At 51.0% G+C, this 72089-nt stretch overlaps 1 protein-coding gene across 1 annotated transcript; it reads right to left on the bottom strand.

Annotated features, from left to right (window-relative positions):
• Positions 1-15420: 15420 nt before the first annotated feature.
• LOC137310521 (tau-tubulin kinase 1-like) lies at positions 15421-49962 on the bottom strand. Its single transcript, XM_067978291.1, has 4 exons — positions 49947-49962; positions 49089-49093; positions 24143-25686; positions 15421-16097 (listed from the first exon to the last, which is right to left on the bottom strand). Exons 1-4 carry the CDS (start codon positions 49960-49962, stop codon positions 15668-15670), a joined length of 1995 nt encoding a protein of 664 aa, XP_067834392.1. The 3' UTR covers positions 15421-15667.
• Between the last annotated feature and the right edge of the window lie 22127 nt (positions 49963-72089).

Below are 72089 nucleotides of genomic sequence, written 5' to 3'. Positions count from 1 at the left end.
CATTCCCCTGTCCCCTCTCACTGAAAGAGCTCTCCCCTCACTCCCATCCCCCTGTACCCTCTCACTGAAAGAGCTCTCCCCTCACTCCCATTCCCCTGTACCCTCTCTCTGAAAGAGCTCTCCCCTCACTCCCATTCCCCTGTACCCTCTCTCTGAAAGAGCTCTCCCCTCACTCCCATTTCCCCTGTACCCCCTCACTCCCATTCCCCTGTACTCTCTCCCTGAAAGAGCTCTCCCCTCACTTCCATTCCCCTGTACTCTCTCCCTGAAAGAGCTCTCCCCTCACTCCCATCCCCCTGTACCCTCTCACTGAAAGAGCTCTCCCCTCACTCCCATTCCCCTGTACCCTCTCTCTGAAAGAGCTCTCCCCTCACTCCCATTCCCCTGTACCCTCTCTCTGAAAGAGCTCTCCCCTCACTCCCATTTCCCCTGTACCCCCTCACTCCCATTCCCCTGTACTCTCTCCCTGAAAGAGCTCTCCCCTCACTTCCATTCCCCTGTACTCTCTCCCTGAAAGAGCTCTCCCCTTACTCCCATTCCCCTGTACCCTCTCTCCCCACACTCCCGTTCCCCTTTCGCACCACAGACCCTTTTAAAGTTTTCCTTCAAAGGCAGCTCCAGTCTCCTGCTTCCAACCAATAAAGAATGGAGCAATGTGAGTGTCTCACTGTCAGTGGGAGTGATGTGAGTGTGTCCCTGTCAGTGGGAGTGATGTGAGTGTGTCCCTGTCAGTGGGAGTGATGTGAGTGTGTCCCTGTCAGTGGGAGTGATGTGAGTGTCCCTGTCAGTGGGAGTGATGTGAGTGTGCCCCTGTCAGTGGGAGTGATGTGAGTGTGCCCCTGTCAGTGGGAGTGATGTGAGTGTGTCCTTGTCAGTGGGAGTGATGTGAGTTTGTCCCTGTCAGTGGGAGTGATGTGAGTGTGTCCCTGTCAGTGGGAGTGATGTGAGTGTGTCCCTGTCAGTGGGAGTGATGTGAGTGTGTCCCTGTCAGTGGGAGTGATGTGAGTGTGTCCCTGTCAGTGGGAGTGATGAGTGTGTCCCTGTCAGTGGGAGTGATGTGAGTGTGTCCCTGTCAGTGGGAGTGATGTGAGTGTGTCCCTGTCAGTGGGAGTGATGTGAGTGTGTCCCTGTCAGTGGGAGTGATGTGAGTGTGTCCCTGTCAGTGGGAGTGATGTGAGTGTGCCCCTGTCAGTGGGAGTGATGTGAGTGTGCCCCTGTCAGTGGGAGTGATGTGAGTGTGTCCTTGTCAGTGGGAGTGATGTGAGTTTGTCCCTGTCAGTGGGAGTGATGTGAGTGTGTCCCTGTCAGTGGGAGTGATGTGAGTGTGTCCCTGTCAGTGGGAGTGATGTGAGTGTGCCCCTGTCAGTGGGAGTGATGTGAGTGTGTCCTTGTCAGTGGGAGTGATGTGAGTTTGTCCCTGTCAGTGGGAGTGATGTGAGTGTGTCCCTGTCAGTGGGAGTGATGTGAGTGTGTCCCTGTCAGTGGGAGTGATGTGAGTGTGTCCCTGTCAGTGGGAGTGATGTGAGTGTGTCCCTGTCAGTGGGAGTGATGAGTGTGTCCCTGTCAGTGGGAGTGATGTGAGTGTGTCCCTGTCAGTGGGAGTGATGTGAGTGTGTCCCTGTCAGTGGGAGTGATGTGAGTGTGTCCCTGTCAGTGGGAGTGATGTGAGTGTCCCTGTCAGTGGGAGTGATGTGAGTGTGCCCCTGTCAGTGGGAGTGATGTGAGTGTGCCCCTGTCAGTGGGAGTGATGTGAGTGTGTCCTTGTCAGTGGGAGTGATGTGAGTTTGTCCCTGTCAGTGGGAGTGATGTGAGTGTGTCCCTGTCAGTGGGAGTGATGTGAGTGTGTCCCTGTCAGTGGGAGTGATGTGAGTGTGTCCCTGTCAGTGGGAGTGATGTGAGTGTGTCCCTGTCAGTGGGAGTGATGTGAGTGTGTCCCAGTCAGTGGGAGTGATGTGAGTGTGTCCCTGTCAGTGGGAGTGATGTGAGTGTGTCCCTGTCAGTGGGAGTGATGTGAGTGTCCCTGTCAGTGGGAGTGATGTGAGTGTGCCCCTGTCAGTGGGAGTGATGTGAGTGTGTCCCTGTCAGTGGGAGTGATGTGAGTGTGTCCCTGTCAGTGGGAGTGATGTGAGTGTCCCTGTCAGTGGGAGTGATGTGAGTGTGCCCCTGTCAGTGGGAGTGATGTGAGTGTGTCCTTGTCAGTGGGAGTGATGTGAGTGTCCCCCCCTGTCAGTGGGAGTGATGTGAGTGTGTCCCTGTCAGTGGGAGTGATGTGAGTGTGTCCCTGTCAGTGGGAGTGATGTGAGTGTGTCCCTGTCAGTGGGAGTGATGTGAGTGTGTCCCTGTCAGTGGGAGTGATGTGAGTGTGTCCCTGTCAGTGGGAGTGATGTGAGTGTGTCCCTGTCAGTGGGAGTGATGTGACTGTATTCCTGTCAGTGGGAGTGATGTGAGTGTGTTCCTGTCAGTGGGAGTGATGTGAGTGTGTCCCCCTGTCAGTGGGAGTGGGAGTGATGTGAGTGTGCCCCTGTCAGTGGGAGTGATGAGTGTGCCCCTGTCAGTGGGAGTGATGTGAGTGTGTCCCTGTCAGTGTCAGTGGGAGTGATGTGAGTGTGTCCCTGTCAGTGGGAGTGATGTGACTGTATTCCTGTCAGTGGGAGTGATGTGAGTGTATTCCTGTCAGTGGGAGTGATGTGAGTGTGTCCCTGTCAGTGGGAGTGGGAGTGATGTGAGTGTGTCCCTGTCAGTGGGAGTGATGTGAGTGTGTCCCTGTCAGTGTCAGTGGGAGTGATGTGAGTGTGTCCCTGTCAGTGTCAGTGGGAGTGATGTGAGTGTGTCCCTGTCAGTGGGAGTGATGTGAGTGTGTCCCTGTCAGTGGGAGTGATGTGAGTGTGTCCCTGTCAGTGGGAGTGATGTGAGTGTGTCCCCCTGTCAGTGGGAGTGATGTGAGTGTGTCCCTGTCAGTGGGAGTGATGTGAGTGTGTCCCTGTCAGTGGGAGTGATGTGAGTGTATTCCTGTCAGTGGGAGTGATGTGAGTGTGTCCCTGTCAGTGGGAGTGAAGTGAGTGTATTCCTGTCAGTGGGAGTGATGTGAGTGTGTCCCTGTCAGTGGGAGTGATGTGAGTGTGTCCCTGTCAGTGGGAGTGGGAGTGATGTGAGTGTATTCCTGTCAGTGGGAGTGATGTGAGTGTGTCCCTGTCAGTGGGAGTGGGAGTGATGTGAGTGTGTCCCTGTCAGTGGGAGAGGATTGCAACGGGATCTTGATAAATTGGGCCAGTGGGCCGATGAATGGCAGATGGAGTTTAATTTAGATAAATGTGAGGTGATGCATTTTGGTAGATCGAATCGGGCCAGGACCTACTCCGTTAATGGTAGGGCGTTGGGGAGAGTTATAGAACAAAGAGATCTGGGAGTACAGATTCATAGCTCCTTGAAAGTGGAGTCACAGGTGGATAGGGTGGTGAAGAAGGCATTCAGCATGCTTGGTTTCATTGGTCAGAACATTGAATGCAGGAGTTGGGATGTCTTGTTGAAGTTGTACAAGACATTAGTAAGGCCACACTTGGAATACTGTGTACAGTTCTGGTCACCCTATTATAGAAAGGATATTATTAAACTAGAAAGAGTGCAGAAAAGATTTACTAGGATGCTACCGGGACTTGATGGTTTGACTTACAGGGAGAGGTTAGACAGACTGGGACTTTTTTCCCTGGAGAGTAGGAGGTTAAGGGGTGATCTTATCGAAGTCTATAAAATAATGAGGGGCATAGATAAGGTAGATAGTCAAAATCTTTTCCCAAAGGTAGGGGAGTCTATAACGAGGGGGCATAGATTTAAGGTGAGAGGGGAGAGATACAAAAGGGTCCAGAGGGGCAATTTTTTCACTCAAAGGGTGGTGAGTGTCTGGAACGAGCTGCCAGAGGCAGTAGTAGAGGCGGGTACAATTTTGTCTTTTAAAAAGCATTTGGACAGTTACATGGGTAAGATGGGTATCGAGGGATATGGGCCAAGTGCAGGCAATTGGGACTAGCTTAGTGGTATAAACTGGGCGACATGGACATGTTGGGCCGAAGGGCCTGTTTCCATGTTGTAAACTTCTATGATTCTATGAGTGTGCCCCTGTCAGTGGGAGTGATGTGAGTGTCCCCCTGTCAGTGGGAGTGATGTGAGTGTGTCCCCCTGTCAGTGGGAGTGATGTGAGTGTGTCCCAGTCAGTGGGAGTGATGTGAGTGTCCCCCTGTCAGTGGGAGTGATGTGAGCGTGTCCCCCTGTCAGTGGGAGTGATGTGAGTGTGTCCCTGTCAGTGGGAGTGATGTGAGTGTGTCCCCCTGTCAGTGTCAGTGGGAGTGATGTGAGTGTGTCCCTGTCAGTGGGAGTGATGTGAGTGTGTCCCTGTCAGTGGGAGTGATGTGAGTGTGTCCCCGTCAGTGGGAGTGATGTGAGTGTGTCCCCCTGTCAGTGGGAGTGATGTGAGTGTGTCCCCCTGTCAGTGGGAGTGATGTGAGTGTGTCCCCCTGTCAGTGGGAGTGATGTGAGTGTGTCCCTGTCAGTGGGAGTGATGTGAGTGTGTCCCCCTGTCAGTGTCAGTGGGAGTGATGTGAGTGTGTCCCTGTCAGTGGGAGTGATGTGAGTGTGTCCCCCTGTCAGTGGGAGTGATGTGAGTGTGTCCCCCTGTCAGTGGGAGTGATGTGAGTGTGTCCCTGGCAGTGGGAGTGATGTGAGTTTGTCCCTGTCAGTGGGAGTGATGTGAGTGTGTCCCTGTCAGTGGGAGTGATGTGAGTGTATTCCTGTCAGTGGGAGTGATGTGAGTGTGTCCCTGTCAGTGGGAGTGATGTGAGTGTGTCCCTGTCAGTGGGAGTGATGTGAGTGTGTCCCCCTGTCAGTGTCAGTGGGAGTGATGTGAGTGTGTCCCTGTCAGTGGGAGTGATGTGAGTGTGTCCCTGTCAGTGGGAGTGATGTGAGTGTGTCCCTGTCAGTGGGAGTGATGTGAGTTTGTCCCTGTCAGTGGGAGTGATGTGAGTTTGTCCCTGTCAGTGGGAGTGATGTGAGTGTGTGCCTGTCAGTGGGAGTGATGTGAGTGTGTCCCTGTCAGTGGGAGTGATGTGAGTGTGTCCCTGTCAGTGGGAGTGATGTGAGTGTATTCCTGTCAGTGGGAGTGATGTGAGTGTGTCCCTGTCAGTGGGAGTGATGTGAATGCCCCCCTGTCAGTGTGAGTGATGTGAGTTTGTCCCTGTCAGTGGGAGTAGGAGTGATGTGAGTGTCTCAGTGGGAGTGATGTGAGTGTGTCCCTGTCAGTGGGAGTGATGTGAGTGTGTCCCTGTCAGTGGGAGTGATGTGAGTGTGTCCCTGTCAGTGGGAGTGATGTGAGTGTGTCCCTGTCAGTGGGAGTGATGTGAGTGTGTCCCTGTCAGTGGGAGTGATGTGAGTGTGTCCCTGTCAGTGGGAGTGATGTGAGTGTGTCCCTGTCAGTGGGAGTTATGTGAGTGTGTCCCTGTCAGTGGGAGTGATGTGAGTGTGTCCCTGTCAGTGGGAGTGATGCGAGTGCGTCCCTGTCAGTGGGAGTGATGTGAGTGTGTCCCTGTCAGTGGGAGTGATGTGAGTGTCCCCCTGTCAGTGGGAGTGATGTGAGTGTGTCCCCCTGTCAGTGGGAGTGATGTGAGTGTGTCCCAGTCAGTGGGAGTGATGTGAGTGTCCCCCTGTCAGTGGGAGAGTTGTGAGTGTGTCCCCCTGTCAGTGGGAGTGATGTGAGTGTGTCCCTGTCAGTGGGAGTGATGTGAGTGTGTCCCCCTGTCAGTGTCAGTGGGAGTGATGTGAGTGTGTCCCTGTCAGTGGGAGTGATGTGAGTGTGTCCCTGTCAGTGGGAGTGATGTGAGTGTGTCCCCGTCAGTGGGAGTGATGTGAGTGTGTCCCCCTGTCAGTGGGAGTGATGTGAGTGTGTCCCCCTGTCAGTGGGAGTGATGTGAGTGTGTCCCCCTGTCAGTGGGAGTGATGTGAGTGTGTCCCTGTCAGTGGGAGTGATGTGAGTGTGTCCCCCTGTCAGTGTCAGTGGGAGTGATGTGAGTGTGTCCCTGTCAGTGGGAGTGATGTGAGTGTGTCCCCCTGTCAGTGGGAGTGATGTGAGTGTGTCCCCCTGTCAGTGGGAGTGATGTGAGTGTGTCCCTGGCAGTGGGAGTGATGTGAGTTTGTCCCTGTCAGTGGGAGTGATGTGAGTGTGTCCCTGTCAGTGGGAGTGATGTGAGTGTATTCCTGTCAGTGGGAGTGATGTGAGTGTGTCCCTGTCAGTGGGAGTGATGTGAGTGTGTCCCTGTCAGTGGGAGTGATGTGAGTGTGTCCCCCTGTCAGTGTCAGTGGGAGTGATGTGAGTGTGTCCCTGTCAGTGGGAGTGATGTGAGTGTGTCCCTGTCAGTGGGAGTGATGTGAGTGTGTCCCTGTCAGTGGGAGTGATGTGAGTGTGTCCCTGTCAGTGGGAGTGATGTGAGTGTGTCCCTGTCAGTGGGAGTGATGTGAGTTTGTCCCTGTCAGTGGGAGTGATGTGAGTTTGTCCCTGTCAGTGGGAGTGATGTGAGTTTGTCCCTGTCAGTGGGAGTGATGTGAGTGTGTGCCTGTCAGTGGGAGTGATGTGAGTGTGTCCCTGTCAGTGGGAGTGATGTGAGTGTATTCCTGTCAGTGGGAGTGATGTGAGTGTGTCCCTGTCAGTGGGAGTGATGTGAATGCCCCCCTGTCAGTGTGAGTGATGTGAGTTTGTCCCTGTCAGTGGGAGTAGGAGTGATGTGAGTGTCTCAGTGGGAGTGATGTGAGTGTGTCCCTGTCAGTGGGAGTGATGTGAGTGTGTCCCTGTCAGTGGGAGTGATGTGAGTGTGTCCCTGTCAGTGGGAGTGATGTGAGTGTGTCCCTGTCAGTGGGAGTGATGTGAGTGTGTCCCTGTCAGTGGGAGTGATGTGAGTTTGTCCCTGTCAGTGGGAGTGATGTGAGTGTGTCCCCCTGTCAGTGGGAGTGATGTGAGTGTGTCCCCCTGTCAGTGGGAGTGATGTGAGTGTGTCCCTGTCAGTGGGAGTGATGTGAGTGTGTCCCTGTCAGTGGGAGTGATGTGAGTGTGTCCCTGTCAGTGGGAGTGATGTGAGTGTGTCCCCGTCAGTGGGAGTGATGTGAGTGTGTCCCCCTGTCAGTGGGAGTGATGTGAGTGTGTCCCCCTGTCAGTGGGAGTGATGTGAGTGTGTCCCCCTGTCAGTGGGAGTGATGTGAGTGTGTCCCTGTCAGTGGGAGTGATGTGAGTGTGTCCCCCTGTCAGTGTCAGTGGGAGTGATGTGAGTGTGTCCCTGTCAGTGGGAGTGATGTGAGTGTGTCCCCCTGTCAGTGGGAGTGATGTGAGTGTGTCCCCCTGTCAGTGGGAGTGATGTGAGTGTGTCCCTGGCAGTGGGAGTGATGTGAGTTTGTCCCTGTCAGTGGGAGTGATGTGAGTGTGTCCCTGTCAGTGGGAGTGATGTGAGTGTATTCCTGTCAGTGGGAGTGATGTGAGTGTGTCCCTGTCAGTGGGAGTGATGTGAGTGTGTCCCTGTCAGTGGGAGTGATGTGAGTGTGTCCCCCTGTCAGTGTCAGTGGGAGTGATGTGAGTGTGTCCCTGTCAGTGGGAGTGATGTGAGTGTGTCCCTGTCAGTGGGAGTGATGTGAGTGTGTCCCTGTCAGTGGGAGTGATGTGAGTGTGTCCCTGTCAGTGGGAGTGATGTGAGTGTGTCCCTGTCAGTGGGAGTGATGTGAGTTTGTCCCTGTCAGTGGGAGTGATGTGAGTTTGTCCCTGTCAGTGGGAGTGATGTGAGTGTGTGCCTGTCAGTGGGAGTGATGTGAGTGTGTCCCTGTCAGTGGGAGTGATGTGAGTGTGTCCCTGTCAGTGGGAGTGATGTGAGTGTATTCCTGTCAGTGGGAGTGATGTGAGTGTGTCCCTGTCAGTGGGAGTGATGTGAATGCCCCCCTGTCAGTGTGAGTGATGTGAGTTTGTCCCTGTCAGTGGGAGTAGGAGTGATGTGAGTGTCTCAGTGGGAGTGATGTGAGTGTGTCCCTGTCAGTGGGAGTGATGTGAGTGTGTCCCTGTCAGTGGGAGTGATGTGAGTGTGTCCCTGTCAGTGGGAGTGATGTGAGTGTGTCCCTGTCAGTGGGAGTGATGTGAGTGTGTCCCTGTCAGTGGGAGTGATGTGAGTTTGTCCCTGTCAGTGGGAGTGATGTGAGTGTGTCCCTGTCAGTGGGAGTTATGTGAGTGTGTCCCTGTCAGTGGGAGTGATGTGAGTGTGTCCCTGTCAGTGGGAGTGATGCGAGTGTGTCCCTGTCAGTGGGAGTGATGTGAGTGTATTCCTGTCAGTGGGAGTGATGTGAGTGTGTGCCTGTCAGTGGGAGTGATGTGAGTGTGTCCCTGTCAGTGGGAGTGATGTGAGTGTGTCCCTGTCAGTGGGAGTGATGTGAGTGTATTCCTGTCAGTGGGAGTGATGTGAGTGTGTCCCTGTCAGTGGGAGTGATGTGAGTTTGTCCCTGTCAGTGGGAGTGATGTGAGTGTGTCCCCCTGTCAGTGTCAGTGGGAGTGATGTGAGTGTGTCCCTGTCAGTGTCAGTGGGAGTGATGTGAGTGTGTCCCCCTGTCAGTGGGAGTGATGTGAGTGTGTCCCTGTCAGTGGGAGTGATGTGAGTGTGTCCCTGTCAGTGGGAGTGATGTGAGTGTGTCCCTGTCAGTGGGAGTGATGTGAGTGTGTCCCTGTCAGTGGGAGTGATGTGAGTTTGTCCCTGTCAGTGGGAGTGATGTGAGTGTGTCCCTGTCAGTGGGAGTGATGTGAGTGTGTCCCTGTCAGTGGGAGTGATGTGAGTGTATTCCTGTCAGTGGGAGTGATGTGAGTGTGTCCCTGTCAGTGGGAGTGATGTGAATGCCCCCCTGTCAGTGTGAGTGATGTGAGTTTGTCCCTGTCAGTGGGAGTAGGAGTGATGTGAGTGTCTCAGTGGGAGTGATGTGAGTTTGTCCCTGTCAGTGGGAGTGATGTGAGTGTGTGCCTGTCAGTGGGAGTGTTGTGAGTGTGTCCCTGTCAGTGGGAGTGATGTGAGTGTGTCCCTGTCAGTGGGAGTGATGTGAGTGTATTCCTGTCAGTGGGAGTGATGTGAGTGTGTCCCTGTCAGTGGGAGTGATGTGAGTGTGTCCCCCTGTCAGTGTCAGTGGGAGTGATGTGAATGTGTCCCTGTCAGTGGGAGTGATGTGAGTGTGTCCCTGTCAGTGGGAGTGATGTGAGTGTGTCACTGTCAGTGGGAGTGATGTGAGTGTGTTCCTGTCAATGGGAGTGGGAGTGATGTGATTGTGTCCCTGTCAGTGGGAGTGATGTGTGTATGTCACTGTCAGTGGGAGTGATGTGAGTGTGTCCCCCTGTCAGTGGGAGTGATGTGATTGTCTTCCTGTCAGTGGGAGTGATGTGAGTGTGTCCCTGTCAGTGGGAGTGATGTGAGTGTGTCCCCCTGTCAGTGGGAGTGATGTGAGTGTGTCCCTGTCAGTGGGAGTGATGTGAGTGTGTCCCTGTCACTGGGAGTGATGTGAGTGTGTTCCTGTCAGTGGGAGTGATGTGTGTATGTCACTGTCAGTGGGAGTGATGTGAGTGTGTCCCCCTGTCAGTGGGAGTGATGTTAGTGTGTCCCCCTGTCAGTGGGAGTGATGTTAGTGTGTCCCTGTCAGTGGGAGTGATGTGAATGCCCCCCTGTCAGTGGGAGTGATGTGAGTTTGTCCCTGTCAGTGGGAGTAGGAGTGATGTGAGTGTCTCAGTGGGAGTGATGTGAGTGTGTCCCTGTCAGTGGGAGTGATGTGAGTGTGTCCCTGTCAGTGGGAGTGATGTGAGTGTGTCCCTGTCAGTGGGAGTGATGTGAGTGTGTCCCTGTCAGTGGGAGTGATGTGAGTGTGTCCCTGTCAGTGGGAGTGATGTGAGTGTGTCCCTGTCAGTGGGAGTGATGTGAGTTTGTCCCTGTCAGTGGGAGTGATGTGAGTGTGTCCCTGTCAGTGGGAGTGATGTGAGTGTGTTCCTGTCAGTGGGAGTGATGTGAGTGTGTCCCTGTCAGTGGGAGTGATGCGAGTGTATTCCTGTCAGTGGGAGTGATGTGAGTGTGTCCCTGTCAGTGGGAGTGATGCGAGTGTATTCCTGTCAGTGGGAGTGATGTGAGTGTGTCCCTGTCAGTGGGAGTGATGTGAGTGTATTCCTGTCAGTGGGAGTGATGTGAGTGTGTCCCTGTCAGTGGGAGTGATGTGAGTGTGTCCCTGTCAGTGGGAGTGATGTGAGTGTGTCCCTGTCAGTGGGAGTGATGTGAGTGTGTGCCTGTCAGTGGGAGTGATGTGAGTGTGTCCCTGTCAGTGGGAGTGATGTGAGTGTATTCCTGTCAGTGGGAGTGATGTGAGTGTGTCCCTGTCAGTGGGAGTGATGTGAATGCCCCCCTGTCAGTGTGAGTGATGTGAGTTTGTCCCTGTCAGTGGGAGTAGGAGTGATGTGAGTGTCTCAGTGGGAGTGATGTGAGTGTGTCCCTGTCAGTGGGAGTGATGTGAGTGTGTCCCTGTCAGTGGGAGTGATGTGAGTGTGTCCCTGTCAGTGGGAGTGATGTGAGTGTGTCCCTGTCAGTGGGAGTGATGTGAGTGTGTCCCTGTCAGTGGGAGTGATGTGAGTTTGTCCCTGTCAGTGGGAGTGATGTGAGTGTGTCCCCCTGTCAGTGGGAGTGATGTGAGTGTGTCCCCCTGTCAGTGGGAGTGATGTGAGTGTGTCCCTGTCAGTGGGAGTGATGTGAGTGTGTCCCTGTCAGTGGGAGTGATGTGAGTGTGTCCCTGTCAGTGGGAGTGATGTGAGTGTGTCCCCGTCAGTGGGAGTGATGTGAGTGTGTCCCCCTGTCAGTGGGAGTGATGTGAGTGTGTCCCCCTGTCAGTGGGAGTGATGTGAGTGTGTCCCCCTGTCAGTGGGAGTGATGTGAGTGTGTCCCTGTCAGTGGGAGTGATGTGAGTGTGTCCCCCTGTCAGTGTCAGTGGGAGTGATGTGAGTGTGTCCCTGTCAGTGGGAGTGATGTGAGTGTGTCCCCCTGTCAGTGGGAGTGATGTGAGTGTGTCCCCCTGTCAGTGGGAGTGATGTGAGTGTGTCCCTGGCAGTGGGAGTGATGTGAGTTTGTCCCTGTCAGTGGGAGTGATGTGAGTGTGTCCCTGTCAGTGGGAGTGATGTGAGTGTATTCCTGTCAGTGGGAGTGATGTGAGTGTGTCCCTGTCAGTGGGAGTGATGTGAGTGTGTCCCTGTCAGTGGGAGTGATGTGAGTGTGTCCCCCTGTCAGTGTCAGTGGGAGTGATGTGAGTGTGTCCCTGTCAGTGGGAGTGATGTGAGTGTGTCCCTGTCAGTGGGAGTGATGTGAGTGTGTCCCTGTCAGTGGGAGTGATGTGAGTGTGTCCCTGTCAGTGGGAGTGATGTGAGTGTGTCCCTGTCAGTGGGAGTGATGTGAGTTTGTCCCTGTCAGTGGGAGTGATGTGAGTTTGTCCCTGTCAGTGGGAGTGATGTGAGTGTGTGCCTGTCAGTGGGAGTGATGTGAGTGTGTCCCTGTCAGTGGGAGTGATGTGAGTGTGTCCCTGTCAGTGGGAGTGATGTGAGTGTATTCCTGTCAGTGGGAGTGATGTGAGTGTGTCCCTGTCAGTGGGAGTGATGTGAATGCCCCCCTGTCAGTGTGAGTGATGTGAGTTTGTCCCTGTCAGTGGGAGTAGGAGTGATGTGAGTGTCTCAGTGGGAGTGATGTGAGTGTGTCCCTGTCAGTGGGAGTGATGTGAGTGTGTCCCTGTCAGTGGGAGTGATGTGAGTGTGTCCCTGTCAGTGGGAGTGATGTGAGTGTGTCCCTGTCAGTGGGAGTGATGTGAGTGTGTCCCTGTCAGTGGGAGTGATGTGAGTTTGTCCCTGTCAGTGGGAGTGATGTGAGTGTGTCCCTGTCAGTGGGAGTTATGTGAGTGTGTCCCTGTCAGTGGGAGTGATGTGAGTGTGTCCCTGTCAGTGGGAGTGATGCGAGTGTGTCCCTGTCAGTGGGAGTGATGTGAGTGTATTCCTGTCAGTGGGAGTGATGTGAGTGTGTCCCTGTCAGTGGGAGTGATGTGAGTTTGTCCCTGTCAGTGGGAGTGATGTGAGTTTGTCCCTGTCAGTGGGAGTGATGTGAGTGTGTGCCTGTCAGTGGGAGTGATGTGAGTGTGTCCCTGTCAGTGGGAGTGATGTGAGTGTGTCCCTGTCAGTGGGAGTGATGTGAGTGTATTCCTGTCAGTGGGAGTGATGTGAGTGTGTCCCTGTCAGTGGGAGTGATGTGAGTTTGTCCCTGTCAGTGGGAGTGATGTGAGTGTGTCCCCCTGTCAGTGTCAGTGGGAGTGATGTGAGTGTGTCCCTGTCAGTGTCAGTGGGAGTGATGTGAGTGTGTCCCCCTGTCAGTGGGAGTGATGTGAGTGTGTCCCTGTCAGTGGGAGTGATGTGAGTGTGTCCCTGTCAGTGGGAGTGATGTGAGTGTGTCCCTGTCAGTGGGAGTGATGTGAGTGTGTCCCTGTCAGTGGGAGTGATGTGAGTTTGTCCCTGTCAGTGGGAGTGATGTGAGTGTGTCCCTGTCAGTGGGAGTGATGTGAGTGTGTCCCTGTCAGTGGGAGTGATGTGAGTGTATTCCTGTCAGTGGGAGTGATGTGAGTGTGTCCCTGTCAGTGGGAGTGATGTGAATGCCCCCCTGTCAGTGTGAGTGATGTGAGTTTGTCCCTGTCAGTGGGAGTAGGAGTGATGTGAGTGTCTCAGTGGGAGTGATGTGAGTTTGTCCCTGTCAGTGGGAGTGATGTGAGTGTGTGCCTGTCAGTGGGAGTGTTGTGAGTGTGTCCCTGTCAGTGGGAGTGATGTGAGTGTGTCCCTGTCAGTGGGAGTGATGTGAGTGTATTCCTGTCAGTGGGAGTGATGTGAGTGTGTCCCTGTCAGTGGGAGTGATGTGAGTGTGTCCCCCTGTCAGTGTCAGTGGGAGTGATGTGAATGTGTCCCTGTCAGTGGGAGTGATGTGAGTGTGTCCCTGTCAGTGGGAGTGATGTGAGTGTGTCACTGTCAGTGGGAGTGATGTGAGTGTGTTCCTGTCAATGGGAGTGGGAGTGATGTGATTGTGTCCCTGTCAGTGGGAGTGATGTGTGTATGTCACTGTCAGTGGGAGTGATGTGAGTGTGTCCCCCTGTCAGTGGGAGTGATGTGATTGTCTTCCTGTCAGTGGGAGTGATGTGAGTGTGTCCCTGTCAGTGGGAGTGATGTGAGTGTGTCCCCCTGTCAGTGGGAGTGATGTGAGTGTGTCCCTGTCAGTGGGAGTGATGTGAGTGTGTCCCTGTCACTGGGAGTGATGTGAGTGTGTTCCTGTCAGTGGGAGTGATGTGTGTATGTCACTGTCAGTGGGAGTGATGTGAGTGTGTCCCCCTGTCAGTGGGAGTGATGTTAGTGTGTCCCCCTGTCAGTGGGAGTGATGTTAGTGTGTCCCTGTCAGTGGGAGTGATGTGAATGCCCCCCTGTCAGTGGGAGTGATGTGAGTTTGTCCCTGTCAGTGGGAGTAGGAGTGATGTGAGTGTCTCAGTGGGAGTGATGTGAGTGTGTCCCTGTCAGTGGGAGTGATGTGAGTGTGTCCCTGTCAGTGGGAGTGATGTGAGTGTGTCCCTGTCAGTGGGAGTGATGTGAGTGTGTCCCTGTCAGTGGGAGTGATGTGAGTGTGTCCCTGTCAGTGGGAGTGATGTGAGTGTGTCCCTGTCAGTGGGAGTGATGTGAGTTTGTCCCTGTCAGTGGGAGTGATGTGAGTGTGTCCCTGTCAGTGGGAGTGATGTGAGTGTGTTCCTGTCAGTGGGAGTGATGTGAGTGTGTCCCTGTCAGTGGGAGTGATGCGAGTGTATTCCTGTCAGTGGGAGTGATGTGAGTGTGTCCCTGTCAGTGGGAGTGATGCGAGTGTATTCCTGTCAGTGGGAGTGATGTGAGTGTGTCCCTGTCAGTGGGAGTGATGTGAGTGTATTCCTGTCAGTGGGAGTGATGTGAGTGTGTCCCTGTCAGTGGGAGTGATGTGAGTGTGTCCCTGTCAGTGGGAGTGATGTGAGTGTGTCCCTGTCAGTGGGAGTGATGTGAGTGTGTCCCTGTCAGTGGGAGTGATGTGAGTTTGTCGCTGTCAGTGGGAGTGATGTGAGTTTGTCCCTGTCAGTGGGAGTGATGTGAGTTTGTCCCTGTCAGTGGGAGTGAAGTGAATGTCCCCCTGTCAGTGGGAGTGATGTGAGTGTGTCCCTGTCAGTGGGAGTGATGTGAATGCCCCCCTGTCAGTGGGAGTGATGTGAGTTTGTCCCTGTCAGTGGGAGTAGGAGTGATGTGAGTGTCTCAGTGGGAGTGATGTGAGTGTGTCCCTGTCAGTGAGAGTGATGTGAGTGTGTCCCTGTCAGTGGGAGTGATGTGAGTGTGTCCCTGTCAGTGGGAGTGATGTGAGTGTGTCCCTGTCAGTGGGAGTGATGTGAGTGTGTCCCTGTCAGTGGGAGTGATGTGAGTGTGTCCCTGTCAGTGGGAGTGATGTGAGTTTGTCCCTGTCAGTGGGAGTGATGTGAGTGTGTCCCTGTCAGTGGGAGTGATGAGTGTGTTCCTGTCAGTGGGAGTGATGTGAGTGTGTCCCTGTCAGTGGGAGTGATGCGAGTGTGTCCCTGTCAGTGGGAGTGATGTGAGTGTATTCCTGTCAGTGGGAGTGATGTGAGTGTGTCCCTGTCAGTGGGAGTGATGTGAGTGTGTCCCTGTCAGTGGGAGTGATGTGAGTGTGTCCCTGTCAGTGGGAGTGATGTGAGTTTGTCCCTGTCAGTGGGAGTGATGTGAGTTTGTCGCTGTCAGTGGGAGTGATGTGAGTTTGTCCCTGTCAGTGGGAGTGATGTGAGTTTGTCCCCGTCAGTGGGAGTGAAGTGAATGTCCCCCTGTCAGTGGGAGTGATGTGAGTGTGTCCCTGTCAGTGGGAGTGATGTGAGTGTGTCCCTGTCAGTGGGAGTGATGTGAGTGTGTCCCTGTCAGTGGGAGTGATGTGAGTGTGTCCCTGTCAGTGGGAGTGATGTGAGTGTCCCCCTGTCAGTGGGAGTGATGTGAGTGTCCCCCTGTCAGTGGGAGTGATGTGAGTGTGTCCCTGTCAGTGGGAGTGATGTGAGTGTGTCCCTGTCAGTGGGAGTGATGTGAGTGTGCCCCTGTCAGTGGGAGTGATGTGAGTGTCCCCCTGTCAGTGGGAGTGATGTGAGTGTCCCCCTGTCAGTGGGAGTGATGTGAGTGTCCCCCTGTCAGTGGGAGTGATGTGAGTGTGTCCCTGTCAGTGGGAGTGATGTGAGTGTGTCCCCCTGTCAGTGGGAGTGATGTGAGTGTGTCCCCCTGTCAGTGGGAGTGATGTGAGTGTGTCCCCCTGTCAGTGGGAGTGATGTGAGTGTGTCCCCCTGTCAGTGGGAGTGATGTGAGTGTCCCCCTGTCAGTGGGAGTGATGTGAGTGTGTCCCTGTCAGTGGGAGTGGCAGTGGACGTCTTTGCCCTGTCTCACTCACACATGGAGTAGCAGATGGGCTGAGCCAGTGATGACCTGCGTCCATCCGATCTTGCCCGTGTGATTGGGAGGATTACATGCGGGAGACTGCAGCCATCGCTGGACAGGGGCTGGACTGACACACCATTATCTGACTGCCTGCTTGCCTTCGCTGGTCTGCTGTCTTCCTTTGGTTGCTGGGGCCTGAGATCTCGCCCTGGCACCATGTCGATCGTAGGTCCCAGTCGGAGAGGACTGTGCACCCCCAGCTGGAGGGCTTGGATGGGGTCTGGGACCAGTCCCGGGGTAGGCCATGTGCAGCCTCTTGTAGTCGAATGTCGCCCTCCTTTGTCGGCACGGTGAGGGGCTGTCAGTCCTCGACAGGGGCTTGATCCTGGGGGAAGCGCTGAGGCTCCTCGCTGGGAAGATGGGGCTTCTCGGGGGGGCCCTGGGGCTGGGAGTCCGGGGGCTTTCCCGCTGCGGACCGAGGGTCAGCGGAGGGCGGTGTGTCTGCCTCGTCGGTGAGTCGATCTCAATCTTCGAGCCTGAACTTCCTGAACCTTTGTGCACTTCAAACCTGAAGAAGAAAAGCAGAGACAAGTGAGTGCTGGGTGCGAGTCATCGAGACAGCAGGAGGCCATTCAGCCCCTCGAACCTGTTCCGCCATTCAATCAGATCAAGGCTGATCTGCCCCCCGACTCCATCCACCCGCCATATCCCATAATACCCTTGGTTAGCAGAAATCGCTCGCTCTCTGATATAAAACGATTCATTGAGCTCGCACCCCCTGTTCTGAGGGACAGATTTCGACTCCTCTCCCACCCTTTGTGTGAACAAGTGTTTCTGAACTTCTCTCCTGATTGGCCAGGCTCGGATTTTTAAGGCGATGTCCCCTTGTCCCAGACTCCCCCACCAGAGGAACAAGTTTCTCTCTCTCTCTCCACCCGATCAATTCCTTTCAAACTCCGAGACACCTCACCCAAATCTCCCCTTCATCCTCGATATTCCAGGGAATACAAGCCTAGTTCATGTCCTCTCCCCTCATAATCTGACCCCTGGAGCCCTGGGAATATTCTGGGGAATCTGCACTTCACTCCTTCCGAGGCCAATATCTCCTCTCTCAGGTGCGGTGTCCCCAAACTGGACACACGTCTCCAGACGTGGTCTAATCAGGCTTTGGATCACTGGAGCAAAACTTCCTCCCCTTTAGATTCCAGCCCTCTCGTTGGAACGGTTCACATTCCATTCAACTTTGGCATTATTTGTTGCACCTGACTCCATTTTAGTGATCTGTGAACACAGACCCCGAAATCTCTTTGGACCCCCACCCCGTTTGGAGCCTTTCACCATTTTAAACAGGACTCCGATTGATCCTTTTTTGGTCCAAAATGGATGACCTCCCACTTCCCTGTGTTGAAATCCATCTGCCCCGGTTTTGCCCACTCACTTAATCTCTCAATGTCTCTCTGTAATGTGATGCTCCCGTCTACACTACTTACTGTGCCACCAATCTCTGTGTCATCGGTAACCTTGGATATCTGGCTCTCTATTGTGTTATCGAAGTCATTGATAAATGGAGTGAATAGTTGAGTCCCTGTCACAGATCCTTGTGGGACTCCACTGGTCACATCCTTCCAATTCCAGTCCATCCCCATTCTCACCACTCCCAGTCTACCCCCTAACCAATCTCCTAACCAGGTCAATAATCTGCCTTCAATTCCATGAGCTTTAACTTTAGTTAACACTCTCTGATGTGGAACCTTCTCAACTGCCTTCTGGAAGTCCATATAAACTACATCCGTGGACATTCTCCCCTGTCCACTCCTTCAGTTACTCCCTCAAAAAGTCCAGTTATGTTGGTCAGACACGACCCACCCTTTACAAATCCATGTTGGTTCTCTCCAATCAGCTCAAATTTCTCCAAGTGCTCAGTCACTCTGTCCTTAATTCGAGATTCCAATAACTTCCCCACAACAGATGTTAGACTCACAGGTCTGCAACTTCCTGGTTTCTCTCTCTCACCTTTCTTAAATAATGGAGTTCCATTTGCAATTGTCCAATCGAAAGGGACAATTCCTGAATGGAGAGAGTTTTGGGAGATTGTGGTTAAAACATCTGCAATGTCCTCTCCTCCTTCCTTCAAACCTCTGTGTGGAAACCATCAGCTCCTGGGCATTGGGCAGTCTTTAGTGCTCTTACTTTTTCTAATCCTGTTTTCTTGTTTACATTAACTGGAGTGAGTTCCAGTCCTGGATTAATTATTACTTTCTCTGGAATGTTGGGTATAGTCTCCTCTTCAAATACGGTGAAGACTGACACAAAGTCATTATTCCTAATTTTCATTTGCAGTGTTCCCCCCATCTGTTTGACAGGGAAAACATTACCTGACATCCCGTTACCTTCTCATGTACTTGGAAAAACATTTTGTGCTGATCTTGATATCACTCAAAAGTTTCGTTTCATCGTCCCTTTTGGTGAAGGGGGTACTGGGGGGGTGAATCAGGGTGAAGGGGGTACTGGGGGGGTGAATCAGGGTGAAGGGGTACTGGGGGGGTGAATGAGGGTGAAGGGGGTACTGGGGGGGTGAATCAGGGTGAAGGGGGTACTGGGGGGGTGAATCAGGGTGAAGGGGGTACTGGGGGGGTGAATGAGGGTGAAGGGGGTACTGGGGGGGTGAATCAGGGTGAAGGGGGTACTGGGGGGGGGTGAATCAGGGTGAAGGGGGTACTGGGGGGGTGAATCAGGGTGAAGGGGGTACTGGGGGGGTGAATCAGGGTGAAGGGGGTACTGGGGGGGGTGAATCAGGGTGAAGGGGGTACTGGGGGGGTGAATCAGGGTGAAGGGGGTACTGGGGGGGGGTGAATCAGGGTGAAGGGGGTACTGGGGGGGGGGTGAATCAGGGTGAAGGGGGGTACCGGGGGGTGAATCAGGGTGAAGGGGGTACCGGGGGGTGAATCAGGGTGAAGGGGGTACTGGGGGGGGTGAATCAGGGTGAAGGGGGGTACCGGGGGGTGAATCAGGGTGAAGGGGGTACTGGGGGTGAATCAGGGTGAAGGGGTACTGGGGGGGTGAATCAGGGTGAAGGGGGTACTGGGGGGTGAATCAGGGTGAAGGGGGTACTGGGGGGGTGAATCAGGGTGAAGGGGGTACTGGGGGGTGAAACAGGGTGAAGGGGGTACTGGGGGGTGAATCAGGGTGAAGGGGGTACTGGGGGGTGAAACAGGGTGAAGGGGGTACTGGGGGGTGAATCAGGGTGAAGGGGGTACTGCGGGGGTGAATCAGGGTGAAGGGGGTACTGGGGGGTGAATCAGGGTGAAGGGGGCACTGGGGGGGTGAATCAAGGTGAAGGGGTACTGGGGGGGTGAATCAGGGTGAATCAGGGTGAAGGGGGTACTGGGGGTACTGGGGGGGTGAATCAGGGTGAAGGGGTACTGGGGGGTGAATCAGGGTGAAGGGGGTACTGGGGGGGTGAATCAGGGTGAAGGGGGTACTGGGGGGGGGGTGAATCAGGGTGAAGGGGGTACTGGGGGGGTGAATCAGGGTGAAGGGGGTACTGGGGGGGTGAATCAGGGTGAAGGGGGTACTGGGGGGGGGTGAATCAGGGTGAAGGGGGTACTGGGGGGGGGTGAATCAGGGTGAAGGGGGTACTGGGGGTGAATCAGGCTGAAGGGGGTACTGGGGGTGAATCAGGGTGTAGGGGGAACTGGGGGGTGAATCATGGTGAAGCGGGTACTGGGGGGGGGTGAATCAGGGTGAAGCGGGTACTGGGGGGGGGTGAATCAGGGTGAAGCGGGTACTGGGGGGGGTGAATCAGGGTGAAGGGGGTACTGGGGGGTGAATCAGGGTGAAGGGGGTACTGGGGGGGGTGAATCAGGGTGAAGGGGGTACTGGGGGGGTGAATCAGGGTGAAGGGGGTACTGGGGGGGGTGAATCAGGGTGAAGGGGGTACTGGGGGGGGTGAATCAGGGTGAAGGGGGTACTGGGGGGGGTGAATCAGGGTGTAGGGGGTACTGGGGGGTGAATCAGGGTGAAGGGGGTACTGAGGGGTGAATCAGGGTGAAGGGGGTACTGGGGGGTGAATCAGGGTGAAGGGGGTACTGGGGGGGGGTGAATCAGGGTGAAGCGGGTACTGGGGGGGTGAATCAGGGTGAAGGGGGTACCGGGGGGTGAATCAGGGTGAAGGGGGTACTGGGGGTGAATCAGGGTGAAGGGGTACTGGGGGGGTGAATCAGGGTGAAGGGGGTACTGGGGGGTGAATCAGGGTGAAGGGGGTACTGGGGGGTGAAACAGGGTGAAGGGGGTACTGGGGGGTGAATCAGGGTGAAGGGGGTACTGGGGGGTGAAACAGGGTGAAGGGGGTACTGGGGGGTGAATCAGGGTGAAGGGGGTACTGCGGGGGTGAATCAGGGTGAAGGGGGTACTGGGGGGTGAATCAGGGTGAAGGGGGTACTGCGGGGGTGAATCAGGGTGAAGGGGGTACTGGGGGGTGAATCAGGGTGAAGGGGGCACTGGGGGGTGAATCAGGGTGTAGGGGGTACTGGGGGGGGTGAATCAGGGTGAAGGGGGTACTGGGGGGGTGAATCAAGGTGAAGGGGTACTGGGGGGGTGAATCAGGGTGAATCAGGGTGAAGGGGGTACTGGGGGTACTGGGGGGGTGAATCAGGGTGAAGGGGTACTGGGGGGTGAATCAGGGTGAAGGGGGTACTGGGGGGGTGAATCAGGGTGAAGGGGGTACTGGGGGGGGGTGAATCAGGGTGAAGGGGGTACTGGGGGGGGGGGTGAATCAGGGTGAAGGGGGTACTGGGGGTGAATCAGGCTGAAGGGGGTACTGGGGGTGAATCAGGGTGTAGGGGGAACTGGGGGGTGAATCATGGTGAAGCGGGTACTGGGGGGGGGTGAATCAGGGTGAAGCGGGTACTGGGGGGGGGTGAATCAGGGTGAAGCGGGTACTGGGGGGGGGTGAATCAGGGTGAAGCGGGTACTGGGGGGGGTGAATCAGGGTGAAGGGGGTACTGGGGGGTGAATCAGGGTGAAGGGGGTACTGGGGGGGGTGAATCAGGGTGAAGGGGGTACTGGGGGGGGTGAATCAGGGTGAAGGGGGTACTGGGGGGGTGAATCAGGGTGAAGGGGGTACTGGGGGGGGTGAATCAGGGTGAAGGGGGTACTGGGGGGGGTGAATCAGGGTGAAGGGGGTACTGGGGGGGGTGAATCAGGGTGTAGGGGGTACTGGGGGGTGAATCAGGGTGAAGGGGGTACTGAGGGGTGAATCAGGGTGAAGGGGGGTACTGGGGGGTGAATCAGGGTGAAGGGGGTACTGGGGGGTGAATCAGGGTGAAGGGGGTACTGGGGGGTGAATCAGGGTGAAGGGAGTACTGGGGGGGTGAATCAGGGTGAAGGGGGTACTGGGGGGTGAATCAGGGTGAAGGGGGTACTGGGGGGGGTGAATCAGGGTGAAGGGGGTACTGGGGGGGGTGAATCAGGGTGAAGGGGGTACTGGGGGGGGGTGAATCAGGGTGAAGGGGGTACTGGGGGGGGGTGAATCAGGGTGAAGGGGGTACTGGGGGGGGTGAATCAGGGTGAAGGGGGTACTGGGGGGGGTGAATCAGGGTGAAGGGGGTACTGGGGGGGGTGAATCAGGGTGAAGGGGGTACTGGGGGGGGGTGAATCAGGGTGTAGGGGGTACTGGGGGGTGAATCAGGGTGAAGGGGGTACTGAGGGGTGAATCAGGGTGAAGGGGGTACTGGGGGGTGAACCAGGGTGAAGGGGGTACTGGGGGGTGAACCAGGGTGAAGGGGGTACTGGGGGGTGAATGAGGGTGAAGGGGGTACCGGGGGGTGAATGAGGGTGAAGGGGGTACCGGGGGGTGAATGAGGGTGAAGGGGGTACCGGGGGGTGAATGAGGGTGAAGGGGGTACCGGGGGGTGAATGAGGGTGAAGGGGGTACCGGGGGGTGAATGAGGGTGAAGGGGGGTACCGGGGGGTGAATGAGGGTGAAGGGGGTACCGGGGGGGTGAATGAGGGTGAAGGGGGTACCGGGGGGGGTGAATGAGGGTGAAGGGGATACCGGGGGGGTGAATGGGGGTGAATGAGGGGGCACCGGGGGGTGAATGAGGGGGCACCGGGGGGTGAATGAGGGGGCACCGGGGGGTGAATGAGGGGGCACCGGGGGGTGAATGAGGGGGCACCGGGGGGTGAATGAGGGGGCACCGGGGGGTGAATGAGGGGGCACCGGGGGGTGAATGAGGGGGCACCGGGGGGTGAATGAGGGGGCACCGGGGGGTGAATGAGGGGGCACCGGGGGGTGAATGAGGGGGCACCGGGGGGTGAATGAGGGGGCACCGGGGGGTGAATGAGGGGGCACCGGGGGGTGAATGAGGGGGCACCGGGGGGTGAATGAGGGGGCACCGGGGGGTGAATCAGGGGGCACCGGGGGGTGAATCAGGGGGCACCGGGGGGTGAATCAGGGGGCACCGGGGGGTGAATCAGGGGGCACCGGGGGGTGAATCAGGGGGCACCGGGGGGTGAATCAGGGGGCACCGGGGGGTGAATCAGGGGGCACCGGGGGGTGAATCAGGGGGCACCGGGGGGTGAATCAGGGGGCACCGGGGGGTGAATCAGGGGGCACCGGGGGGTGAATCAGGGGGCACTGGGGGGTGAATCAGGGGGCACTGGGGGGTGAATCAGGGGGCACTGGGGGGTGAATCAGGGGGCACTGGGGGGTGAATCAGGGGGCACTGGGGGGTGAATCAGGGGGCACTGGGGGGTGAATCAGGGGGCACTGGGGGGTGAATCAGGGGGCACTGGGGGGTGAATCAGGGGGCACCGGGGGGTGAATCAGGGTGAAGGGGGTCTATATCCTCTTGAAGTCTATCACTATCCTCCTCACTGTTTACCACACTTCCAAGTTTTGTGTCATCTGCAAATTTTGAAATTGTGCCCTGTACACCCAAGTCCAAGTCATTAATATATATCAAGAAAAGCAGTGGTCCCAGCACTGACCCCTGGGGAACACCACTGTACACCTCCCTCCAGTCCGAAAAACAACCGTTCACCACTACTCTCTGTTTCCTGTCCCTTAGACAATTCTGTATCCATGTTGCTACTGCCCCCTTTATTCCATGGGCCACAATCTTGATGATAAGCCGACCGTGCGGCACTTTATCAAACGCCTTTTGAAAGTCCATATACACCACATCCACCGCATTGCCCTCATCGACCCTCTCTGTTACCTCATCAAAAAACTCTCAGGTTAGTTAAACACGATTTGCCTTTAACAAATCCGTGCTGACTTTCCCTCATCAATCCACACTCGTCCAAGTGACTGTTAATTCTGTCCCGGATTATCGTTTCTAAAAGTTTCCCCACCACTGAGGTTAAACTGACTGGCCTGTAGTTGCTGGGTTTATCCTTACACCCTTTTTTGAACAAGGGTGTAACATTTGCAATTCTCCAGTCCTCTGGCACCACCCCCGTATCTACGGATATTTGGAAGATTATGGCCAGTACCTCCGCAATTTCCACCCTTACTTCCCTCAGCAACCTAGGATGCATCCCATCCGGACCGGGTGAATTATCTACTTTAAGTACAGCTGGACTTTCCAGTACCTCCTCTTTATCAATTTTTAGCCCATCCAGTATCTCAACTATATCTTCCTTCACTGAGACTCTGGCAGCATCTTCTTCCTTGGTAAAGTCAGATGCAAAGTATTCATTTAGTACCTCGGCCATGCCCTCTGCCTCCATGAGGAGATCTCCTTTATGGTCCCGAATCGGCCCCATCCCTCCTCTTACTCCTGTTTACTGTTTACATGCCTGTGGAAGACTTTTGGATTCCCTTTTATGTTCCCGCCAGTCTATTCTCATTCTCTCTCTTTGCCCCTCTTATTTCCTTTTTCACTTCCCCTCTGAACTTTCTATATTCTGTCTGGTTCTCACTTGTGTTATCAACCTGACATCTGTCATACGCCCCCCTTTTCTGTTTCATCTTACTCTCTATCTCTTTTCTTATCTCATTTGTGGCGAGAGACAGGAAAGGTGAGGGAGGGGAAGGTGAGGGTGAGGGAGGGGAAGGTGAGGGTGAGGGAGGGAAAGGTGAGGGTGAGGGAGGGAAAGGTGAGGGTGAGGGAGGGAAAGGTGAGGGTGAGGGAGGGAAAGGTGAGGGTGAGGGAGGGAAAGGTGAGGGAGGGGAAGGTGAGGGAGGGGAAGGTGAGGGAGGGGAAGGTGAGGGAGGGGAAGGTGAGGGAGGGGAAGGTGAGGGAGGGGAAGGTGAGGGAGGGGAAGGTGAGGGAGGGGAAGGTGAGGGAGGGGAAGGTGAGGGAGGGGAAGGTGAGGGAGGGGAAGGTGAGGGAGGGGAAGGTGAGGGAGGGGAAGGTGAGGGAGGGGATGGTGAGAGGTGGTTCTGTACCCCAGTGTTATACAGTGACAGACCTGTTCCCACCCCTCCCACTCCCTCTCCCCCTCCCCCCCCGTCTCTCCTCGACCCCTCCCCTCCACTCCCCTTCCAATACAGCGAGCGAAGGGGAGTTGGTCACATCCGAACCCGGACCCTTGCCCTGGTGCCCCAAGGGACCGGGCCCTTCTGTAGGATCCCCTCAGTAATCAGTGATCAATCTCATTGCTTACCGATGTGCAGGCGGAGGCTTCGATGGGCTTGTGTTTGGGGAGCTGGGAGCTGAGGGTGGGGATGGGCAGGATTGAAGCATCTTTACAGGGGTGATGGGCCGTGGGATTTTACTCTTGCCGATTGGTGCTGGGCTACGCCTGCCCCCAGGAGACGGGGTCTCACTCCCTTCGCCCACTCGGTGGAGCGAGCTGTCGGAGTACGTGTCCTCCTCGGAGGCGGTTGCTGGGGGGCTCCTCGAACCTCTTCTCCTCTCCTCCCCCGAGGAGGCAGAGGAGGAGGTCACTGAGTTTATGCGCATCAGTCGGTTCTGCCTCCTCTCCATCAGGAAACGGGCCAGGTCGAGGTGCCTGGACCTCTTCTGGGAGAGTCTGTCCTTGAAGGAGAGAGGGGCCGAATGGTCAGACCCCGTATCCTCCTCAGACATCAAGACGGGAATTCGACTCTTCCATCGGGATCTTGCAGGTGCCCTGAGATTGCCGTTGCCCATCACCGTCCTGCTGCCTTCTCCCTCGCTCCCGTCCCTGGGGTCTTGGTCGGGGGGCTTGGTGGTCTCCACGGGGGCCGCGGCCTCTGAATCCTCCCCCCGCTCGCCGTCAGGAAGGTTCTCCGCTGGCGCTCCCTCTCCGGTCCCTGCCCCATTCTGGGCTGTGGTCTCTCCCGCTTGGGCCTGGGGCTGGGGCCGGGATGGGCCAAGCACCTCAGCCTCTCCTTCCTCCGGCCCCTCTGTCAAGGACCAGCTCCCATTCTCCAGGACTGGGGGCTGGAAGAATTCGTAGTGGTCCTGCGGCAGGAGCTGCCCGCTGGACGACATGACGTTGAGGTGGGTTTTCTCTGCGATGTGGAGGAAGGTTCGCTCGACCTTGGTGAAGGGGGAGGAGGTCGTCGCTGTGGCGATGGGGCAGAGGGGCTTGGATTCCGACTTCAGCACGGAGGAGAGGGTTCCCGGTTCCGACACGTCCAGCTGACTTCCCAGGGGTTGCGGCCTCTCGCTCTGGGGCGTCACCGCAGCCAGCGTCCCCTGCTCCGCGTCGGGCGCCAGGTCCGCGGTGGTGGGTGATTTGCGGGCGTCGCCCGGTGAGAACAGCACCAGGGTTTTGGAACCTTCCTCCAACTCCTGGTCACCGTCTGCCCCTGACGCTCGACACCTGCCCTCCCTCTGTTCGTCTGCCAGGAGCGTGGAGGGAGCAGCTTCCTGACTGCACTCTGTGCTCGACTCGCTCTGCTCCTTCTCTCCCTCGCTCCGTTCCTTCTCTCCGGCCGCCGCCGCCTCCTCCTCCTCCTCCTCCTCCTCCCCCTCCTCCTCCCCCTCCTCTCCGTTGAGACGGTCCAACCCCTGGCGTTGACACGGGAGGTCAAAAGTGGCCAGTAAGACCACGTTCGAGAAATCCACCCTCCTGTGACGGTGCAGCGGGGCTCGTTCGATCCTGATGTCTCTGGGCGGCACTGCCTGGCCGATCGGCAAAGCCCTCAGCCGTGAAGGGCAAGGGAGGTCAGCGACCACCACCGGAAGGATCCCATTCAACTCATCGCCTTGACACAAGGTCTGAAATCAAAAGATAAATGTTAATGATTAAATATCCCACTCAGTCCAATCCCACTCTCCTGACCACTTCATAAACAAGGTGCTTTGGGCAGTCACCGTCTTCATTATTCATTCTGGGGACCTGGGTGCGGCTGGCAAGGCCGCGATTTATCGCCCGTACATACTTGCCCTGAGAAGATAGTGGCGAGACGCCTTCTTGAACCAAGGGTGTTTTTTATTACTGGCTGTTTCACTGGGACCTCTTCAGAGGGCAGATAAGAGTCAATCACATTGTTGTGGGACGGGAGTCACATACAGGCCCAGACTCAGGCAGTGGGATTAGTGTGGGATTGATACAGGGCTATGGGGAGAGAGCGGGGCGGTGGGAATAGTTTGGGATTGATACAGGGCGATGGGGAGAGAGTGGGGCAGTGGGATTAGTGTGGGATTGATACAGGGCTATGGGGAGAGAGTGGGGCAGTGGGATTAGTTTGGGGATTGATACAGGGCTATGGGGAGAGAGTGGGGCAGTGGGATTAGTGTGGGATTGATACAGGGCTATGGGGAGAGAGTAGGGCAGTGGGATTAGTGTGGGATTGACACAGGGCTATGGGGAGAGAGCGGGGCAGTGGGATTAGTGTGGGATTGATACAGGGCTATGGGGAGAGAGCGGGGCAGTGGGATTACTGTGGGATTGACACAGGGCTATGGGGAGAGAGCAGGGCAGTGGGATTAGTGTGGGATTGACACAGGGCTATGGGGAGAGAGCGGGGCAGTGGGATTACTGTGGGATTGACACAGGGCTATGGGGAGAGAGTGGGGCAGTGGGATTAGTGTGGGATTGACACAGGGCTATGGGGAGAGAGCAGGGCAGTGGGATTAGTGTGGGATTGACACAGGGCTATGGGGAGAGAGCAGGGCAGTGGGATTAGTGTGGGATTGACACAGGGCTATGGGGAGAGAGCGGGGCAGTGGGATTAGTGTGGGATTGACACAGGGCTATGGGGAGAGAGCGGGGCAGTGGGATTAGTGTGGGATTGATAAAGGGCTATGGGGAGAGAGTGGGGCAGTGGGATTAGTGTGGGATTGATACAGGGCTATGGGGAGAGAGTGGGGCAGTGGGATTAGTTTGGGATTGATACAGGGCTATGGGGAGAGAGTGGGGCAGTGGGATTAGTTTGGGATTGATACAGGGCTATGGGGAGAGAGCGGGGCAGTGGGGTTAGTTTGGGGATTGATACAGGGCTATGGGGAGAGAGCGGGGCAGTGGGATTAGTGTGGGATTGATACAGGGCTATGGGGAGAGAGCGGGGCAGTGGGATTAGTTTGGGATTGATACAGGGCTATGGGGAGAGAGTGGGGCAGTGGGATTAGTTTGGGATTGATACAGGGCGATGGGGAGAGAGTGGGGCAGTGGGATTAGTGTGGGATTGATACAGGGCTATGGGGAGAGAGTGGGGCAGTGGGATTAGTGTGGGATTGATACAGGGCTATGGGGAGAGAGTAGGGCAGTGGGATTAGTGTGGGATTGACACAGGGCTATGGGGAGAGAGCGGGGCAGTGGGATTAGTGTGGGATTGATACAGGGCTATGGGGAGAGAGCGGGGCAGTGGGATTACTGTGGGATTGACACAGGGCTATGGGGAGAGAGCAGGGCAGTGGGATTAGTGTGGGATTGACACAGGGCTATGGGGAGAGAGCAGGGCAGTGGGATTAGTGTGGGATTGACACAGGGCTATGGGGAGAGAGCGGGGCAGTGGGATTACTGTGGGATTGACACAGGGCTATGGGGAGAGAGCAGGGCAGTGGGATTAGTGTGGGATTGACACAGGGCTATGGGGAGAGAGCGGGGCAGTGGGATTAGTGTGGGATTGACACAGGGCTATGGGGAGAGAGCGGGGCAGTGGGATTAGTGTGGGATTGATAAAGGGCTATGGGGAGAGAGTGGGGCAGTGGGATTAGTGTGGGATTGATACAGGGCTATGGGGAGAGAGTGGGGCAGTGGGATTAGTTTGGGATTGATACAGGGCTATGGGGAGAGAGTGGGGCAGTGGGATTAGTTTGGGATTGATACAGGGCTATGGGGAGAGAGCGGGGCAGTGGGGTTAGTTTGGGGATTGATACAGGGCTATGGGGAGAGAGCGGGGCAGTGGGATTAGTGTGGGATTGATACAGGGCTATGGGGAGAGAGCGGGGCAGTGGGATTAGTGTGGGATTGATACAGGGCTATGGGGAGAGAGTGGGGCAGTGGGATTAGTTTGGGATTGATACAGGACTATGGGGAGAGAGTGGGGCAGTGGGATTAGTGTGGGATTGATACAGGGCTATGGGGAGGGAGTGGGGCAGTGGGATTAGTGTGGGATTGATACAGGGCTATGTTGAGAGAGCGGGGCAGTGGGATTAGTGTGGGATTGATACAGGACTATGGGGAGAGAGTGGGGCAGTGGGATTAGTTTGGGGATTGATACAGGGCTATGGGGAGAGAGTGGGGCAGTGGGATTAGTTTGGGATTGATACAGGGCTATGGGGAGGGAGTGGGGCAGTGGGATTAGTGTGGGATTGATACAGGGCTATGGGGAGAGAGTGGGGCAGTGGGATTAGTTTGGGATTGATACAGGGCTATGGGGAGAGAGTGGGGCAGTGGGATTAGTTTCGGGATTGATACAGGACTGTGGGGAGGGAGTGGGGCAGTGGGATTAGTGTGGGATTGATACAGGGCTATGGGGAGAGAGAGAGGGGCAGTGGGATTAGTGTGGGATTGATACAGGGCTATGGGGAGAGAGCGGGGCAGTGGGAATAGTTTGGGGATTGATGCATGGCTATGGGGAGAGAGTGGGGCAGTGGGATTAGTATGGGATTGATACAGGGCTATGGGGAGAGAGTGGGGCAGTGGGATTAGTGTGCGATTGATACAGGACTATGGGGAGAGAGTGGGGCAGTGGGATTAAGGTGGGGATTGATACAGGGCTATGGGGAGAGAGCAGGGCAGTTGGATTAGTATGGGATTGATACAGGGCTATGGGGAGAGAGCAGGGCAGTGGGATTAGTTTGGGGATTGATACAGGGCTATGGGGAGAGAGCAGGGCAGTGGGATTAGTGTGGGATTGATACAGGACTATGGGGAGAGAGTGGGGCAGTGGGATTAGTTTGGGGATTGATACAGGACTATGGGGAGAAAGTGGGGCAGTGGGATTAGTGTGGGATTGATACAGGGCTGTGGGGAGAGAGAGAGGGGCAGTGGGATTATTGTGGGATTGATACAGGGCTATGGGGAAAGAGGGGGCAGTGGGATTAGTGTGGGATTGATACAGGGCTATGGGGAGAGAGCGGGGCAGTGGGATTAGTGTGGGATTGATACAGGACTATGGGGAGAGAGTGGGGCAGTGGGATTAGTGTGGGATTGATACAGGGCTATGGGGAGAGAGCGGGGCAGTGGGATTAGTGTGGGATTGATACAGGGCTATGGGGAGAGAGCGGGGCAGTGTGATTAGTTTGGGATTGATACAGGGCTATGGGGAGAGAGCGGGGCAGTGGGATTAGTGTGGGATTGATACAGGGCTATGGGGAGAGAGCGGGGCAGTGGGATTAGTGTGGGATTGATACAGGGCTATGGGGAGAGAGCGGGGCGGTGGGATTAGTGTGGGATTGATACAGGGCTATGGGGAGAGAGCGGGGCGGTGGGATTAGTGTGGGATTGATACAGGGCTATGGGGAGAGAGCGGGGCGGTGGGATTAGTGTGGGATTGATACAGGGCTATGGGGAGAGAGCGGGGCAGTGGGATTAGTGTGGGATTGATACAGGGCTATGGGGAGAGAGCGGGGCAGTGGGATTAGTGTGGGATTGATACAGGGCTATGGGGAGAGAGCGGGGCAGTGGGATTAGTGTGGGATTGATACAGGGCTATGGGGAGAGAGTGGGGCAGTGGGATTAGTTTGGGGATTGATACAGGGCTATGGGGAGAGAGTGGGGCAGTGGGATTAGTTTCGGGATTGATACAGGGCTATGGGGAGAGAGTGGGGCAGTGGGATTAGTTTCGGGATTGATACAGGGCTATGGGGAGAGAGTGGGGCAGTGGGATTAGTTTCGGGATTGATACAGGGCTATGGGGAGAGAGCGGGGCAGTGGGATTAGTGTGGGATTGATACAGGGCTATGGGGAGAGAGTGGGGCAGTGGGATTAGTTTCGGGATTGATACAGGGCTATGGGGAGAGAGCGGGGCAGTGGGATTAGTGTGGGATTGATACAGGGCTATGGGGAGAGAGCGGGGCAGTGGGATTAGTGTAGGATTGATACAGGGCTATGGGGAGAGAGCGGGGCAGTGGGATTAGTTTCGGGATTGATACAGGGCTATGGGGAGAGAGCGGGGCAGTGGGATTAGTTTGGGGATTGATACAGGGCTATGGGGAGAGAGCGGGGCAGTGGGATTAGTTTGGGATTGATACAGGGCTATGGGGAGAGAGTGGGGCAGTGGGATTAGTTTGGGATTGATACAGGGCTATGGGGAGAGAGTGGGGCAGTGGGATTAGTTTGGGATTGATACAGGGCTATGGGGAGAGAGCAGGGCAGTGGGATTAGTTTGGGGATTGATACAGGGCTATGGGGAGAGAGCAGGGCAGTGGGATTAGTGTGGGATTGATACAGGGCTATGGGGAGAGAGTGGGGCAGTGGGATTAGTTTGGGATTGATACAGGGCTATGGGGAGAGAGTGGGGCAGTGGGATTAGTTTGGGATTGATACAGGACTATGGGGAGAGAGTGGGGCAGTGGGATTAGTTTGGGGATCGATACAGGGCTATGGGGAGAGAGTGGGGCAGTGGGATTAGTTTGGGGATCGATACAGGGCTATGGGGAGAGAGCGGGGCAGTGGGATTAGTTTGGGGATTGATACAGGGCTATGGGGAGAGAGTGGGGCAGTGGGATTAGTTTGGGGATCGATACAGGGCTATGGGGAGAGAGCGGGGCAGTGGGATTAGTTTCGGGATTGATACAGGGCTGTGGGGAGAGAGTGGGGCAGTGGGATTAGTTTCGGGATTGATACAGGGCTATGGGGAGAGAGTAGGGCAGTGGGATTAGTGTGGGATTGATACAGGGCTATGGGGAGAGAGTGGGGCAGTGGGATTAGTTTCGGGATTGATACAGGGCTATGGGGAGAGAGTGGGGCAGTGGGATTAGTTTGGGATTGATACAGGGCTATGTGGAGAGAGTGGGGCAGTGGGATTAGTTTGGGATTGATACAGGGCTATGGGGAGAGAGTGGGGCAGTGGGATTAGTGTGGGATTGATACAGGGCTATGGGGAGAGAGCGGGGCAGTGGGATTAGTGTGGGATTGATACAGGGCTATGGGGAGAGAGTAGGGCAGTGGGATTAGTTTCGGGATTGATACAGGGCAATGGGGAGAGAGTGGGGCAGTGGGATTAGTTTGGGATTGATACAGGACTATGGGGAGAGAGTGGGGCAGTGGGATTAGTTTGGCGATTGATACAGGGCTATGGGGAGAGAGTGGGACAGTGGGATTAGTTTGGGGATTGATACAGGGCTATGGGGAGAGAGTGGGGCGGTGGGATTAGTGTGGGATTGATACAGGGCTATGGGGAGAGAGTGGGGCGGTGGGATTAGTTTGGGGATTGATACAGGGCTATGGGGAGAGAGTGGGGCGGTGGGATTAGTTTCGGGATTGATACAGGGCTATGGGGAGAGAGTGGGGCAGTGGGATTAGTGTGGGATTGATACAGGGCTATGGGGAGAGAGCGGGGCAGTGGGATTAGTTTGGGATTGATACAGGGCTATGGGGAGAGAGTGGGGCAGTGGGATTAGTTTGGGGATCGATACAGGGCTATGGGGAGAGAGTGGGGCAGTGGGATTAGTTTGGGGATCGATACAGGGCTATGGGGAGAGAGCGGGGCAGTGGGATTAGTTTGGGGATTGATACAGGGCTATGGGGAGAGAGTGGGGCAGTGGGATTAGTTTGGGGATCGATACAGGGCTATGGGGAGAGAGCGGGGCAGTGGGATTAGTTTCGGGATTGATACAGGGCTGTGGGGAGAGAGTGGGGCAGTGGGATTAGTTTCGGGATTGATACAGGGCTATGGGGAGAGAGTAGGGCAGTGGGATTAGTTTCGGGATTGATACAGGGCTATGGGGAGAGAGTGGGGCAGTGGGATTAGTTTGGGATTGATACAGGGCTATGAGGAGAGAGTGGGGCAGTGGGATTAGTTTGGGGATTGATACAGGGCTATGGGGAGAGAGTGGGGCAGTGGGATTAGTTTGGGGATTGATACAGGGCTATGGGGAGAGAGCAGGGCAGTGGGATTAGTTTGGGGATTGATACAGGGCTATGGGGAGAGAGCAGGGCAGTGGGATTAGTGTGGGATTGATACAGGGCTATGGGGAGAGAGTGGGGCAGTGGGATTAGTGTGGGATTGATACAGGGCTATGTGGAGAGAGTGGGGCAGTGGGATTAGTTTGGGATTGATACAGGGCTATGGGGAGAGAGTGGGGCAGTGGGATTAGTGTGGGATTGATACAGGGCTATGGGGAGAAAGTGGGGCAGTGGGATTAGTTTGGGGATTGATACAGGGCTATGGGGAGAGAGCGGGGCAGTGGGATTAGTTTGGGGATTGATACAGGGCTATGGGGAGAGAGCGGGGCAGTGGGATTAGTGTGGGATTGATACAGGGCTATGGGGAGAGAGTAGGGCAGTGGGATTAGTTTCGGGATTGATACAGGGCAATGGGGAGAGAGTGGGGCAGTGGGATTAGTTTGGGATTGATACAGGACTATGGGGAGAGAGTGGGGCAGTGGGATTAGTTTGGCGATTGATCCAGGGCTATGGGGAGAGAGTGGGACAGTGGGATTAGTTTGGGGATTGATACAGGGCTATGGGGAGAGAGTGGGGCGGTGGGATTAGTGTGGGATTGATACAGGGCTATGGGGAGAGAGTGGGGCGGTGGGATTAGTTTGGGGATTGATACAGGGCTATGGGGAGAGAGTGGGGCGGTGGGATTAGTTTCGGGATTGATACAGGGCTATGGGGAGAGAGTGGGGCGGTGGGATTAGTGTGGGATTGATACAGGGCTATGGGGAGAGAGCGGGGCAGTGGGATTAGTTTGGGATTGATACAGGGCTATGGGGAGAGAGTGGGCAGTGGGATTAGTTTCGGGATTGATACAGGGCTATGGGGAGAGAGTGGGGCAGTGGGATTAGTTTCGGGATTGATACAGGGCTATGGGGAGAGAGGGGGGCAGTGGGAATAGTTTTGGGATTGATACAGGGCTATGGGGAGAGAGCGGGGCAGTGGGAATAGTTTTGGGATTGATACAGGGCTATGGGGAGAGAGCAGGGCAGTGGGATTAGTTTGGGGATTGATACAGGGCTGTGGGGAGAGAGTGGGGCAGTGGGATTAGTTTGGGGATTGATACAGGGCTATGGGGAGAGAGTGGGGCAGTGGGATTAGTTTGGGGATTGATACAGGACTATGGGGAGAGAGTGGGGCAGTGGGATTAGTTTGGGGATTGATACAGGGCTATGGGGAGAGAGCGGGGCAGTGGGATTCGTGTGGGGATTGATACAGGGCTATGGGGAGAGAGCGGGGCAGTGGGATTAGTTTGGGATTGATACAGGGCTATGGGGAGAGAGTGGGGCGGTGGGATTAGTTTCGGGATTGATACAGGGCTATGGGGAGAGATGGTCGTGGATTGGGATTGGCCTCGGCCTCGTGAGGAGACAGTCCAGAGGCGAGGGGACGGGTGACCTTCCCCTGAGGTGGAATGTTCGTTGGATCAAATGACAACTCTACAAAGTGGCAAAAAAGTGAAAATATTGAGGGAGTATTGGTAAATGTTTATTATGTTGAGATATTGAAAAATATTGATCTTATTTTTAATTTTGGTGATTGTCACAAACACGCGAGGGGTGTGGAGTTGTTCTGATCTGGAATTCACTGCCTGAAAGGGCGGTGGAAGCAGATTCAATAATAACTTTCAAAAGTGAATTGGATAAATACTTGAAGGGAAAAAATTCACAGGGCCATGGGGAAAGAGCAGGGGAGTGGGACGAATTAGATTGATCTTTCAGAGAGTCATCACAGGCACGATCGGCCTTGGTTTAACGTCTCATCTGAAAGACGGCACCTCCAACAGTGCAGCACTCCCTCGGTACTGACCCTCCGACAGTGCAGCACTCCCTCGGTACTGACCCTCCGACAGTGCGGCGCTCCCTCGGTACTGACCCTCCGACAGTGCAGCGCTCCCTCGGTACTGACCCTCCGACAGTGCAGCGCTCCCTCAGTACTGACCCTCCGACAGTGCGGCGCTCCCTCGGTACTGACCCTCCGACAGTGCGGCGCTCCCTCAGTACTGACCCTCCGACAGTGCAGCGCTCCCTCAGGACTGACCCTCCGACAGTGCAGCGCTCCCTCAGTACTGACCCTCCGACAGTGCAGCGCTCCCTCAGTACTGCACTGAAGCGTCAGTTTGGATTATGGGCTCAAGTCTCTCCATTGAGGGATACAGAAAAATATTCATTATATTGAGAGATTATAAATCCCAGGGCAGGTACAGGGTTGGATACAGAGTAAAGCTCCCTCTACACTGTCCCATCAAAAACTCCCAGGGCAGGTACAGGGTTAGATACAGAGTAAAGCTCCCTCTACACTGTCCCATCAAACACTCCCAGGGCAGGTGCAGGGTTAGATACAGAGTAAAGCTCCCTCTACACTGTCCCATCAAACACTCCCAGGGCAGGTGCAGGGTTAGATGCAGAGTAAAGCTCCCTCTACACTATCCCATCAAACACTCCCAGGGCAGGTACAGGGTTAGATACAGAGTAAAGCTCCCTCCACACTGTCCCATCAAACACTCCCAGGGCAGGTACAGGGTTCGATACAGAGTAAAGCTCCCTCTACACTGTCCCGTCAAACACTCCCAGGGCAGGTACAGGGTGAGATGCAGAGTAAAGCTCCCTCTACACTGTCCCATCAAACACTCCCAGGGCAGGTACAGGGTTAGATGCAGAGTAAAGCTCCCTCTACACTGTCCCATCAAACACTCCCAGGGTCAGGTACAGGGTTAGATACAGAGTAAAGCTCCCTCTATACTGTCCCATCAAACACTCCCAGGGTCAGGTATAGGGTTAGATACAGAGTAAAGCTCCCTCTACACTGTCCCATCAAACACTCCCAGGGACAGGTACAGGGTTAGATACAGAGTAAAGCTCCCTCTACACTGTCCCATCAAACACTCCCAGGGACAGGTACAGGGTTAGATACAGAGTAAAGCTCCCTCTACACTGTCCCATCAAACACTCCCAGGGCAGGTACAGGGTTAGATACAGAGTAAAGCTCCCTCTACGCTGTTCTGACACTGTTTTAGTTTCGACCTCGGAGTGAGGTGGCAGATTGATGGGGAGGGTCACACTCTGGCCTCCTCCCAGTGCGTTGTGTGTTCCGATTGCTCCAAACTCATTTCAAATGCCGATTCATGTTCTGTTTCGTGCCCTCATGTGATCAAAACCACGACCCCCTGATCTGACCTGAACACGGAGTGTGAGAAGCCTTGGGCCCATCCCAAACACTGCACAGGGAGACATTGGATCATCCCCCACACTGTACAGGGAGACACTGGATCATCCCCCACACTGTACAGGGAGACACTGGATCATCCCCCACACTGTACTGGGAGACACTGGATCATCCCCCACACTGAACTGGGAGACACTGGATCATCCCCCACACTGAACTGGGAGACACTGGATCATCCCCCACACTGAACTGGGAGACACTGGATCATCCCCCACACTGAACTGGGAGACACTGGATCATCCCCCACACTGTACAGGGAGACACTGGATCATTCCCAACACTGAACTCGGAGACACTGGATCATCCCCAACACTGAACAGGGAGACACTGGATCATCCCCAACACTGAACAGGGAGACACTGGATCATCCCCAACACTGAACAGGGAGACACTGGATCATTCCCAACACTGAACTCGGAGACACTGGATCATCCCCAACACTGAACAGGGAGACACTGGATCATCCCCAACATTGAAGGGAGACACTGGATCATTCCCAACACTGAACTGGGAGACACTGGAAAATCCCGAACACTGAACTGGAAGACACTGGATCATCCCCAGCACTGAACAGGGAGACACTGGATCATCCCCAACAGTGAACTGGGAGACACTGGATCATCCTCAATAGTTAACAGGGAGACACTGGATCATCCCCAATACTGCACAGAGACACACTGGATCAGCCCCACACTGTACAGGGAGACACTGGATCATCCCCAACACTGAACAGGGAGACACTGGATCAGCCCCAACACTGAACTGGGAGACACTGGATCATCCAGTGGATCATTCATAGGTGGGACCTATCAGGGATGATAACAGTAACTTGTGTGTAGAAGCAGAGGATGTGGGTAGGGTTTTATATGAATATTTTGTCTCCGTATTCACAAAGGAAAGGGATGATCCGGAGGTAGTAGTTAAAGAGGAGAGGTGTGAAATATTGGATAAGGTAAACATAACGAGAGAGGAAGTACTGGAGGGACTGGAATCCTTGAAAGTTGATAAGTCACCAGGGCCGGATGGATTGTTTCCTGGGCTATTGAAGGAAGCCAGGGAGGAAATAGCGGATGCTCTGAGGATCATTTTCCAATCCTCACTCGATACAGGGGAGGTACCGGAGGACTGGAAAACTGCAAACGTAGTACCATTGTTTAAAAAGGGTACGAGGGAAAGGCTGAACAATTATAGGCCGGTCAGTCTTACCTCGGTGGTGGGCAAACTATTAGAATCAATACTGAGAGATAGGATAAACTGTCACTTGGAAAGGCATGGTTTAATCAGGGATAGTCAGCATGGATTTGTTCAGGGAAGGTCATGCCTTACAAATCTGATTGAATTGTTTGAGGAAGTGACAAGGAGGATTGATGAGGGTAGTGCAGTGGATGTTGTCTACATGGATTTTAGTAAGGCATTTGACAAGGTCCCTCATGGCAGACTGGTCAGAAAGGAAGTGGCTGCAGAGATAGTGGATGCATTGGTTGTAATCTTCCAGAATTCACTCGATTCTGGAAAGGTCCCAGCGGATTGGAAAACCGCAAACGTAACACCCCTATTCAAGAAGGGAGTGAGACAGAAAGTAGGTAACTATAGACCAGTTAGCCTAACATCTGTCATTGGGAAAATGCTAGAATCCATTATTAAGGAAGTAGTAGCAGGACATTTGGAGACTCATAATACAATCAAGGAGAGTCAACATGGTTTTATGAAGGGGAAATCATGTCTGACAAATTTATTAGAGTTCTTTGAGGAAGTAACGGGCAGGGTGGATAAAGGGGAACCAATGGATGCAGTATATTTGGATTTCCAAAAGGCATTCGAAAAGGTGCCACATAAAAGATTACTGCACAAGATAAGAGCTCATGGTGTTGGGGGTAATATACTGGCATGGATAGAGGATTGGCTAACTAACAGAAAACAAAGAGTCGGGATAAAAGGGTCATTTACAAAATGGCAATCTGTAACTAGTGGGGTGCCGCAGGGCTCAGTGCTGGGGCCTCAACTATTTACAATATATATCAATGACTTGGATGAAGGAACAGAGTGTCTTGTGGCCAAATTTGCCGATGATACAAAGATAGGTGGAAAAGCAAGTTGTCTGCAAAGGGATATTAACAGGTTAAGCGAATGGGCAAAGATTTGGCAGATGGAATATAATGTGGGAAAATGTGAAGTCATCCACTTTGGGAGGAAAAATAAAAAAGCAAAATATTATTTGAATGGAGAAATATTACAAAATGCTACGGTACAGAGGGATCTGGGTGTCCTCGTACATGAAACACAAAAAGTCAACATACAGGTGCAGCAGGTAATCCGGAAGGCAAACGGAATATTGGCCTTTATTTCTAGGGGGATGGAGTATAAAAGCAGGGAAGTCATGCTCCAACTGTACAGGGTGCTGGTGAGACCACACCTGGAGTACTGCGGACAGTTCTGGTGCCCTTATTTAAGGAAGGACATACTTGCATTGGAGGCAGTTCAGAGAAGGTTCACTAGGTTGATTCCGGGTATGGAAGGGTTGTCTTATGAGGAAAGATTGAACAGGTTGGGTCTATACTCATTGGAGTTTAGAAGAATGAGAGGAGATCTTATTGAAACATACAAGATTCTGAGGGGACTCGATAGGGTAGATGCTGAGAGGATGTTACCCCTCATGGGGGAATCTAAAACTAAGGGGGCATAGTCTCAGAATAAGGGGTCACCCGTTTAAGACGGAAATTAGGAGGAATTTCTTCTCCCAGAGGGTTGTGAATCTTTGGAATTCTTTACCCCAAAAAGCTGTGGAGGCTGAGTCATTGAATACATTCAAGGCTGAGTTAGAGAAATTTTTGATCAGCGAGGGAGTCAAAGGATATGGGGAAAGGGCGGGAAAGTGGAGTTGAGGTAAAAATCAGATCAGCCATGATCTCATTAAATGGCGGAGCAGGCTCGAAGGGCCGAATGGCCTACTCCTGCTCCTATCTCTGATGGTCTATTATCCCGAACATGGATCTGGCAGACACTGGATATCCCCAACACTGAACAGGGAGACACTGGATCATTCCCAACACTGCACAGGGAGACACTGGATCATCCCGAACACTGAACAGGGAGACACTGGATCATCCCCAACACTGAACAGGGAGACACTGGATCATCCCCAACACTGAACAGGGAGACACTGGATCATCCCCAACACTGCACAGGGAGACACTGGATCATCCCGAACACTGAACAGGGAGACACTGGATCATCCCCAACACTGAACAGGGAGACACTGGATCATTCCCAACACTGCACAGGGAGACACTGGATCATCCCGAACACTGAACAGGGAGACACTGGATCATCCCCAACACTGAACAGGGAGACACTGGATCATCCCCAACACTGAACAGGGAGACACTGGATCATTCCCAACACTGCACAGGGAGACACTGGATCATCCCCAACACTGAACTGGGAGACACTGGATCATCCCCAACACTGTACAGGGAGACACTGGATCATTCCCAACACTGCACAGGGAGACACTGGATCATCCCCAACACTGAACAGGGAGACACTGGATCATTCCCAACACTGCACAGGGAGACACTGGATCATTCCCAACACTGCACAGGGAGACACTGGATCATCCCGAACACTGAACAGGGAGACACTGGATCATCCCGAACACTGAACAGGGAGACACTGGATCATCCCCAACACTGAACAGGGAGACACTGGATCATCCCCAACACTGAACAGGGAGACACTGGATCATCCCCAACACTGAACAGGGAGACACTGGATCATTCCCAACACTGCACAGGGAGACACTGGATCATCCCCAACACTGAACTGGGAGACACTGGATCATCCCCAACAATGTACAGGGAGACACTGGATCATCCCCAACAATGTACAGGGAGACACTGGATCATCCCCAACACTGAACTGGGAGACACTGGATCATCCCCAACACTGAACAGGGAGACACTGGATCATCCCCAACACTGAACTGGGAGACACTGGATCATCCCCAACACTGTACAGGGAGACACTGGATCATCCCCAACACTGAACAGGGAGACACTGGATCATCCCCAACACTGAACAGGAGACACTGGATCATTCCCAACACTGCACAGGGAGACACTGGATCATCCCGAACACTGGATCATCCCCAACACTGAACAGGGAGACACTGGATCATCCCCAACACTGAACAGGGAGACACTGGATCATCCCCAACACTGAACAGGGAGACACTGGATCATCCCCAACACTGAACAGGGAGACACTGGATCATTCCCAACACTGCACAGGGAGACACTGGATCATCCCCAACACTGCACAGGGAGACACTGGATCATCCCCAACAATGTACAGGGAGACACTGGATCATCCCCAACAATGTACAGGGAGACACTGGATTATCCCCAACACTGTACAGGGAGACACTGGATCATCCCCAACACTGAACAGGGAGACACTGGATCATCCCCAACACTGAACATGGAGACACTGGATCATCCCCAACACTGAACAGGGAGACACTGGATCATCCCCAACAATGTACAGGGACACACTGGATCATTCCCAACACTGAACAGGGAGACACTGGATCATCCCCAACAATGTACAGGGAGACACTGGATCATCCCCAACAATGTACAGGGAGACACTGGATCATTCCCAACACTGAACAGGGAGACACTGGATCATCCCCAACACTGAACAGGGAGACACTGGATCATCCCCAACACTGAACATGGAGACACTGGATCATTCCCAACACTGAACAGGGAGACACTGGATCATCCCCAACAATGCACAGGGAGACACTGGATCATCCCCAACAATGTACAGGGGCACACTGGATCATCCCCAACAATGTACAGGGGCACACTGGATCATCCCCAACACTGAACTGGGAGACACTGGATCATCCCCAACAATGTACAGGGAGACACTGGATCATCCCCAACACTGAACAGGGAGACACTGGATCATCCCCAATACTGTACAGGGAGACACTGGATCATCCCCAACAATGTACAGGGAGACACTGGATCATCCCCAACAATGTACAGGGAGACACTGGATCATCCCCAACACTGTACAGGGAGACACTGGATCATCCCCAACACTGAACAGGGAGACACTGGATCATCCCCAACACTGAACAGGGAGACACTGGATCATCCCCAACACTGAACAGGGAGAAACTGGATCATCCCCAACACTGAACAGGGAGACACTGGATCATCCCCAACACTGAACAGGGAGACACTGGATCATCCCCAACACTGAACTGGGAGACACTGGATCATCCCCAACACTGAACAGGGAGACACTGGATCATCCCCAACACTGAACAGGGAGACACTGGATCATCCCCAACACTGAACAGGGAGACACTGGATCATCCCCAACACTGAACAGGGAGACACTGGATCATCCCCAACAATGTACAGGGAGACACGATCATCCCCAACACTGAACTGGGAGACACTGGATCATCCCCAACACTGAACAGGGAGACACTGGATCATCCCCAACACTGAACTGGGAGACACTGGATCATCCCCAACACTGTACAGGGAGACACTGGATCATCCCCAACACTGAACAGGGAGACACTGGATCATCCCCAACACTGAACAGGAGACACTGGATCATTCCCAACACTGCACAGGGAGACACTGGATCATCCCCAACACTGAACAGGGAGACACTGGATCATCCCCAACACTGAACAGGGAGACACTGGATCATCCCCAACACTGAACAGGGAGACACTGGATCATCCCCAACACTGAACAGGGAGACACTGGATCATTCCCAACACTGCACAGGGAGACACTGGATCATCCCCAACACTGCACAGGGAGACACTGGATCATCCCCAACAATGTACAGGGAGACACTGGATCATCCCCAACAATGTACAGGGAGACACTGGATTATCCCCAACACTGTACAGGGAGACACTGGATCATCCCCAACACTGAACAGGGAGACACTGGATCATCCCCAACACTGAACAGGGAGACACTGGATCATCCCCAACACTGAACATGGAGACACTGGATCATCCCCAACACTGAACAGGGAGACACTGGATCATCCCCAACAATGTACAGGGACACACTGGATCATTCCCAACACTGAACAGGGAGACACTGGATCATCCCCAACAATGTACAGGGAGACACTGGATCATCCCCAACAATGTACAGGGAGACACTGGATCATTCCCAACACTGAACAGGGAGACACTGGATCATCCCCAACACTGAACAGGGAGACACTGGATCATTCCCAACACTGCACAGGGAGACACTGGATCATTCCCAACACTGAACAGGGAGACACTGGATCATCCCCAACAATGTACAGGGACACACTGGATCATTCCCAACACTGAACAGGGAGACACTGGATCATCCCCAACAATGCACAGGGAGACACTGGATCATCCCCAACAATGTACAGGGGCACACTGGATCATCCCCAACAATGTACAGGGAGACACTGGATCATCCCCAACAATGTACAGGGAGACACTGGATCATCCCCAACAATGTACAGGGAGACACTGGATCATCCCCAACACTGAACAGGGAGACACTGGATCATCCCCAATACTGTACAGGGAGACACTGGATCATCCCCAACAATGTACAGGGAGACACTGGATCATCCCCAACAATGTACAGGGAGACACTGGATCATCCCCAACACTGTACAGGGAGACACTGGATCATCCCCAACACTGAACAGGGAGACACTGGATCATCCCCAACACTGAACAGGGAGACACTGGATCATCCCCAACACTGAACAGGGAGAAACTGGATCATCCCCAACACTGAACAGGGAGACACTGGATCATCCCCAACACTGAACAGGGAGACACTGGATCATCCCCAACACTGAACTGGGAGACACTGGATCATCCCCAACACTGAACAGGGAGACACTGGATCATCCCCAACACTGAACAGGGAGACACTGGATCATCCCCAACACTGAACAGGGAGACACTGGATCATCCCCAACACTGAACAGGGAGACACTGGATCATCCCCAACACTGAACTGGGAGACACTGGATCATCCCCAACACTGAACTGGGAGACACTGGATCATCCCCAACACTGAACTGGGAGACACTGGATCATCCCCAACGCTGTACAGGGAGACACTGGATCATCCCCAACACTGAACAGGGAGACACTGGATCATCCCCAACACTGAACTGGGAGACACTGGATCATCCCCAACACTGAACAGGGAGACACTGGATCATCCCCAACACTGAACAGGGAGACACTGGATCATCCCCAACACTGAACAGGGAGACACTGGATCATCCCCAACACTGAACAGGGAGACACTGGATCATCCCCAACACTGAACAGGGAGACACTGGATCATCCCCAACACTGAACTGGGAGACACTGGATCATCCCCAACACTGAACTGGGAGACACTGGATCATCCCCAACACTGAACTGGGAGACACTGGATCATCCCCAACACTGAACTGGGAGACACTGGATCATCCCCAACGCTGTACAGGGAGACACTGGATCATCCCCACAGTGTACAGGGAGACACTGGATCATCCCCAACACTGTACAGGGAGACACTGGATCATCCCCAACACTGTACAGGGAGACACTGGACCCACCCTATGTTGCTGTGCACCCCTGTGTAAGAGCATATGAAATAGGAGCAGGAGCAGGCCATTCGGCCCCTCGATCCTGCTCCGCCATTCAATCAGATCATGGCTGATCTTCAACCTCAACTCCAATTTCCCGCCCGATCCCCATATCCCTTGATTCCCCTGGAGTCCAAAAATCTGTCGATCTCAGCCCTGAATATACTCAATGACTCAGCATCCACAGCCCTCTGGGGTGGAGAATTCCAAAGATTCACAACCCTCTGAGTGAAGAAATTCCTCCTCATCTCAGTCCTAAATGGCCGACCCCTTATCCTGAGACTATGCCCTCTCGTTATAGAATCATAGAATCAGAGAAGTTACAACATGGAAACAGGCCCTTCGGCCCAACATGTCCATGTCGCCCAGTTTATACCACTCAGCTAGTCCCAGTTGCCTGCACTTGGCCCATATCCCTCTATACCCATCTTACCCATGTAACTGTCCAAATGCTTTTTAAAAGACAAAATTGTACCCGCCTCTACTACTGCCTCTGGCAGCTCGTTCCAGACACTCACCACCCTTTGAGTGAAAAAATTGCCTCTCTGGACCCTTTTGTATCTCTCCCCTCTCACCTTAAATCTATGCCCCCTCGTTATAGACTCCCCTACCTTTGGGAAAAGATTTTGACTATCGACCTTATCTATGCCCCTCATTATTTTATAGACTTCTATAAGATCACCCCTTAACCTCCTACTCTCCAGGGAAAAAAGTCCCAGTCTGTCGAACCTCTCCCTGTAAGTCAAACCATCAAGTCCCGGTAGCATCCTAGTAAATCTTTTCTGCACTCTTTCTAGTTTAATAATATCCTTTCTATAATAGGGTGACCAGAACTGTACACAGTACTCCAAGTGTGGCCTCACCAATGCCCTGTACATCTTCAACAAGACATCCCAACTCCTGTATTCAATGTTCTGACCAATGAAACCAAGCATGCCGAATGCCTTCTTCACCACCCTATCCACCTGTGACTCCACTTTCAAGGAGCTATGAATCTGTACTCCTAGATCTCTTTGTTCTATAACTCTCCCCAACGCCCTACCATTAACGGAGTAGGTCCTGGCCCGATTCGATCTACCAAAATGCATCACCTCACATTTATCTAAATTAAACTCCATCTGCCATTCATCGGCCCACTGGCCCAATTGATCAAGATCCCGTTGCAATCCTAGATAACCTTCTTCACTGTCCACAATGCCACCAATCTTGGTGTCATCTGCAAACTTACTAACCATGCCTCCTAAATTCTCATCCAAATCATTAATATAAATAACAAATAACAGCGGACCCAGCACCGATCCCTGAGGCACACCGCTGGACACAGGCATCCAGTTTGAAAAACAACCCTCTACAACCACCCTCTGTCTTCTGTCGTCAAGCCAATGTTGTATCCAATTGGCTACCTCACCTTGGATCCCATGAGATTTAACCTTATGTAACAACCTACCATGCGGTACCTTGTCAAAGGCTTTGCTGAAGTCCATGTAGACCACGTCTACTGCACAGCCCTCATCTATCTTCTTGGTTACCCCTTCAAAAAACTCAATCAAATTCGTGAGACATGATTTTCCTCTCACAAAACCATGCTGACTGTTCCTGATCAGTCCCTGCCTCTCCAAATGCCTGTAGATCCTGTCCCTCAGAATACCCTCTAACAACTTACCCACTACAGATGTCAGGCTCACTGGTCTGTAGTTCCCAGGCTTTTCCCTGCCGCCCTTCTTAAACAAAGGCACAACATTTGCTACCCTCCAATCTTCAGGCACCTCACCTGTAGCGGTGGATGATTCAAATATCTCTGCTAGGGGACCCGCAATTTCCTCCCTAACCTCCCATAATGTCCTGGGATACATTTCATCAGGTCCCGGTGATTTATCTACCTTGATGCGCGTTAAGACTTCCAGCACCTCCCTCTCTGTAATATGTACACTCCTCAAGACATCACTATTTATTTCCCCAAGTTCCCTAACATCCATGCCTTTCTCAACCGTAAATACCGATGTGAAATATTCATTCAGGATCTCACCCATTTCTTGTGGTTCCGCACATAGATGACCTTGTTGATCCTTAAGAGGCCCTACTCTCTCCCTAGTTACCCTTTTGCCCTTTATGTATTTGTAGAAGCTCTTTGGATTCACCTTTGCCTGATCTGCCAAAGCAATCTCATATCCCCTTTTTGCCCTCCTGATTTCTCTCTTAACTTTACTCCGGCAATCTCTATACTCTTCAAGGGATCTAGAAGTTCTAGACTCTCCAGCCAAGGGGAAACAATCTCTCAGCATCTACCCTGTCAAGCCCCCTCAGAATCTTATATGTTTCAATGAGATCACCTCTCATTCTTCTAAACTCCAGAGAGTATAGGCCCATTCTACTCAATCTCTCCTCATAGGACAACCCTCTCATCCCAGGAATCAATCTCGTGAACCTTCTCTGCACTCCCTCCAAGGCAAGTATATCCTTCCTTAGATAAGGAGACTAAAACTGTACACAGTACTCCAGGTGAGGTCTCACCAAAGCCCTGAACAATTGCAGCAAGTGTTCCTCACTCTTGTACTCCAACCCCCTTGCAATAAAGGCTAATAAGGCATCCAAGAGCCGACAAAAGCAAGAATCATAGAAAGATTACAGCACAGAAGGAGGCCATTCGGCCCATCGAATCCGTGCCGGCTCTCTGTAAGATCAATCCAGCTAGTCCCACTCCCCCGCCCTTTCCCCGTAGCACTGCAATTTTTTTCCTTTCAAGTACTTATCCAGTTCCCTTTTGAAGGCCATGATTGAATCTGCCTCCACCACCCCCTCGGGCAGTGCATTCCAGATCCTAAACACTCGCTGGGTAAAAAAGTTTCTCCTCATGTCACCTTTGGTTCTTTTGCCAATCACCTTAAATCTGTGTCCTCTGGTCCTTGACCCTTCCACCAATGGGAACAGTTTCTGTCTATCTAGTCTGTCTGGAAATGTAAGGAATCTTACAACACCAGGTTATAGTCCAACAGCTTTATTTGAAATCACAAGCTTTCGGAGCTTTGCTCCTTCGTCCTTTGGACCTGACGAAGGAGAAAGCTCCGAAAGCTTGTGATTTTCAAATAAAGCTGTTGGACTATAACCTGGTGTTGTAAGATTCCTTACATTTGTCAACCCCAGTCCATCACCGGCATCTCCACATCATGTCAAGAAGAGGGAGGAGCTGCATGGTGTCCTGCTTCCCTATTCTTAAAAATTCCTTCTGGGGATGTGGTCGTTGCTGGGAAGGCCGGCATTTACTGTCCGTCCCCAGCTGCCCTGAGAAGGTTGTGGTGAGCCGCCTTCTTGAACTGATAGTGTTGTGCGAAGTGACTTGCTGGGCCCCCTTCAGAGGGCAGTTAAGAGTCAATCCCGTTGGTGTGGGGTCTGGAGCCACATATAGGCCCAGACCGGGTAGGACGGCAGGTTTCCTTCCCTAAAGGACATTAATGAACCAGTTGGGTTTTTACGACAATCCGACAGTTTCACGGTCACTTTTACTGAGAGCAACTTTTTATTAACCGATTTCTTCAACTGAATTCAAATTCTCAAACGGCCCGGGTGGGATTTGAACTCTCGTTCTCTGGTCACTGGTCCCCGGTCTCTGGGTCACTGGTCCCCGTCCCTGGGTCACTGGTCCCGGGTCCCTGGTGTCACTGGTCCCGGTCCCTGGGTCACTGGTCCCGGTCCCTGGGTCACTGGTCCAGTAACATACCCAGTCCCCGTCCCCCCGAGCCTCACTGTGAGTGTAGGTTTGTGTGTGTCCGGTCTTCTCTTTTTGACCCCCGTGTTATCAAGGTGACCAATCAGACTGTCCAGTTGCACAAAGCCCCCAGCACTTGATTTGTTAATACAATTGCATGATGGAACAATCCTTCGGACAGAAAGGAGACGGGGAGGTTTATCAGGGCCTGTGTGGGTGGCACTGACACACAGACTGGGAGGAGGGACCGATTGAGGAGGGAGGAGGGGGGGAGAGGAGGAGGAGGAGGAGGAGGAGGAGGAGGAGGGGAGGAGGGAGAGGAGGGAAGGAGGAGTGGAGGGGAAGGAGGGGAGAGGAGGGAAGGAGGAGTGGAGGGGAAGGAGGAGTGGAGGGGAAGGAGGAGTGGAGGGGAAGGAGGAGAGGAGGGGAGGAGGGGGAGAGGAGGGGAAGGAGGGGAGAGGAGGGGAAGGAGGGGGAGAGGAGGAGGGGGAGGGGGAGGAGGGAGGAGGAGGAGGAGGGGGGAGGAGGGGAGGAGGAGGAGGGGAGAGGAGGGAAGGAGGAGAGGAGGGGAAGGAGGGGAAGGAGGGGGAGAGGAGAGGGGGAGGAGAGGGGGAGAGGAGAGGGGGGGGAGGAGAGGGGGAGGGAGAGGGGGGAGAGGAGAGGGGAGGAGAAGAGGGGAGGAGGAGAGGGGGAGGAGGAGAGGGGGAGGAGAGGAGGAGGAGGAGAGGGGGAGGAGAAGGAGGAGGAGAGGGGGAGGAGAGACGGGGAGAGGGGAGGAGGACGGGGAGGAGAGGGGGAGGAGAAGGGGAGGAGAAGGAGGAGAGGGGGAGGACGGGAGAGGGGGAGGACGGGGAGAGGGGGAGGACGGGGAGAGGGGGAGGACGGGGAGAGGGGAGGACGGGGAGAGGGGGAGGACGGGGAGAGGGGAGGACGGGGAGAGGGGGAGGACGGGGAGAGGGGGAGGACGGGGAGAGGGGGAGGACGGGAGAGGGGAGGAGGGGAGAGGGGGAGGAGGGGAGAGGGGAGGAGGGGGAGAGGGAGGAGGGGAGAGGGGGAGAGGGGGAGGAGGGGGAGAGGGGGAGAGGGGGAGAGGGGGAGGAGGGGGAGAGGGGGAGGAGGGGGAGAGGGGGAGGAGGGGAAGAGGGGGAGGGGAGGGGGGAGGAGGGGAGAGGGGGAGGAGGGAGGAGGAGGGGGAGGGAGGAGGGAGAGGGGGAGGAGGGGGAGAGGGGAGGGAGGAGGGGAGGAGGGGGAGAGGGGAGGAGGGAGGAGGGGAGGAGGGAGGAGGGAGGGGAGAGAGGGGAGGAGGGAGGAGGAGGGGAGGGAGGAGGGAGGAGGGAGAGAGGGGAGGAGGGAGGAGGAGGGGAGGAGGGAGGAGTGAGGGGAGGAGGGAGGAGTGAGGGAGTGAGGGGAGGAGTGAGGGGAGGAGGGAGAGTGAGGGAGGAGGGAGGGGAGAGGGGAGGAGGGGGGGAGAGGGGAGGAGTGAGGGGAGGAGTGAGGGGAGAGGGGAGGAGGGAGGGGAGAGGGGAGGAGTGAGGGAGGAGGGGAGGAGGAGGGGAGGAGGGGGGAGGAGGGGAGAGTGAGGAGGAGGGAGGAGTGAGGGGAGGAGGGGAGGAGTGAGGGGAGAGGGAGGAGTGTGAGGGGGAGGGCGAGGGGAGGAGGGGAGGAGTGAGGGGAGGAGGGGAGGAGGAGGGGAGGAGGGGAGGCAGGCGGCGAGGCGGGGAGGCGTGAGGACTAATCACCAAGGCACGGAGAGGCCTCCTTCGCCAGGTCCCCTCCCCCCGCCAGCCGGCGGAGTCCCCCCCCCCGCCAGCCCCGGCCCCTCCCCCAGGCCCCTCCCCCCGGCCAGCCCGGCCCCCTCCCCCCCCCGCCAGCCCGGTCCCCTCCCCCCCCGCCAGCCCGGGCCCGGCCCCTCGCCGCCAGCCGGCCCCTCCCCCCGCCAGCCCGGCCCGCCCAGCCGGCCCCCTCCCCCCCCCCGCCAGCCCGCGGCCCCCTCCCCCCCGCCAGCCCCGGCCCCCTCCCCCCCCGCCAGCCCGGCCCCCTCCCCGCCCACCGGGCCCCCTCCCCCCGCCGCCCCGGCCCCCTCCCCCCACCGCCTCAGCCCGGCCCTGCCCGGCTCCCCTCCCCCCGCCAGCCCGGTCCCCTCCCCCCGCCAGCCCGGTCCCTCCCCCCGCCAGCCCCGGCCGTGCCCCCCCCGCCAGCCCGGCCGTGCCCCCCGCCAGCCCGGCCCATCCCCCGCCAGCCCCGGCCGTGCCCGGCCCCCCTCCCCCCCCGCCAGTGCCCGGTCGACTCCTCGAGTTTTGGGGCTGGTGAGGGGACTGGTGGAGGGGCGAAGGTTTAACGATGAGAATGAACTACTCCTGTTCCTACGGCCATTGTTTTGTTTGTTGGGGGGGAGGAGGAGGAGGAGGAGGAGGGGGTTTGCGTCCAGTGAAAGAGCTCGCTCTGAGAAACCTGTCCTAAAAAAAAACAAAAAAAAAAAACACGGATCATGTAAAAATGAATTTGTGCCTTTGCTAATCTGTGGGTTTGGCCCCATGTCGATGTCTGCATTATACACAGAGACGAGGGAAGGCTCCCCCCACCACCACCTCCACCCCCTGGGGGCCAGCGGGACAGTGTGACTGGACTCTGAGAGCAGAGTTTCGAGCAGGTCGCCCCAGGCCTGCGCTGCACCCTGTTGCTGTTAAATGTTAAGCCACTGACACTGAGGCTGCGGAGTTCACCGATCAATTCTAAAAGAGTGTTGAGGAAGAGAGAGGAGTGGGAGCTGAGTGGGAGGGCTGGAAGTAATCAAATTAAAAGGAGCAAATTAATGGTTAACGAATGAGACGAGTGACACTAAGAACAGTCAGAGCCAATGTCAGAAGTCTGATCTCAAAAGCTTTAATGATATCTGGGGAAATATACAGCTGATATCCAGATTGTTTACATTACATACAAGGGAAAAAAAGGCACAAATTCAAGTTTACAGTTCCGTTTCAATCCTCTGTCCATTTGTGTAGCAAGCTGCTCCTTTTATAAATTACACTTTACAATTATTTGCCATTATTTACAGCTCGTACAAGTCATTCCATGCAAATTAATCCTCCTGATGGTATGTACAGTACATTATTATCATTATAATACAGGTGGCTCTCTGTAAAGCCAAGGTACAGACAGTGGGGAACCTGAATTGACATGCATGGCTCCCTCACCAATATTCACAGTATTAACAACCCGACTAAAGCAGGATTGCAGAAAGAATATGGCAAAACCAGTGTGCAAAAAAACCCTCAGCCACCTGCCCAACACAAATCTGATTGTACGTACCTCTCTCTGTGCCCATCTCCGGCCTCCCAGCACTGCACACACCCGAGTCTCCCAGTCGATTCAAAAACGTGTGGACATGTCCAGGAACACCCCCGTCTTCCCCCACCCCTGGTTCCAGGATTACTCGAGAACCCCTGGACAGCTGAAGGATCACTCGAGAACCCCCCAAAAAGCTGCAGGATCACTCGAGAAACCCCCCGAAAAAAGCTGCAGGATCAACCGAGAACCCCCCCCAAAAAGCAGAAGGATCACTCGGAGAACCCCCGGACAGCTGAAGGATCACTCGAGAACCCCTCAAAAAGCAGAAGGATCACTCGAGAACCCCCGGACAGCTGAAGGATCACTCGAGAAACCCCTCAAAAAGCAGAAGGATCACTCGAGAACCCCTGGATAGCGGAAGGCTCACTTGAGAACCCTGGACAGTGGAAGGATCACTCGAGAACCCTGGACAGCTGAAAGGATCACTCGAGAACCCTGGACAGCTGAAGGATCACTCGAGAACCCTGGACAGCGGAAGGATCACTCGAGAACCTTGGACAGCTGAAGGATCACTCGAGAACCCCCCAAAAAGCTGCAGGATCACTCGAGAAACCCCCCGAGAAAAGCTGCAGGATCAACCGAGAACCCCCCAAAAAGCAGAAGGATCACTCGAGAACCCCCGGACAGCCGAAGGATCACTCGAGAACCCCTCAAAAAGCAGAAGGATCACTCGAGAACCCCTGGACAGCTGAAGGATCACTCGAGAACCCTGGACAGCTGAAGGATCACTCAAGAACCCTGGACAGCTGAAGGATCACTCGAGAACCCTGGACAGCTGAAGGATCACTCGAGAACCCTGGACAGCTGAAGGATCACTCGAGAACCCTGGACAGCTGAAGGATCACTCGAGAACCCTGGACAGCTGAAGGATCACTCGAGAACCCTGGACAGCGGAAGGATCACTCGAGAACCCTGGACAGCTGAAGGATCACTCGAGAACCCCCCAAAAAGCTGCAGGATCACTCGAGAAACCCCCCGAGAAAAGCTGCAGGATCAACCGAGAACCCCCCAAAAAGCAGAAGGATCACTCGAGAACCCCCGGACAGCCGAAGGATCACTCGAGAACCCCTCAAAAAGCAGAAGGATCACTCGAGAACCCCTGGACAGCTGAAGGATCACTCGAGAACCCTGGACAGCTGAAGGATCACTCAAGAACCCTGGACAGCTGAAGGATCACTCGAGAACCCTGGACAGCTGAAGGATCACTCGAGAACCCTGGACAGCTGAAGGATCACTCGAGAACCCTGGACAGCTGAAGGATCACTCGAGAACCCTGGACAGCTGAAGGATCACTCGAGAACCCCTCAAAAAGCAGAAGGATCACTCGAGAACCCATGGATAGCGGAAGGCTCACTCGAGAACCCTGGACAGTGGAAGGATCACTCGAGAACCCTGGACAGCTGAAGGATCACTCGAGAACCCTGGACAGCGGAAGGATCACTCGAGAACCCTGGACAGCTGAAGGATCACTCGAGAACCCTGGACAGCTGAAGGATCACTCGAGAACCCTGGACAGCGGAAGGATCACTCGAGAACCCTGGACAGCTGAAGGATCACTCGAGAACGCCCCAAAAAGCTGCAGGATCACTCGAGAACCCCCCCAAAAAGCAGAAGGATCACTCGAGAACCCCTCAAAAAGCAGAAGGATCACTCGGGAACCCCTGGATAACAGAAGGATCACTCGAGAACCCCTGGATGGGTGAAAGATTACTCGAGAAGCCCTGCACAGGTGAAGGATTACTCCAAAATCCCGGACTGGTGAAGGATCACTCGAGAACCCCTGGACAGGTGAATGATTACTCGAGAACCCCTGGAAAAGCTGAAGGAGCACGCGAGAATCCATGGACAGCTGAAGGATCACTCGAGAAACCCCCAAAAAGCAGAAGGATCACTCGAGAACCCCCCGAAAAGCAGAAGGATCACTCGAGAACACTAGACAGCTGAAGGATCACTCAAGAACCCCTGGATAGCGGAAGGATTACTTGAGAACCCCTGGGCAGGTGAAAGATCACTCAAGATCTCTTGGACAGCTGAAGGATCACTCAAGAACCCCTGAACAGGTGAAAGATTACTCGAGAAGCCCTCCACAGGTGAGGGATTACTTCAGAATCACGGACAGGTGAAGGATCACTCAAGAACACCTGCATAGGTGAAGGATCACTCGAGAACCGCTGGAAAAGCTGATGGATTACTCAAGAACCCCTGGAAGACTGAAGGATCACTCGAGAACACCTGGACAGGCGAGGGATTATTCGAGAACCCCTGGACAGGTGAGGGATTACTCGAGAAACCCTGGAGAGGTGAGGGATTGCTCAAGAAACGGTGGACAGCTGAAGAATTACTTGAGAGCCCCCGGAAAGTTGCAGGTTCACTCGAGAATCCCCGGAGAGCTGCAGGTTCACTCGAAATTCCTGGACAGCTGAAGGATTACTCGAGAAATCCGAGAGAGGTGAGGCATTACTCGAGGAGCCATGGAGAGGTGAGGCATTACTCGAGGAGCCCTGGAGAGGTGAGGGATGACTCGAGGAGCCCTGGAGAGCTGCAAGTTTACACGAGCACACCCAGACAGCTGCAGGTTTACTTGAGAACCAGCAGACAGCTGAAGGATTCAAGGGGAACCTAAACTTTTCTTAAAAAGACGATTATACTCTGGAAGGGTTTGAAACGTGGAGATGACAGAATGAATGACTTCCCGCACAACCCATTCACCAAACACTGCCATGATAGGCGTGGAACAGGGGCACAGAGCAGGAGTGATGGCTTCAAATCAAGGGAGTTTCTGCACACAACTGTTGACGAGCAGGGCAAACACGACTGCCTTACGCCAGATTTCTACCAAAATGAACAATAGTGAGGGAGTGTGCAGTCCCGACTCGGAGGGAAGAAAGAAAAGCCGCAGGGGCAGGAGTGAAACAAGGCTATTAATCAGTAACAAGCTCAAAAGGACTCTGACCAATCCACCATGGACATCACACACAATACAGAACACACCCAATCCAAGACTGACATCATCATAAACAGGCCTAAAAATGGATAAATCCCCAGGCCCGGACGAAATGTATCCCAGGCTACTGTGTGAGGCAAAGGAGGAGATTGCGGGGGCTCTAACACATATATTCAGAACCTCTCTGGCCACAGGGGATGTGCCAGAGGACTGGAGAACCGCTAATGTAGTACCATTATTCAAGAAGGGGAGTAGGGAAAAACCGGGGAACTACAGGCCAGTGAGCCGAACATCAGTGGTAGGAAAACGATAGGAAAAAATTCTGAAGGACAAAATTAGTCTCCACTTGGAGAAGCAAGGATTAATCAGGGATAGTCAACATGGCTTTGTCAAGGGAAGATCATGTCTGACTAATTTGATTGAATTTTTTGAGGGGGTGACTGGGCGTGTGGATGAGGGTAACACAGTGGATGTGGTATACATGGATTTCAGTAAGGCCTTCGATAAAGTCCCCCACAGGAGACTGGTCAAGAAGGTACGAGCCCATGGAATCCAGGGTGCCTTGGCACTTTGGATACAAAACTGGCTGAGTGGCAGAAGGCAGAGGGTGATGGTCGAAGGTTGTTTTTGTGACTGGAAGCCTGTGGCCAGTGGGGTACCACAGGGATCGGTGCTGGGTCCCTTGCTGTTTGTGGTCCACATCAACGACTTGGATATGAATGTAAAAGGTATGATCAATAAGTTCGCTGATGATACAAAAATTGGTAGGGTGGTAAATAGTGAGGAGGATAGCCTCAGTCTGCAGGACGATATAGATGGGTTGGTCAGATGGGCGGAACAGTGGCAAATGGAATTTAACCCGGAAAAATGCGAGGTGATGCACTTTGGAGGGACTAACAAGGCAAGGGAATACACAATGAATGGGAGGACCCTAGGCAAGACAGAGGGTCAGAGGGATCTTGGTGTGCAAGTTCACAGATCCCTGAAGGCGGCGGAACAGGTAGATAAGGTGGTAAAGAAGGCATATGGGATACTTGCCTTTATTAGCCGAGGCATAGAATATAAGAGCAAGGAGGTTATGATGGAGCTGTATAAAACACTGGTTAGGCCACAGCTGGAGTACTGTGTGCAGTTCTGGTCGCCACACGACAGGAAGGATGTGATCGCTTTGGAGAGGGTGCAGAGGAGATTCACCAGGATGTTACCAGGGCTGGAGCGCTTCAGCTATGAAGAGAGACTGGGAAGATTGGGTTTGTTTTCCTTGGAGCAGAGGAGGCTGAGGGGGGACATGATTGAGGTGTACAAAATTATGAGGGACATAGATAGGATGGATACTCCGGAGCTTTTTCCCTTCGTTGAGGGTTCTATAACAAGGGGACAAAGATTCAAGGTAAAAGGCGGGAGGTTCAGAGGGGATTTGAGAAAGAACTTTTTCACCCAGAGGGTGGTTGGAGTCTGGAACTCACTGCCTGAGAGGGTTGTGGAGGCAGGAACCCTCACAACATTCAAGAAGCGTTTGGATGAGCACTTGAAATGCCATAGCATACAAGGCTACGGACCAAATGCTGGAATATGGGATTAGAGGAAACAGGGCTGATGGCCGGCGCGGACACGATGGGCCGAAGGGCCTAGATCCGTGCTGTATAACTCTATGACTCAATGACTAACACACCCAATCCAATACTGACATCATCACACACAATACAGAACACACCCAATCCAATACTGACATCATCACACACAATACAGAACACACCCAATCCAATACTGACATCATCACACACAATACAGAACACACCCAATCCAATACTGACATCATCACACACAATACAGAACACACCCAATCCAATACTGACATCATCATACACAATACAGAACACACCCAATCCAATACTGACATCACACACAATACAGAACACACCCAATCCAATACTGACATCATCACACACAATACAGAACACACCCAATCCAATACTGACATCATCACACACAATACAGAACACACCCAATCCAATACTGACATCACACACAATACAGAACACACCCAATCCAATACTGACATCATCACACACAATACAGAACACACCCAATCCAATACTGACATCAACACACAATACAGAACACACCCAATCCAATACTGACATCATCATACACAATACAGAACACACCCAATCCAATACTGACATCATCACACACAATACAGAACACACCCAATCCAATACTGACATCATCACACAAAATACAGAACACACCCAATCCAATACTGACATCATCACACACAATACAGAACACACCCAATCCAATACTGACATCATCATACACAATACAGAACACACCCAATCCGAGACTGACATCATCCTACACAATACAGAACACACCCAATCCAATACTGACATCACACACAATACAGAACACACCCAATCTAATACTGACATCATCACACACAATACAGAACACACCCAATCCAATACTGACATCATCATACACAATACAGAACACACCCAATCCAATACTGACATCATCACACAATACAGAACACTCCCAATCCAATACTGACATCATCACACACAATACAGAACACACCCAATCCAATACTGACATCATCATACACAATACAGAACACACCCAATCCAATACTGACATCATCACACACAATACAGAACACACCCAATCCAATACTGACATCATCACACACAATACAGAACACACCCAATCCAATACTGACATCATCACACACAATACAGAACACACCCAATCCAATACTGACATCATCATACACAATACAGAACACTCCCAATCCAATACTGACATCACACACAATACAGAACACACCCAATCCAATACTGACATCACACACACAATACAGAACACTCCCAATCCAATACTGACATCATCACACACAATACAGAACACACCCAATCCAATACTGACATCATCACACACAATACAGAACACACCCAATCCAATACTGACATCACACACAATACAGAACACACCCAATCCAATACTGACATCATCACACACAATACAGAACACACCCAATCCAATACTGACATCATCACACACAATACAGAACACACCCAATCCAACACTGACATCATCACACACAAGACAGAACACACCCAATCCAATACTGACATCATCAGACACAATACAGAACACACCCAATCCAATACTGACATCATCACACACAATACAGAACACACCCAATCCAATACTGACATCATCACACACAATACAGAACACACCCAATCCAATACTAACATCACACACACAATGCAGAACACACCCAATCCAATACTGACATCATCACACACAATACAGAACACACCCAATCCAATACTAACATCACACACACAATGCAGAACACACCCAATCCAATACTGACATCATCACACAACACAGAACACACCCAATCCAATACTGACATCATCACACACAATACAGAACACACCCAATCCAATACTGACATCACACACACAATACAGAACACACCCAATCCAATACTGACATCATACACAATGCAGAACACACCCAATCCAATACTGACATCATCACACACAATACAGAACACACCCAATCCAATACTGACATCATCACACACAATACAGAACACACCCAATCCAATACTGACATCATCACACACAATACAGAACACACCCAATCCAATACTGACATCATCACACACAATACAGAACACACCCAATCCAATACTGACATCATACACAATACAGAACACACCCAATCCAATACTGACATCATCATACACAACACAGAACACACCCAATCCAATACTGACATCACACACAACACAGAACACACCCAATCCAATACTGACATCATCATACACAACACAGAACACTCCCAATCCAATACTGACATCATCATACACAATACAGAACACACCCAATCCAATACTGACATCATCACACACAATACAGAACACACCCAATCCAATACTGACATCATCACACACAATACAGAACACACCCAATCCAATACTGACATCATCATACACAATACAGAACACTCCCAATCCAATACTGACATCATCATACACAATACAGAACACACCCAATCCAATACTGACATCATCATACACAATACAGAACACACCCAATCCAATACTGACATCATCACACACAATACAGAACACTCCCAATCCAATACTGACATCATCACACACAATACAGAACACACCCAATCCAATACTGACATCATCACACACAATACAGAACACACCCAATCCAATACTGACATCATACACAATACAGAACACACCCAATCCAATACTGACATCATCAGACACAATACAGAACACACCCAATCCAATACTGACATCATCACACACAATACAGAACACACCCAATCCAATACTGACATCATCTCACACAATACAGAACACACCCAATCCAACACTGACATCATCTCACACAATACAGAACACACCCAATCCAATACTGACATCATCACACACAATACAGAACACACCCAATCCAATACTGACATCATCTCACACAATACAGAACACACCCAATCCAACACTGACATCATCTCACACAATACAGAACACACCCAATCCAACACTGACATCATCTCACACAATACAGAACACACCCAATCCAATACTGACATCATACACAATACAGAACACACCCAATCCAATACTGACATCATCACACACAATACAGAACACACCCAATCCAATACTGACATCATCACACACAATACAGAACACACCCAATCCAATACTGACATCATCACACACAATACAGAACACACCCAATCCAATACTGACATCATCTCACACAATACAGAACACACCCAATCCAATACTGACATCATCACACACAATACAGAACACACCCAATCCAATACTGACATCACACACAATACAGAACACACCCAATCCAATACTGACATCACACACACAATACAGAACACACCCAATCCAATACTGACATCATCACACACAACACAGAACACACCCAATCCAACACTGACATCATCACACACAATACAGAACACACCCAATCCAATACTGACATCATCACACACAATACAGAACACACCCAATCCAATACTGACATCACACAATACAGAACACACCCAATCCAATACTGACATCATCACACACAATACAGAACACACCCAATCCAATACTGACATCATCACACACAATACAGAACACTCCCAATCCAATACTGACATCATCACACAATACAGAACACACCCAATCCAATACTGACATCATCATACACAATACAGAACACACCCAATCCAATACTGACATCATCACACACAATACAGAACACACCCAATCCAATACTGACATCATCACACACAATACAGAACACACCCAATCCAATACTGACATCATCATACACAATACAGAACACTCCCAATCCAATACTGACATCATCACACACAATACAGAACACACCCAATCCAATACTGACATCACACAATACAGAACACACCCAATCCAATACTGACATCATCACACACAATACAGAACACACCCAATCCAATACTGACATCATCACACACAATACAGAACACTCCCAATCCAATACTGACATCATCACACACAATACAGAACACTCCCAATCCAATACTGACATCATCACACAATACAGAACACACCCAATCCAATACTGACATCATCATACACAATACAGAACACACCCAATCCAATACTGACATCATCACACACAATACAGAACACACCCAATCCAATACTGACATCATCACACACAATACAGAACACACCCAATCCAATACTGACATCATACACAATACAGAACACACCCAATCCAATACTGACATCATCAGACACAATACAGAACACACCCAATCCAATACTGACATCATCACACAATACAGAACACACCCAATCCAATACTGACATCATCACACAATACAGAACACACCCAATCCAATACTGACATCATCACACACAATACAGAACACACCCAATCCAATACTGACATCATCACACACAATACAGAACACTCCCAATCCAATACTGACATCATCACACACAATACAGAACACACCCAATCCAATACTGACATCATCACACAATACAGAACACACCCAATCCAATACTGACATCATCACACACAATACAGAACACACCCAATCCAATACTGACATCATCACACAATACAGAACACACCCAATCCAATACTGACATCATCACACACAATACAGAACAAACCCAATCCAATACTGACATCATCATACACAATACAGAACACACCCAATCCAATACTGACATCATCACACAATACAGAACACACCCAATCCAATACTGACATCACACAAAACAGAACACACCCAATCCAATACTGACATCATCATACACAATACAGAACACACCCAATCCAATACTGACATCATCACACACAATACAGAACACACCCAATCCAATACTGACATCATCACACACAATACAGAACACACCCAATCCAATACTGACATCATCACACACAATACAGAACACACCCAATCCAATACTGACATCATCACACACAATACAGAACACACCCAATCCAATACTGACATCATCACACAATACAGAACACACCCAATCCAATACTGACATCATCACACACAATACAGAACACACCCAATCCAATACTGACATCATCACACACAATACAGAACACACCCAATCCAATACTGACATCATCACACAATACAGAACACACCCAATCCAATACTGACATCATCACACACAATACAGAACACACCCAATCCAATACTGACATCATCACACACAACACAGAACACACCCAATCCAATACTGACATCATCATACACAACACAGAACACACCCAATCCAAGACTGACATCATCTCACACAAGACAGAACACACCCAATCCAATACTGACATCATACACAATACAGAACACACCCAATCCAATACTGACATCATCAGACACAATACAGAACACACCCAATCCAATACTGACATCATCAGACACAATACAGAACACACCCAATCCAATACTGGCATCATCATACACAATACAGAACACACCCAATCCAATACTGACATCATCACACACAATACAGAACACACCCAATCCAATACTGACATCATCATACACAATACAGAACACACCCAATCCAATACTGACATCATCACACACAATACAGAACACACCCAATCCAATACTGACATCATCAGACACAATACAGAACACACCCAATCCAATACTGACATCATCATACACAATACAGAACACACCCAATCCAATACTGACATCATCACACACAATACAGAACACACCCAATCCAATACTGACATCATCATACACAACACAGAACACACCCAATCAAATACTGACATCATCACACACAATACAGAACACACCCAATCCAATACTGACATCATCACACACAATACAGAACACACCCAATCCAATACTGACATCATCAGACACAATACAGAACACACCCAATCCAATACTGACATCACACACAATACAGAACACACCCAATCCAATACTGACATCATCATACACAATACAGAACACACCCAATCCAATACTGACATCATCACACACAATACAGAACACACCCAATCCAATACTGACATCATCATACACAACACAGAACACACCCAATCCAATACTGACATCATCACACACAATACAGAACACACCCAATCCAATACTGACATCATCAGACACAATACAGAACACACCCAATCCAATACTGACATCACACACAATACAGAACACACCCAATCCAATACTGACATCATCATACACAATACAGAACACACCCAATCCAATACTGACATCATCACACACAATACAGAACACACCCAATCCAATACTGACATCATCACACACAATACAGAACACACTCAATCCAATACTGACATCATCACACAATACAGAACACACCCAATCCAATAGTGACATCATCACACAATACAGAACACACCCAATCCAATACTGACATCATCACACACAATACAGAACACACCCAATCCAATACTGACATCATCACACACAATACAGAACACACCCAATCCAATGCTGACATCATCACACACAATACAGAACACACCCAATCCAATACTGACATCATCACACACAATACAGAACACACCCAATCCAATACTGACATCATCAGACACAATACAGAACACACCCAATCCAATACTGACATCATCACACACAATACATAACACACCCAATCCAATACTGACATCATCATACACAATACAGAACACACCCAATCCAATACTGACATCATCACACACAATACAGAACACACCCAATCCAATACTGACATCATCACACACAATACAGAACACACCCAATCCAATACTGACATCATCACACACAATACAGAACACTCCCAATCCAATACTGACATCACACACAATACAGAACACACCCAATCCAATACTGACATCATCACACACAATACAGAACACTCCCAATCCAATACTGACATCATCATACACAATACAGAACACACCCAATCCAATACTGACATCATCACACACAATACAGAACACACCCAATCCAATACTGACATCATCACACACAATACAGAACACACCCAATCCAATACTGACATCATCACACACAATACAGAACACACCCAATCCAATACTGACATCATCACACACAATACAGAACACACCCAATCCAATACTGACATCATCACACACAATACAGAACACACACAATCCAATACTGACATCATCACACACAATACAGAACACACCCAATCCAATACTGACATCATCACACACAATACAGAACACACCCAATCCAATACTGACATCATCATACACAATACAGAACACACCCAATCCAATACTGACATCACACACAATACAGAACACACCCAATCCAATACTGACATCATCACACACAATACAGAACACTCCCAATCCAATACTGACATCACACACAATACAGAACACACCCAATCCAATACTGACATCATCACACACAATACAGAACACACCCAATCCAATACTGACATCACACACAATACAGAACACACCCAATCCAATACTGACATCATCAGACACAATACAGAACACACCCAATCCAATACTGACATCATCACACACAATACAGAACACTCCCAATCCAATACTGACATCATCAAACACAATACAGAACACACCCAATCCAATACTGACATCATCACACACAATACAGAACACACCCAATCCAATACTGACATCATACACACAATACAGAACACACCCAATCCAATACTGACATCATACACACAATACAGAACACACCCAATCCAATACTGACATCATCAGACACAATACAGAACACACCCAATCCAATACTGACATCATCAGACACAATACAGAACACACCCAATCCAATACTGACATCATCATACACAATACAGAACACACCCAATCCAATACTGACATCATCATACACAATACAGAACACACCCAATCCAATACTGACATCATCACACACAATACAGAACACACCCAATCCAATACTGACATCATCAGACACAATACAGAACACACCCAATCCAATACTGACATCATCACACACAATACAGAACACACCCAATCCAATACTGACATCATCACACACAATACAGAACACACCCAATCCAATACTGACATCATCACACACAATGCAGAACACTCCCAATCCAATACTGACATCATCACACACAATACAGAACACACCCAATCCATTACTGACATCATCACACAATACAGAACACACCCAATCCAATACTGACATCATCACACACAATACAGAACACACCCAATCCAATACTGACATCATCACACACAATACAGAACACACCCAATCCATTACTGACATCATCACACACAATACAGAACACACCCAATCCAATACTGACATCATCATACACAATACAGAACACACCCAATCCAATACTGACATCATCACACACAATACAGAACACACACAATCCAATACTGACATCATCACACACAATACAGAACACACCCAATCCAATACTGACATCACACACACAATACAGAACACACCCAATCCAATACTGACATCATCACACAACACAGAACACACCCAATCCAATACTGACATCATCACACACAATACAGAACACACCCAATCCAATACTGACATCATCACACACAATACAGAACACACCCAATCCAATACTGACATCATCACACACAATACAGAACACACCCAATCCAATACTGACATCATCACACACACAATACAGAACACACCCAATCCAATACTGACATCATCACACACAATACAGAACACACCCAATCCAATACTGACATCATCACACACAATACAGAACACACCCAATCCAATACTGACATCACACACACAATACAGAACACACCCAATCCAATACTGACATCATCACACACAATACAGAACACACACAATCCAATACTGACATCATCACACAATACAGAACACACCCAATCCAATACTGACATCATCATACACAATACAGAACACACCCAATCCAATACTGACATCATCACACACAATACAGAACACTCCCAATCCAATACTGACATCATCACACACAATACAGAACACACCCAATCCAATACTGACATCATCACACACAATACAGAACACACCCAATCCAATACTGACATCACACACACAATACAGAACACACCCAATCCAATACTGACATCATCACACACAATACAGAACACACCCAATCCAATACTGACATCATCACACACAATACAGAACACACCCAATCCAATACCGACATCACACACACAATACAGAACACACCCAATCCAATACTGACATCATCATACACAATACAGAACACATCCAATCCAATACTGACATCATCACACACAATACAGAACACACCCAATCCAATACTGACATCATCACACACAATACAGAACACACCCAATCCAATACTGACATCATCACACACAATACAGAACACACCCAATCCAATACTGACATCATCACACACAATACAGAACACTCCCAATCCAATACTGACATCATCATACACAATACAGAACACACCCAATCCAATACTGACATCATCATACACAATACAGAACACACCCAATCCAATACTGACATCATCACACACAATACAGAACACACCCAATCCAATACTGACATCATCACACACAATACAGAACACACCCAATCCAATACTGACATCATCACACACAACACAGAACACACCCAATCCAATACTGACATCATCATCACACAATACAGAACACACCCAATCCAATACTGACATCATCACACACAATACAGAACACACCCAATCCAATACTGACATCATCACACACAATACAGCACACACCCAATCCAATACTGACATCATCATACACAATACAGAACACACCCAATCCAATACTGACATCATCACACACAATACAGAACACACCCAATCCAATACTGACATCATCATACACAATACAGAACACACTCAATCCAATACTGACATCATCACACACAATACAGAACACACACAATCCAATACTGACATCATCACACACAATACAGAACACACCCAATCCAATACTGACATCACACACACAATACAGAACACACCCAATCCAATACTGACATCATCACACAACACAGAACACACCCAATCCAATACTGACATCATCACACACAATACAGAACACACCCAATCCAATACTGACATCATCACACACAATACAGAACACACCCAATCCAATACTGACATCATCATACACAATACAGAACACACCCAATCCAATACTGACATCATCACACACAATACAGAACACACACAATCCAATACTGACATCATCACACACAATACAGAACACACCCAATCCAATACTGACATCACACACACAATACAGAACACACCCAATCCAATACTGACATCATCACACAACACAGAACACACCCAATCCAATACTGACATCATCACACACAATACAGAACACACCCAATCCAATACTGACATCATCACACACAATACAGAACACACCCAATCCAATACTGACATCATCACACACAATACAGAACACACCCAATCCAATACTGACATCATCACACACACAATACAGAACACACCCAATCCAATACTGACATCACACACACAATACAGAACACACCCAATCCAATACTGACATCATCACACACAATACAGAACACACACAATCCAATACTGACATCATCACACACAATACAGAACACACCCAATCCAATACTGACATCACACACACAATACAGAACACACCCAATCCAATACTGACATCATCACACACAATACAGAACACACACAATCCAATACTGACATCATCACACACAATACAGAACACACCCAATCCAATACTGACATCACACACACAATACAGAACACACCCAATCCAATACTGACATCATCACACACAATACAGAACACACACAATCCAATACTGACATCATCACACAATACAGAACACACCCAATCCAATACTGACATCATCATACACAATACAGAACACACCCAATCCAATACCGACATCACACACACAATACAGAACACACCCAATCCAATACTGACATCATCATACACAATACAGAACACATCCAATCCAATACTGACATCATCACACACAATACAGAACACACCCAATCCAATACTGACATCATCACACACAATACAGAACACACCCAATCCAATACTGACATCATCACACACAATACAGAACACACCCAATCCAATACTGACATCATCACACACAATACAGAACACTCCCAATCCAATACTGACATCATCATACACAATACAGAACACACCCAATCCAATACTGACATCATCATACACAATACAGAACACACCCAATCCAATACTGACATCATCACACACAATACAGAACACACCCAATCCAATACTGACATCATCACACACAATACAGAACACACCCAATCCAATACTGACATCATCACACACAATACAGAACACACCCAATCCAATACTGACATCATCATCACACAATACAGAACACACCCAATCCAATACTGACATCATCACACACAATACAGAACACACCCAATCCAATACTGACATCATCACACACAATACAGCACACACCCAATCCAATACTGACATCATCATACACAATACAGAACACACCCAATCCAATACTGACATCATCACACACAATACAGAACACACCCAATCCAATACTGACATCATCATACACAATACAGAACACACTCAATCCAATACTGACATCATCATACACAATACAGAACACACTCAATCCAATACTGACATCATCACACAATACAGAACACACCCAATCCAATACTGACATCATCACACACAATACAGAACACACCCAATCCAATACTGACATCACACACAACACAGAACACACCCAATCCAATACTGACATCATCACACACAACACAGAACACACCCAATCCAATACTGACATCATCAAACACAATACAGAACACACCCAATCCAATACTGACATCATCACACACAATACAGAACACTCCCAATCCAATCCTGACATCATCACACACAATACAGAACACACCCAATCCAATACTGACATCATCATACACAACACAGAACACTCCCAATCCAATACTGACATCATCACACACAATACAGAACACACCCAATCCAATACTGACATCATCACACACAATACAGAACACACCCAATCCAATACTGACATCATCACACACAATACAGAACACACCCAATCCAATACTGACATCATCACACACAATACAGAACACACCCAATCCAATACTGACATTATCATACACAATACAGAACACACCCAATCCAATACTGACATCATCACACACAATACAGAACACTCCCAATCCAATACTGACATCATCACACACAATACAGAACAGTCCCAATCCAATACTGACATCATCACACAATACAGAACACACCCAATCCAACACTGACATCATCACACACAATACAGAACACACCCAATCCAATACTGACATCATCACACACAATACAGAACACACCCAATCCAATACTGACATCATCATACACAATACAGAACACACTCAATCCAATACTGACATCATCATACACAATACAGAACACACTCAATCCAATACTGACATCATCACACAATACAGAACACACCCAATCCAATACTGACATCATCACACACAATACAGAACACACCCAATCCAATACTGACATCACACACAACACAGAACACACCCAATCCAATACTGACATCATCACACACAACACAGAACACACCCAATCCAATACTGACATCATCAAACACAATACAGAACACACCCAATCCAATACTGACATCATCACACACAATACAGAACACTCCCAATCCAATCCTGACATCATCACACACAATACAGAACACACCCAATCCAATACTGACATCATCATACACAACACAGAACACTCCCAATCCAATACTGACATCATCACACACAATACAGAACACACCCAATCCAATACTGACATCATCACACACAATACAGAACACACCCAATCCAATACTGACATCATCACACACAATACAGAACACACCCAATCCAATACTGACATCATCACACACAATACAGAACACACCCAATCCAATACTGACATTATCATACACAATACAGAACACACCCAATCCAATACTGACATCATCACACACAATACAGAACACTCCCAATCCAATACTGACATCATCACACACAATACAGAACAGTCCCAATCCAATACTGACATCATCACACAATACAGAACACACCCAATCCAACACTGACATCATCACACACAATACAGAACACACCCAATCCAATACTGACATCATCACACACAATACAGAACACACCCAATCCAATACTGACATCATCACACACAATACAGAACACACCCAATCCAATACTGACATCATCACACACAATACAGAACACACCCAATCCAATACTGACATCATCACATACAATACAGAACACACCCAATCCAATACTGACATCATCACACACAATATAGAACACACCCAATCCAATACTGACATCATCACACAATACAGAACACACCCAATCCAATACTGACATCACACACAATACAGAACACACCCAATCCAATACTGACATCACACACAATACAGAACACACCCAATCCAATACTGACATCACACACAATACAGAACACACCCAATCCAATACTGACATCATCATACACAATACAGAACACACCCAATCCAATACTGATATCACACACAATACAGAACACACCCAATCCAATACTGACATCATCACACACAATACAGAACACACCCAATCCAATACTGACATCATGACACACAATACAGAACACACCCAATCCAATACTGACATCATCACACACAACACACCCAATCCAATACTGACATCATCACACAATACAGAACACACCCAATCCAATACTGACATCATCACACACAATACAGAACAGTCCCAATCCAATACTGACATCATCACACAATACAGAACACACCCAATCCAATACTGACATCATCATACACAATACAGAACACACCCAATCCAATACTGACATCATCACATACAATACAGAACACACCCAATCCAATACTGACATCATCACACACAATATAGAACACACCCAATCCAATACTGACATCATCACACAATACAGAACACACCCAATCCAATACTGACATCACACACAATACAGAACACACCCAATCCAATACTGACATCACACACAATACAGAACACACCCAATCCAATACTGACATCACACACAATACAGAACACACCCAATCCAATACTGACATCATCATACACAATACAGAACACACCCAATCCAATACTGATATCACACACAATACAGAACACACCCAATCCAATACTGACATCATCACACACAATACAGAACACACCCAATCCAATACTGACATCATGACACACAATACAGAACACACCCAATCCAATACTGACATCATCACACACAACACACCCAATCCAAGACTGACATCATCACACAATATAGAACACACCCAATCCAATACTGACATCACACACAATACAGAACACACCCAATCCAATACTGACATCATCACACACAATACAGAACACACCCAATCCAATACTGACATCATACACAATACAGAACACACCCAATCCAATACTGACATCATCACACACAATACAGAACACACCCAATCCAATACTGACATCATCATACAATACAGAACACACCCAATCCAATAATGACATCATCACACAATACAGAACACACACAATCCAATACTGACATCATCACACACAATACAGAACACACCCAATCCAATACTGACATCATCACACAACACAGAACACACCCAATCCAATACTGACATCATCACACACAATACAGAACACACCCAATCCAATACTGACATCATCACACACAACACAGAACACACCCAATCCAATACTGACATCATCACACACAACACAGAACACACCCAATCCAATACTGACATCATCACACACAATACAGAACACACCCAATCCAATACTGACATCATCAAACACAATACAGAACACTCCCAATCCAATCCTGACATCATCATACACAATACAGAACACACCCAATCCAATACTGACATCATCACACACAACACAGAACACACCCAATCCAATACTGACATCATCACACACAACACAGAACACACCCAATCCAATACTGACATCATCACACACAATACAGAACACACCCAATCCAATACTGACATCATCAAACACAATACAGAACACTCCCAATCCAATCCTGACATCATCACACACAATACAGAACACACCCAATCCAATACTGACATCACACACAATACAGAACACACCCAATCCAATACTGACATCATCACACACAATACAGAACACACCCAATCCAATACTGACATCATCACACAATACAGAACACACCCAATCCAATACTGACATCATCATACACAATACAGAACACACCCAATCCAATACTGACATCATCACACACAATACAGAACACACCCAATCCAATACTGACATCATCACACACAATTAAGAACACACCCAATCCAATACTGACATCATCACACAATACAGAACACACCCAATCCAAGACTGACATCATCACACACAATACAGAACACTCCCAATCCAATACTGACATCATCACACACAATACAGAACACACCCAATCCAATACTGACATCATCACACACAATACAGAACACACCCAATCCAATACTGACATCATCATACACAATACAGAACACACCCAATCCAATACTGACATCATCACACACAATACAGAACACACCCAATCCAATACTGACATCATCACACACAATACAGAACACACCCAATCCAATACTGACATCATCACACACAATACAGAACACACCCAATCCAATACTGACATCATCACACACAATACAGAACACACCCAATCCAAGACTGACATCACACACAATACAGAACACACCCAATCCAATACTGACATCATCACACACAATACAGAACACACCCAATCCAATACTGACATCATCACACACAATACAGAACACACCCAATCCAATACTGACATCATCACACAATACAGAACACACCCAATCCAATACTGACATCATCATACACAATACAGAACACACCCAATCCAACACTGACATCATCTCACACAATACAGAACACACCCAATCCAATACTGACATCATCACACAATACAGAACACACCCAATCCAATACTGACATCATCACACACAATACAGAACACACCCAATCCAATACTGACATCATCTCACAATACAGAACACTCCCAATCCAATACTGACATCATCACACACAATACAGAACACTCCCAATCCAAGACTGACATCACACACAATACAGAACACACCCAATCCAATACTGACATCATCACACACAATACAGAACACACCCAATCCAATACTGACATCATCACACACAATACAGAACACACCCAATCCAATACTGACATCATCACACAATACAGAACACACCCAATCCAATACTGACATCATCATACACAATACAGAACACACCCAATCCAACACTGACATCATCTCACACAATACAGAACACACCCAATCCAATACTGACATCACACACAATACAGAACACACCCAATCCAATACTGACATCATCACACACAATACAGAACACACCCAATCCAATACTGACATCATCACACAATACAGAACACACCCAATCCAATACTGACATCATCACACACAATACAGAACACACCCAATCCAATACTGACATCATCTCACAATACAGAACACTCCCAATCCAATACTGACATCATCACACACAATACAGAACACTCCCAATCCAATACTGACATCATCACACACAATACAGAACACACCCAATCCAATACTGACATCATCACACACAATACAGAACACACCCAATCCAATACTGACATCATCACACACAATACAGAACACACCCAATCCAATACTGACATCATCATACACAATACAGAACACACCCAATCCAATACTGACATCATCATACACAATACAGAACACACCCAATCCAATACTGACATCATCACACACAATACAGAACACACCCAATCCAATACTGACATCATCATACACAACACAGAACACACCCAATCCAATACTGACATCATCTCACAATACAGAACACACCCAATCCAATACTGACATCATCACACACAATACAGAACACTCCCAATCCAATACTGACATCATCATACACAACACAGAAAACACCCAATCCGATACTGACATCACACACAATACAGAACACACCCAATCCAATACTGACATCACACACAATACAGAACACACCCAATCCAATACTGACATCATCATACACAACACAGAACACACCCAATCCAATACTGACATCATCACACACAATACAGAACACACCCAATCCAATACTGACATCATCACACACAATACAGAACACACCCAATCCAATACTGACATCATCACACACAATACAGAACACACCCAATCCAATACTGACATCATCACACACAATACAGAACACACCCAATCCAATACTGACATCATCACACACAACACAGAACACACCCAATCCAATACTGACATCATCACACACAACACAGAACACACCCAATCCAATACTGACATCACACACAATACAGAACACAC

The sequence above is a fragment of the Heptranchias perlo genome, unplaced genomic scaffold (genome assembly GCF_035084215.1).
Source record: "Heptranchias perlo isolate sHepPer1 unplaced genomic scaffold, sHepPer1.hap1 HAP1_SCAFFOLD_257, whole genome shotgun sequence".
Lineage (NCBI taxonomy): Eukaryota > Metazoa > Chordata > Chondrichthyes > Hexanchiformes > Hexanchidae > Heptranchias > Heptranchias perlo.
Note: the sequence above shows the minus strand (reverse complement) of the source record. Positions and strands in the feature narration are given on the sequence as shown.

Excerpts from the sequence above, each read along its gene's own strand:
- LOC137310521 (XM_067978291.1), bottom strand. Across the intron at positions 16,098-24,142 it reads AAGCCTCCGCCTGCACATCG|GTTTGAAGTGCACAAAGGTT; the intron begins GTAAGCAATGAG and ends TTTCTTCTTCAG.